Below are 72,089 nucleotides of genomic sequence, written 5' to 3' on the forward strand. Positions count from 1 at the left end.
GTTTTCATTGAAAATTACCAAATAAGCTAGGTGGCAGTGAAAACTTTGAAGGATCTAATATCCTGTATTGTGTCAACAAAGAATTTAAGGAAATTATCACAGGTCTTAGAGGTAGCAACAGGAAAAACAGCTGAAGAAGGATTAAGAACTGCATCAATTGTGTTAAAAAGAATCTTGGGCCTATGGCCATTCTTAGTAATCAGTTTGGAAAAGTAATTAGATTTAGCATCCATTTTTTAATCCCTTTTCTCCCAATTTGGAATTACCAATTCCCACTACTTAGTAGGTCCTTGTAGTGGCGCGGTTACTCACCTCAATCAGTGTGGTGGAGGACAAGTCTCAGTTGCAGAGGACAAGTCTCAGTTGTCTCTGCTTCTGAGACCGCCAATCTGTGCATCTTATCATGTGGCTCAATGTGCATGAGGTTCATGCTATTCTCGATGACACACGCACAACTTACCACGTACACGAGCGAGAACCACTAATTGTGACCACGAGGATGTTACCCCATTTGACTCCACCCTCCGTAGCAACCAGGCCATTTGGTTGCTCAGGAGACCTGGCTGGAGCCACCCAACACACCCTGGATTCAAACTCGCAACTCCAGGGGTGGTAGTCAGCATCAATACTTGCTGAGTTACCCGGACCCCGATTTAGCATCCTTAACAGAAATTTGGTAATGCTTTAAGCTGTCTCGGAATAGTTTAAAAGATACCTGGAGTGTCTCCCTTTTCAACTTCCATTCCCTCCTACACTCCCATCTAAGTGAGCGGGTATGCTCATTGAGCCAGGGCCAAATATTTGCTTTGTTAAAGGGTTTCTGAGGGAAGGGAAGCAATAGAGTCTAAAGTAAAGGTACAGGTGGAGTTAAAATCTTCAACCAAATGAGTGGTTCCTGAGGAGCTACAAATTCTATCCGTAATATGTGAAAAGTGAGTAGAGGTATAAGCATCAGAAAACTGTGGTGGGCATACAGCAAACTATGAAAGGAACTATAAAAGCTGTTGTTCCAACCACACAACATTGCGATGCTGGTTGCAAATGTTCATTGGAACTATGGTTTTAGGAAACACAGAAAACTAAATTAGTAATGATGGAACTAACAACAATAGTTGGCTAAAGATGCTTTTGGGAAACGCACCCCAGGTTGAATTTGGACCCACCCACCCTAGTCCTGACGATTTTCTAATGCCAAGCTGTCCTGAATTTACTGAGGTATTTTTTTCTGCCTTTTGGCCAGCTCCATCGACCAGGCCTGGACAGGTCTCTGGACCAGCTGCCCAGGATGATCTTGAGCAGAGAGTGCATGCAGCTGAATCTCGCTCCCAAAATCTGGAGCATATCGTGAGTTATTCTGGTCATTCAACTCAAAAGCTGCCTGTCCACCATACAACTTCACTGCAGTGGATGAATGGGCAGTCTTATAGGCCCTCACACTAGACTGCTTGACATTACGTTCCCTCGTCAAGAGGTAATGGGGCTCGCTCTCGTTTCTGGCCACCTACTCAAAGCCCAAACACATACCGCCGAAAGAACCAGTAGACCCCCAAGTTCACACTGGTTTCAGACCTATCCTTGACCTCAGATGCCTGAACTACAGCCTCAAGCAGCTTCCCTTTCATATGCTGCGTATGACAGATGATCTGCATGCTGTGGAGCCCGGCACATGGTTCACCTCTGTGGATTTGAAAGATGCATATATTCACATACACATAGCACCCCATCACAGACGGTTTATTCAGTTTACATTTCAGGACAAGACATACCAGTATTGCATTATTCCATTCCGTCAGGATGACATTAAGGATCTTTCTTTGAAGACTACTTTTCTGTTGGCTATAACATCAGCTAGAAGGATGAGCAAGTTGCATGCCCCTCAGTAAGTCCTCAATGCCTCAGGAGGGGGCCCGAAGACAAAAGGTGTTGTCAGCACAGTTCACTAACCATTCTATTCACCTTGCTGTCTTTCGCCCTGAGGGCAATGCTTCTGATATAGCCCTTTGTCCAATACGGACATTGCGGCAGTATGTGTCAAGGACTGCTTCATGGCGTACCACTAATAGGTAGTATGTTTCAAGGACTACTTCATGGCATACCACTGATCAATCGTTTTGATGCCTGCCGGAGAGGTGTACCCTTATCCAAGCAATGTTTGGCTCATTTGGTTGTGGACACGATTTCCAATGCATACCGTTTGGTAGGTCATCCAGTTCCTGCATCTGTGAAGTGTCATTCAACTCGTACTGTTGCCACTTCATGGGCAGCACCATCTGGTGTGCCCCTCTCTGAAATAGACTACTGTGCAAAAGTTTTACGCACTTGTGAAAAATGTCATATATTGAGGATGTTGTCAAAAATAATTACATAAATAGTTTTCATTTATCACTTAATGTCATACAAAGTCCAGCAAACATAAAAAAGATAAATTAATATTCGGTGTGACCACCTTTGCACTAAATCTCCTAGGTACAACTTGATACAGTTTTTCTTGGTCGTTGGCAGATAGGATGTACCAAGCTTCTTGGAGAATTTGCCACAGTTCTTCTATCTATTTAGGCTCAATTGCTTCTGCCTCTTTATTTAATCTCAGACTGACACAATGTTCAGTGTGGTGTTTTGTGGGGGCCATGACATCTGTTGCAGGGCTCCCTGTTCTTCTATTCTAATGTTTTCTATTAGCAAAAGTAATGTTTGGGAGTCTAACATTTATATTTCCTATTGACATACTAAAGCTGCAAATAACCATCTTAAGAAAAATGCTTTTGTGAAACATCTTACAATCAGGTCCATAAATATTTGGACATCGACACAATCCTAATCTTTTTGGCTCTATACACCACCACAATGGATTTGAAATGAAATGAACAAGAGGTGGTTTAACTGCAGATAGTGACAGCTCTTTGGATCTCATATTGAGAGTTGACAGCAACAGATTCCAAATGCAAAAAGCACACTTGAAATGAACTCTGGACCTTTTATCTGCTCCTTGTAAATGGGATAATGAGGGAATGACACACACCTGGCCATGGAACAGCTGAGCAGCCAATTGTCCCATCACTTTTGGTCCTTTAAAAAGTGGGAGGCACATATACAAACTGTTGTAATTCCTACACCGTTCACCTGATTTGGATGTAAATACCCTCAAATTAAAGCTGAAATTCTGCAGTTAAAGCACATCTTGTTCATTTCATTTCAAATCCATGGTGGTGGTGTATAGAGCCAAAAAGATTAGAATTGTATAGTTATTTACTTTTCTAGCTCTGATATTTCTTATATTCAGCGATCAATTCAGTCTGACTTTGACGTAGTTCAAAATTGGTTTACTTATAACAAACTTTTGCTAAATAAAAAGATGTCTTATTATATGTTGTTTAATACAAAACAAATCTCACCACAAACTGACTACTTAATTAATTTAACAGATGGAACTCCAGTGTTAAAAGTTGATGAGTTTAAATATTTAGGTCTTCTGCTTGATTCTCAATTGTCATTTAGATCACATATTGACTTAGTTATAAAGAAAATATCATATCGAATTAGAATACTTTATTTCTCTATTAATTGTTTTACCCGTCAGGTTAGAAAAATAATTATTACTCAGTTAATACTTCCAATCCTTGACTATGCTGATATAATTTACCAAAACACCTCCGTTACAAATCTTCATCCTCTTAATGTTGTTTATAATAATCTTTGTAGATTTGTACTGAGGTGTCCATACAAAACGCACCATTGCCAAATGTTTGAACTATTAAATTGGCTATCTTTAAAGTCAAGAAGGCATTATCACTGGTTTCAGTTTATTTTTAAATGTTATTACTTTAATTATCCTTTGTATTTAAAACAATATCTAATTCCATTTCGCTCTTCACATAATTTAAGGCACACCGATCAATTATATTTTTACTTTCCTAAAATTAATAAAGAAGTAGGTCGTCGGGCATTCAAATTTAAAGCTCCTTCAGATTGGAATAATTTACCAAGTGTACTTAGATCCATTACCTCGTTTGATTTCTTTAGGCCTTTACTACATGATCATTTGCAGAATATATGCTCTTGCTTTTGAGTACACCCATCTCCAATTATCATGTGAACTTTATTATTTTCTATGGTACTGAACCTGCATGCTATGTTATGTGTGATAATTGTATACTTAATGTATCAATGTACTTAGAGGGCTTGTATGTAAGGAGATAGTTATGGAGAGCTAAATGTTGGTATGAATGTGAAGTATTATGTGATAGTGTAACCCGTTGTCTGTATTCATGTTTGTTCCTAGGACCCCTCGAAAATGAGATGGTACATCTCAAGGGGCTATCCTTCAAATAAATTTCAAATTGTGTCGATGTCCCAATATTTATGGACCTGACTATGTTCCTAAGACTTTTGCACAGTACTGTATGTGCGGCAGCTACGTGGGTGTCACCTTGCACATTAACAAGATTTTATAGATTAAATGTTGTCTCTGTTCCTTTAGTCGGCTCTGCTGTACTTCCGGACAGTGTTTAAGATTGTGTATATAGTCCTCACAGCTTGGCTGTTTTCGTCCATCTCTGGTGGTCTGAAGCAATTAAATAGAATGCTGTTTACTGACGTAACTGTGGTTCTATGAATAGTGGAAGACTTCCAGAGACTCTGGTCACTCTGACTAATGAGAATGACTACAGAGACAGACCATGATGTGAACGGAAGCATATATGGCTTCCGATACGTCATTGGTCAGGGTCATGTGTGACAAAACAATGTGAGATTCTTCATATCATGTGTGAGAGTAGGACTCCATCAACTAAATTAAAATGTCTCTGGCGGTCTTCCACTATTCATAGAATCACGGTTATATCAGTAACCAGGGTTATGCTGGCTGTGTGTGTGTATAACCTTTACCTTATAGACACACAATAGTACTTTTTCTGGCATTTCAAATGTTCTGTTAATTTGGATTCTGTTAGCGGAGAGAATGACTGCACAGCTGAGATGATGCATGTGAGAAATTAAAGCGTGCATTGCTAGATTCATGCGGCTTGTATTTTCACAAATAATGAAAAACAGTCATGTCCTATTAATTTATATTTGGGCCTGTGGGTGCTAGTGCTAAACGCAGCGCAATGTTTAAGTCATATGTGCAGAGTCAATGGGCATGGCCTTGAAGTTTTGGTATTTTCCTGCAAGCATGTGCTAAGTTTAGGTGCAAGTGGGTTTGGTGAACTTGCATGCGCAAAGTGCTATAGACTTGGTATAGTGCAATTGAATTCTCAGGGTCTTCTCCATATATGACACCATCTGCATCCTATTAAATAGTCCATTCCCTGTCAAGCACCAGGGATATAAACAAAGACAGCACTTTCATTAGAAGTTGGTAGTGTAAACAGAGTTTATGCAATGAATTAAAAGAATAGAAATATGGACTTACATTCTTTTCTGTGTTCTGCATTCTTGTTGAATGTCAGGCATATTTCTATGATAGTAACACTCTTCTTTTATACGCATTGGAAAATGTTGTTCTAGTCAGGATTTGGATCTAGGCTCTGTTAAATGTGAGAGAATGTTAGTGTTATTAATCATATTGATCAAGTGTCACACAAATCATGGCTAGTATTAGCAGTGATTGTATTGGCCTTCCCGGTTAGGCTGTGGATCGAGGGATTGTTTTTTTGTTTGTTTGTTTGTTTGTTTTGTAAGCACTTCACTTTAAATTAATTTATTAAAACATGAAAAACTGAAACTAAATATATTTCTAAATTCAAATTACACTTCAAACTAAACTAAAATATAATAAAAATAACAAAGTAGTAAAACAATATTGTATAATAAGGCTCAATATATTACACAATAAATATATACAAATATGTATGTCTATGAAGTTCAGTCTGTTTTAATGGCTGTGTTCATTTTTATTCATTTATGTCTAATAAGCTAATAAAATATTCTACTTATTAGAAAATAGTTATAATTGCAAATACAGAGGTTATACAAATTATTAGTGTAACTAATAATGTAATATTGTACATTTTCTGTCATTCCAATTCCAATTTGACAACCTGTTGAGCTTGGCCAATTTAAATCTATTTTCAACTGATGAATTGAATGGTAGTCACAGTCTGCCCTGCCTTTCATCTGCGATTAAGTGGTCAGCGTCCTCACCGGTTTTTTATTATGTGATCTCTCTTTACGTTTTGCTGAAAACAGTGGCTGAATTAAAGGAATATTATGGGTTCAATACAATTTAAGCTGATTCGAAAGCTTTGTGGCATAATGTTGATTTCCACAAAAATTACTTCTAATCATTCCTCCTTTTCTTATTTTTTTTTTTTTTTATAAAATCTAGGCTACAGTGAGGCACTTACAATGGAGATGAATGTGGCCAATTTTTTGAGGGTTTAAAGGCAGAAAAGCTTATCATTTAATAAAAGCACTTTCATTAATTCTTCTGTTAAAGCTCATGTATCGTTTGAGCTAAAAAGTTGTTCAAATTGTCATTTTTAACAGTCATTTTTGAGTTATTGTGTTTGTTGACATGACATCATCATGATTATACCTTTAAAATTGGCTACAACTTTAAAAAGAAAAGGTCAATAAGTGAATTTATAATACTAAAATCATGCTTAGTTAGTTACTGTTTTTCACTATTTGTGACAATACAAGCCACACAAATCTACAAAAACATGAGCAGTCTGCATCAGCTCATGTTTGAGACAGAGGCTTCCACCCCAAAAAACCTATGACTACTGGACATAGACTCAGTGGCTGAACTTATTGACTAGTCTACGCAAACCCTAATACTGAGACATGCAGCCTGACAATCCTATAAAAAGACAATCTTCAACTGTTTAGGACATCCATGCTTTTGAGGGGCTCCTAAATTTGTTGCATCTCTGGCACAAAAGTTTATATTGGAATTAAGAGATGGCTGATCTAGGCTTTCATAGTATCAAGTAAACAGAAGAAGCTGTAATAAGCGAAGATTCCCAAAGGTCGCATGCACCTGGCAGATAGTGCAGAGCTCCGAACAACATATTCTTGAATATTTACTGAAATAAGACCTGCACTAAGCAGTCCTCAGTATTTATGATATCTCAAGAGGGTAAAATTAAAACCTAGTGCATAATATTTCAGTGCTGAAATAGCTGGACCTAATGAATAGACCCATATTGACAAAGCAAACTGAGCTCACATAGGAAATGGTTTATGTTCAACTGTCAAATTTGTCCGGACAGCTCCAAACAGACCTTTTCCCGTTTTAATTTGTTTTTCCTGCTCTCGTGTGGAAGAGGTATATTGATGTGTCTAGGTTTTCGAAATGAGATGGACTCTTTGGCACAACTCAGCGATGCCAGCGGACGCAAGGTTTGCAGGTTCCATTGAAACTGCTTACCATTTACCTAGGCCTAGTGCCGAGGCGGCAGACACAGTGTGCATGGGAAACCATAATAAGAGCAGCGTAGAACATTTTATTAGAATTGTGGAAGAGTTGTTTCGCTGCAAATGAAACATAACCTCATTTGGCAGTAATTAAATACAAACTGTGGATGACAGAGAGGAAAAAGAGGAAAGGACATGTTGGATAATTATGTTTTCTGTAAATTTCTTCTCCTCTCAAAGGTGAGACATTCTAGGTTCTAACATGAAACCAGCTCAGGGTCTAAGTGTTTTTCTTGGCCAGGCTAACATTGTGTCTCTCTTATCATAGTTGGCTGGGAGCGGAGAGGACCTTAATGAGACAGCCCTAGCTCTGACTGGTGCTGAAATACATGATGGACAGACAGAGTACTTAAGCCAAGTACAGGAGGAGAGAAAGGGGGAGAGAAATGAAATCAAATCAATACTCAAACATAACTTTTTAAATAAACATTTGCACTCGGTAGACATTGTTGGCAATGGTCCTTTTGGTAACCTGTCCCCATTGGGAGAATTTAATACCAGGCGTTTGTGAAAGCCGGGGCAAATTACGTGTGATGGCTTTTGGCGAGACGTGACATGAGCAGTGTGCTTTGTCTGTTCAAGACAGAGAGAAGCCAGTGTTTTTGCAGATTGTTACTTATTTTAAAAACACAGTTTTGTAGGGTTTGTATCTATAGAATAGCCTTTCTTCTCAGGATGGGAAAAAGAGCAGAGCTGAAGCAAGTGTATAAAATGATTTCTCTTTTATAATTCAGGTAAAAATCTAATTTGTTGAAAACAAAAATGACAATTCTCTCATCATTTACTCCCCCTCATGCCATCCCAGATGTGTAGGACTTTCTTTTTTCTGCTTAACACAAATGAAGATTTTTAGAAGAATATCTCAGCTCTGTAGGTCCATACAATGCAAGTGAATCGTAGGCAGAACTTTGAAGCTCATAAAAGTACATAAAGGCGGCATAAAAGTAATCTATATGACTCCAGTGTTTTAACCCATAGCTTAAGTGATAAGATAGGTGTGGGTGAGAAATAAATCAATATTTTAGTCTTTTTTTCTTTACTATACATTTCCACTTTCACTTTCTTACTTTTTTTTGGTAATTCACATTTTTCGTGCATATGACTACCTACTGGGCAGGGAGGAGACTTAAATATTGATCTATTTCTGACCTACACCTATCATATCACTTTAGAAGACATGGATTAAACCACTGGAGTGTTAGATGGATTACGGATTATTTTCATTCTGCTTTTGTACTCTTTTTGGAGCTTTAAAGTTCTGTCCAACATACACTCACATTACATGGACCTACAGAGCTGAGATATTTTTCTTTTTGATATCTTTGTTTGTGTTCAGCAGAAGAAAGAAAGTCATGCACATCTGGTATGGCATGAGGGTGAGTAAAATATAAGAGAATTTTAATTTTTGGGTGAACTAAACTTTTAATGTCACTGGTGCCTTAAAGAATAAATGAGATATTAAAGAGATATAATTTGTGATTTTGCGTTTCCTCTGCTTAACCTGATATCTCACACATTTTACTAAATTTAGCCTGTCCTTAATCAATCACTGTATTCTAAGTCCTAGCTCTATTTGATGTTATTATCTGGAGACTGGGCATATATTAGTGCAGTCGTGCTCCTATTAATAAGGGAATGTTAAAAGAAGGCAGATTTTATAGCATATAATCTTTTCAGTTTGACTCCATAAATTAAGCTATTTCTACAAACCCTTCTCGTAATAGTTTTTTTTTAGGACAAGACTAAACAGAAAATATTTGCTGTAGCTAACCTTTATGTGATTTGTAAACAGAAACCTATCCAAGACTCCTTCCTCTCTAAGAGCTTAGTTTATCCAGGAGACAGGCGTTCTCACATCACATCTGCTGGGGTTGGCTGGGATTGCTTGACCAAGGGACCCAGCCATGATAAAACAAGAAAGGCTGAGATTTGCTGGATATCCTGATGATAATGAACTATTCTGGGTTAAGTTGATCCAGCTGCAGCTGACTGCAGTGGAAAAGACATAAAAAACACAAACACTGCCTGTGCCGGCAATAGAGATGTAAGACTCGGCTGTCCTGTTACAGGAGTGTAACAGTAACTACATTTCCATCAAAGGGGTTTGTTTGCGACAAAAGGTGTAGAGTATCAAAAAGTTTACTGACATAGCTGATGAAAACGTGAATTATCGCTAAAATTTCCCATGTCTACATAATATTTTTAATTTAACTCTAGCACATAAACTGTTGATACTTCAAATGTCATGAAAAACTGGTTTGGAAACACTTTTTTTTTCAAGAAAATAGGCATTAATGCAAAAATGCAGTGTCACATGACAGAATTTACCCCAATCATTAGCCTGTGTTAATCATCCTTGAAAGCCAATTTATTGTATGTGAAGCATTACTCGCAATGTTATGGATTGGTCTTAACAGCATACTGTACCTGCACATATCCAATGCTGCAAACACATCTTCGTCACGACACTTCCAGGAGTTCCAACACAAATATCTCGTATCATGCACCTGCCATCGACAAGTGCACGGAGAACAAATTAATGGCCACTCTATACAATTTATTTAATTGCGGTAGCCATTTGTTTATTTATTAAAGTACACACCATTCAAAATAATAGATGGCAGCCATGGAATTAGCCCACAATAATAAAAAAAAAAACATATACTATCTATGCACAAAGATGCATTCCAGCCTGAGCCCAAAATTCCGAAAATTCCATTCTGTGCCAGAATATGGTATTTATATACAAATTCATATTATATTCATATTCATATTCATATGACATCACACACCTGAACTCTATATACAATTCTGAAGAGAAGAACTAGGGCTTTTAAATTATATAAATATATGTATGATTATTTGAGGCTAATCATCCTTTATCAATAAGATTTCACACAGCAATTTTTACAAAAATCTTCTCCGGCCACCATACTTCATCAGACAACTGCATTTTCAACCATTTTAATTACAAGCTAGAGGGAAACTTGGAGTATATGAAATATACATAATTTTGTGTGTAATGTAGAATAGCAGACAGATTAGAAATATAATCTATTGTTTAAAAGGTATGACCATTCTAGTGAGTAGTGGGAAAACGGAATAAAACAAACATTTACAATGTTAAGATACATTTCATATGACCAATCCTCAAATACTCCATTTGAGCACCTTTAATAATTATTGAGATTGCATCTGAAATTTAAGGACACAAACACTGAAATGCACATTTTATGTGTTCAATAAAAAACAAACTTTATTTAATTTGAGCATTAAAATTACAAACAAATTACACAGTAAAACATACAAAATCAAACTTTCTAAGTGCAGGAACAGAATAAATATAAATTGATAAATACTCAACAACTTCAATACCTGTGGAGAAGAGAGGGAGAAAAGAGGGGAGGGTGAGAACAACACCAGTAAACACAGCCCAACCTAGGCCTCTTCACGAGTTCCAAGACTGAAAACAGTTCCTATCGTGAACCAAGCAAAGTCTTTTGCCATTACATTCTGGCATGCAACAAGCTACTTTAGTTTTATTTTCAGTACTACTTTTCCGATAGCATAGACACATCTCTTAGAGGACTCTTAAAATGTAGGGACATGGGCTGTGTGGAGTGATGACAAAGGAGGGACTACAGGCTTTAGTGTTTGCAAAGGAAAACTTACGTGAATATTGATACCTCTCAGCTGACCAGCCAGGTTTTCTCTGAAATCTATGTGGGTTAAGTTCACCGGTCTACGCTCATCCCCTTGTGCCGCATGAATGTGTTGCCATTCCTTAAACAATATGAAACTATTGATGATGGCAATGTTTATGTAGTGGGAAAAAAAGAGTCTTCCACCACTTTTGAGTTTTTTGTAGAAAGTCGTAAATTTTATAATTTGGTCTGACCTATCAACACCTCCCATTTTTTTGTTATAATCACTGATGACAGTGGGCTGGAGAGCTACTTCTTTTGTCCATTTGCCATCATTTTTTACAAACCTAGAAATTTCGGTTGAGCCATTCGCATTGTGGAAATTCCCCTCTTGTTCCCCTCTCTCAGTGGTCCTCTCGGGCCTTAGAGACCCCTCTTCGAGCCACTAGATTCAGTCGAGCTCAAGGCCCTCTCCTTGAAGATGGCCCTCCTGATCGCGCTTGCTTCCATCAAGAGGGTTGGGGACCTGCAAGCGTTCTATGTCAGCGACACCTGCCTGGAGTTCGGTCTGGCAGACACTCGTGTCGTCCTAAGACCGCGACCAGGCTATGTGCCCAAGGTTCCTACTACCCCCTTCAGGGACCAAGAAGTAAACCTGCAAGCACTGCCTCGGGAGGAGGCAGACACAGCCTTATCGTTGCTGTTTCCAATACGTGCCTTGCGTACTTATGTGGACCGCACGCAGAGCTTTAGATGTTCTGAGCAGCTCTTTGTCTCCTTTGGTGCACAGCAGAAAGGGAACGCTGTCTCCAAACAGAGGCTTTCCCACTGGGTTGTTGATGCTATAGCATTGGCCTATCACACCCAGGCCGTGCCCGGCCCCTTGCGGGTTCGAGCACACTTGACGAGAAGTGTGACATCCTCGTGGGCACTGGCCAATGGCACCTTGGTAACTTGGTAATGCGGAAGAACTGACTGGGTGTACCACTTGCACCTAGCGCCTTTCCCCTCCACTGAGGCGATTACATCACTCTTATCCCAGGAGACCCTGCTAACTCGGCTCCCTGGATGACTCCTCCCTTGCCCTCTGGTCCACACATTCAGCAGAGGAATTCCCCAATCAGACCCACTATGGGGACTGAAACTACTCTGTGCTGGAATAGGTGCTCCACAGGACGGGCCCCTATGTGGATTAATCCCCCTGTGTGTATTTTCCGCGGTACGGTCCCCCTACGGGCGGTCCCGCGTCTCACTTAGGCAGACCCCTGTGTTGTAGCAACTCCTTTCTCGCAGCAGGTAGGATCTACCAATCCCATGTGACGTATTTCGCCACTCTTTACCTCCCCCAGCCTGGGCAGGTGGTGGTCTCCGCTGGGTCTTTTCCCCCTGAATATTTTCCTCCCTTTATACCTGTATGTCTGGGGGCGGGACATGCAAATTCTGTCTGCCAATTTCTCATTGGCCTTTTCTCAAGTTCCGAGATGTGCGAGGCTCTCAGAAGAGACCCCTAGTGTCGATTCTTCAAGACAACGTCGAAGTGAGTGACAGACGGGGAACTATTGTTACTCCTTCAAATAAATGCTACATAACTAAAATATTTAGAATTTTATTAGACAATACTGACAACAAATGTTAAATAACTTGTCTTACCTTGAAATATTGCCTCAGATTTCAAATTGAAGCAGTAAATCCAACACTGGAGGTAATCTCCCGTGACGTCCTCTCTGACTCCACTCAGGCAAATGGAGGATGACGAAGATGACGATACATTTATTATTCACGCCCAGTAACCCCTTAACCAATCACATGTGCCTTTAGCTTATATTGTCATGAGTATCTGGCAGTTTTCAGAGATAATATCGGTGATTGGACGGTGAAGATATTGAGACATGAACCATGGGAATAATTGTTCCCAAATTTGAACGCTCCGGCTGGAAATGGTTAAATTAAATAAATGCACAATACTAGAAGAAACGTTTCAGTGCTGGAACACTAACATAGCCCAATTCTATAAAATTATTGTTTAGCTATCTTTTGAAAAAATGGCGGCAAAATTCCCTGCATTAAATAAAATCAATTACCAAACTATTAAAGCATTAAATTAAAAAAAAAAAATTACCAAATGAAAAAATTATATTGTTAGGACTTTTTTTCACACAAATTACATTTTCCTTACACTGTTTTGTAAACGAAAAAAGTCGGTGGAATGACATTCTCAGACTATAAACTATCACAATTATTTGTCAAATGCTGAGTTCACTTTCAGAAAACTAGCTTTTCAACATTTGAAAAAGTATAAATATTTGAAATCTAACCCTATTTACATCGGATCGTATTTGCTGAGTTTCTTCAGAAAATGTGAATTGCATTATAATGCTAAATTAAATTTTGTAAGACAATCAAGTTCAGTTGGTCATTAAAAGTTGCAGACAAATATGTGGGACATAATGCAGTTGTGATGGCAATGTTTTAGATTAGATGACTGTTCAAAATAGCCTATTGGATATCTGGAATTAATCATATATGTAAACCCTGATATTACACCACAGCAACTTTTCTTTAATAGCTGTGCACACTGCATATACACATCAATGAATGGTTCTTATACTGAGACCGAAAGTTTCCCCCACTACTTGGTGCAGATTGTCAGCTTGAACGGGGCCATGATGATACGCTTTCGGGTCGGAACCGGTGGCAAACTGCAATAGGCGCAACATCAGAACCAATATTACAGTCCTATCAGAAGGGAAACTGCTCCCTTTTAATTGCAATCCGTCATCTTATTGCATTTATTTGTGAAATTAAAATAAGTAAGCTGGCTAATTTCAATGAATTGTCTCAATACTCTCCACATTTTACCGAAACTTCAGAGGAAAATCTGGGAGGTGAAAGGTTCAGAGTTAGCGATTTACAAACATTTCTGTATGGAAATGGCTTAAGGGCAGATTTCTTTTGCTATAAACCAAAACTATAATATAAGGGATAAAGTGTTTTTTTAAGCATGAAGTCATGGTGTGCGTGATTCGCATTTTCACTTTGTCGATAACAAAACAGCATAAAAAGTTATGTTATGTTATTTTATAGCAACATATAGGCTAATTGAAGATGTAGTCATTATAGTGCTTTAGTCCTCAAATATTCTGGTTAGGGTTTGTTCTACTCCACTATCCGCTAATAGGTATTAAACGTCTGCAGTTATTTCAATCTTTGAAGTGCAATCTTTTTTTTTTTCTTTATTTTAAGACATTTAAGATTCAAGTTTGACAATTTCCTATTGACATACATTGATAAAATGATCTGCATTCAACTATAACCAAAAGCAATAGCATCACTGCAATATTTGCAAACTGAATTGCCAATGATCTTCTTTTTTACGTCTATTTTCATAATAAATGAATCTTGCCTTGCATATATTTAACCAATACTTTGCATTTAGTAACAATGAACAGTGACTATGGGTATGCCTCAGTCAGCTCACTAGTTCAATAGTCAGGGCACTGATCAAGGAGTCGGCCATTTCTTGGGCACTGAAATGTGTCCAGTGCACTGAAATGTGCAACCTCCCAAATGTACCGTTAAAAACCAGGGAGCAATGCTGCTCACTATATTTCATTACACTTCAACTTCATCTCTTGCTGTTTGTTATATCTGTTTTCCATGATGTTCATGAAAGGTAAACACCATTTTAAATATAAGAGTTTATAGAAGAATATTGAAAATACATTACTTTGCATTTTTATATCTTCTTTTATGTCATTTATCTTTCATAATAACATTGTTTTACAGTAATATCTACCATTTTGTCATTTATACAGCGATGTTGTTGACTGATAAGAGCTGCATTTAAACCTTGTAATTCTGTGGCAGGTTATAAAGTGTCCCAATGTTCAGTGGATCAACACCCTTGTAAGTTGGCAAATTAATGTTCACAATATTTACAACATAAGGACCCTGTGCAATCAAAAGAAAACAAGATGTGTGCTGCTCAGTGTCATGGCAATGGATAAGAAGCTGTTTTGCAGCATTTTATTTACAAAATCTGAAACCTACATGTAAACTATTCTTTTGCTACCGAGGGAACACTGGCAATGGAGTTAGTAAGATTCGAATCAAGTAAACTGTTGGACTGACCAGTGCCTTAAAGTTTGTTAAAGATGATTATGTATTCTTGCAAATGTGAATGTGTTAAAAAAGACAAAAAGAAAACATTTTGTTTAGTTTTTTTGATTACCGTTTTATATCTAACTATTTCCCCCATTTTATCAGTTCAAGTCTGACATCAAATTGTACTAAAGATGGCCAAGTACACATTGGCAATAAACCCAAGAATACCAATGCCTCGATAGCACACAGAATGAAAACATTATCCATCAATCACAAGAACAAGGCCTGCCATGTTAATAGCATTGTTAATCTTCTCTATTACAAATAATTGAGAAGAAAAGTGATCCTTAGAGAAGAACACATACAGTATTTGTAGATTTCTTTATATACAGGTGAAACTCGAAAAATTTGAATATCGTGCAAAAGTTCATTAATTTCAGTAATTCAACTTAAAAGGTGAAACTAATATATTATATAGACTCATTACAAGCAAAGTAAGATATTTCAAGCCTTTATTTGATATATTTTTTATGATTATGGCTTACAGCTTATGAAAACCCCAAATTCAGAATCTCAGAAAATTAGAATATTGTGAAAAGGTTCAGTATTGTAGGCTCAAAGTGTCACGCTCTAATCAGCTAATTAATCCAAAACACCTGCAAAGGGTTCCTGAGCCTTTAAATGGTCTCTCAGTCTGGTTCAGTTGAATTCACAATCATGGGGAAGACTGCTGACCTGACAGTTGTGCAGAAAACCATCATTGACACCCTCCACAAGGAGGGAAAGCCTCAAAAGGTAATTGCAAAAGAAGTTGGATGTTCTCAAAGTGCTGTATCAAAGCACATTAATAGAAAGTTAAGTGGAAGGGAAAAGTGTGGAAGAAAAAGGTGCACAAGCATCAGGGATGACCGTAGCCTGGAGAGGATTGTCAGGAAAAGGCCATTCAAATGTGTGGGGAGCTTCACAAGGAGTGGACTGAGGCTGGAGTTACTGCATCAAGAGCCACCACACACAGACGGGTCCTGGACATGGGCTTCAAATGTCAAACGTCTTACCTGGGCTAAAGAAAAAAAGAACTGGTCTGTTGCTCAGTGGTCCAAAGTCCTCTTTTCTGATGAGAGCAAATTTTGCATCTCATTTGGAAACCAAGGTCCCAGAGTCTGGAGGAAGAATGGAGAGGCACACAATCCAAGATGCTTGAAGTCCAGTGTGAAGTTTCCACAGTCTGTGTTGGTTTGGGGAGCCATGTCATCGGCTGGTGTTGGTCCACTGTGCTTTATTAAGTCCAGAGTCAACGCAGCCGTCTACCGGGACATTTTAGAGCACTTCATGCTTCCTTCAGCAGACAAGCTTTATGGAGATGCTGACTTCATTTTCCAGCAGGACTTGGCACCTGCCCACACTGCCAAAATTACCAAAACCTGATTCAATGACCATGGTATTACTGTGCTTGATTGGCCAGCTAACTCGCCTGACCTGAACCCCATAGAGAATCTATGGGGCATTACCAAGAGAAAGATGAGAGACATGAGACCAAACAATGCAGAAGAGCTGAAGGTCACTATTGAAGCATCTTGGTCTTCCATAACACCTCAGCAGTGCCACAGGCTGATAGCATCCATGCCACGCCGCATTGAGGCAGCAATTAATGCAAAAGGGGCCCAAACCAAGTACTGAGTACATATGCATGATTATACTTTTCAGAGGGCCAACATTTCTGTATTTAAAATCCTTTTTTTTTTATTGATTTCATGTAATATTCTAATTTTCTGAGATTCTGAATTTGGGGTTTTCATAAGCTGTAAGCCATAATCATAAAAATTATATCAAATAAAGGCTTGAAATATCTTACTTTGCTTGTAATGAGTCTATATAATATATTAGTTTCACCTTTTAAGTTGAATTACTGAAATTAATGAACTTTTTCACAATATTCTAATTTTTCGAGTTTCACCTGTATAATATGGTTTTGTAAACAGTGTAATGTACTGTATTGCATGTTGTAATTTATACATTTATATTGATTTACACATTGTATTAGTATTTATATCTGTTGTATTACTATTGCAGTAAACTATATTAATTTATAATTTTAGATATTTCATTAGTAGTTATATTATTAAATTAGTAATGCATTGCATTAAATTGTGATTAATGTTAGGAGCTATTCATCAAAACAAATTACTCATATGAGCAATCTTGCTTGGCCAATAAAATAATTTTTTTAAGAAACGATAACTCATAAAAACAAAATCCTTAAAAAAAATGGTATTTGTAAAGTCACTAAAATACATTTTAAAAGGGACATTTGGATGCTTAGGTTTGAGCATTGATTTGTGGTTGCTATTTGATCGGTGTGTCACATTGTGTATAAATATAATCCTATAATTTGTGTCATCCCTGTAAATGCTTTAAGTTTTTAATTTTCAATACATTTTTGTACAAGCACTCTGCTTGGACTAAACATAAAAAAACACGAAATGTTTGACGCATAAAAGAACTCTCAATTTCTCTATTACTTACTGCATATTATTTGGAAAATGATCATTCTTTGACGTGGGACACCAGACACCATTGATTTAAGAGCAGGAAAGACAAACACATGACTGACTAAATCAAACAACCTATTTTCAGTGCCTCTTTTAATAGAACTTTCTGTTGTGGAGAAGAGTGTTGCTTAAAGCAGTGACTAACCCTCCACCCCTCTAAACAACACACACACCCCTTCAACCACCTGAACTGGAACAACTGTGAACAAGGTGTTCTAACGAAGATTGTTTGTAACCTGGTGGTGATTCACATTTGGTAATTGAGTGTCTTGGCATGGCTGATCCCGGATCAGATGTATGTGGGAAATAAAAGACAGGTTAATAGGGGCTTAAGATGGGCACTGATCATTCTTAAGGTGCTGTGTCAGGCTACAGTTAAGGTTGAATCAGTGTGTCAATAAACAGAGAGCATGCAGACATCTCCTTTATTGCCTGTCTACCAGAAAGAATGATAAACAATATAATGGATCACTTTTATGAGGTTACAGCTGTACGGGAAATAAGAGTGCATCTCCTCTACCTTTCCTGGAACAGTATGTGTGTGTGTGTGTGTGTGTGTGTATGTATTTCTATGTCATAAATCAAATATAAGCAAATTTGTGACATTGACCATTAACTCCTTTGTATAAAAGGTCAAATTTTCTTGCTTTCATTAAAACACACATTATGGTCTTTGGAACATTTTTAAATAATTCTGGGATAACATGGATCATCAGGTTTTGCACAAACCTGTGAAGTCCATGCCAGCTTGCGGGTATGCTGTCATTAAAACAAAAGTGAGACATAACAAATACTTAAAAATATGTAAACGTTCGAATTGTTTCACTCAAATCTTAAGCTGATTATGTAATATGTAATGAAAAATGTTGCATTAAATCAGACAAGAATGCAAATTATAGGCGTTTTCACTCATGGAACCCACTGTAATTACTTATTACATCTGGATATGGTGGCTTGTGAGGTTGAGGATTATATAATATCCTAAAATGTGTTTGAGAGCCTATGATAGCAAACACATCCTCCTTTCCTTGTCCTCTCCCATTCACCTCCATCTGTAAACACTAACCATGTAAATTCTTCACTGCTGGGCCTTCCAGTTTCTCTCTAATTGTGGTGTAACTTAATCCTGGTACCGTGCTGTAACATGTCCCAAAGTTTCACTGACAGCCAATCAGTGAAGAGACTCATAATGTAATGTGTGGCATTTAGCCTCTAAGTAAAAGACCTCCATTCAGCAAATAATCGCACCGTTTGCAAGAGGCAAACCTGCATGAAAAGAAGCCAGGTATGATGAGAAAACAATCACTCTGGCCTGCTGAGTTCCTACTCATTGGCAAACTGTGCAAATCTCTAAAAGATGGCTGAGGTTTGGTGTGGAGCAAGCAAAAGTGTCAAAACTTGGCTACATCATCTGGGCCAAGTTTTGACACATGCCCGATACATCCTGTTCCCTACACTCCACAGAGTCCTTTACTACTTATGTAATACGCTCACACATACAAATTAATATACAGACACAGTCTGTAAAGGTATGCTTCATGTGAGGCAAAACAGGTACTGTAAACCATAAAACACTAATGAAATAGTGTATACACATGGGTGTCATTTACACCATATTTTGTACCCACCAATTTTTGCCATGAGCAATTTTACCCCTACCACTTTTTGGTATTGGCAATTTTGTCCTAACTATTTTATACCAAGATCAGTTTTATCCCTACCACTTTTTTGCCTTGGGTAATTTTGTACCATTTACTTTTCTCATTGGGCAAATTTGTGCCCTACACTTCTTGTTAAGACCGATTTTGTGCCCACCATGTTTTGCTTTGGGCAAATTTGTCCCTACCATTTTTTGACATGAGCGATTTTGTCCTCACAACTTTTTAACATTGGCGATATGTCCCCATCACTTTTTGCATTTGGCTACTTTGTCCCCCACTACTTTTGGTCAAGAGCCATTTTTCCCTACCACTTTTTGCAAAGAACAATTTTGTTCCCACCAATTTTTAACATTGACAGTTTTGTCCCCATCACTTTTTGCTTTTGGCTATTTGGTCAACACCACTTTTTGCCATGGCCAAAATTGTCCCTGTCAATTTTTTACATTGGGGATTTTGTCCCCATCATTTTTTGCAGTGGGCCATTTTGTCCTCACCACTTCTGGCCATGGGTGATTTTATCCTTACCACTTTTTACCATGGGCAACTTTGTCCCTCCCACGTTTTGCCAAGTGCAATTCATCCCCACCACTTTTTTACTTTGGCAATATTTTTCCCACCACTTTCTGCCATTGCTTACTTTGTCCACACCACTTTTTGCCAAGATAAATTTTGTCTACATTACTTTTTTTCCATGGCCGATTGTGTCCACACCACTTTTTGACATTGCCGATTTTGTCCACACTGCTTTTGAACATTGGCGATTTTGTCCCCATCGCTTTTTGCGATGGCTGACTTTCTCCCTACCACTTTTTGCCTGGGGTGATTTTGTCCCAGCCACTTTTTAACAGCTGAATTTGTTCACACCACTTTTTGACAAAAGCGATTTTGTCCCCACCACTTTTTTGCCAGAAACAATTTTGTCCACACCTATTTTACCATTGGCTATTTTGTCTCCACCACTTTTTTTTGGATGGGTGGATTTAACTAATACAGAGGAAGCATTTCTAATTTGCTTTCATTTCATCAGAGGGCATTATAATGAACATGTATTAAATCAGGTTAGAACCACAAACCCTTTATAATAGTACAGGTTTAATTTTGATTAAATCAAAAATGATGTTTTATCACTAATCTGAGAATCTGACCAACCAAATTCTGGAAATGGCAGTGCCAAATGAAGATAACAAAATAAAATGGTCGACTAGAATTATTTCCCCCTAAAGTCACTGAGTAATGAGAACATTTATGTCAAACAATGGTGAATCAATGTGCCATTGTTTACATTATTTTATTTATAATTGTAATGTTATCTAACATAACATTCATGTCAATAAACAGTCAATTCAGACAATTTGTTCACCTAAACATTAAGAACACATACATTTTTTAACATAACCTACAGTAAGTGATGCCCATTAGTACACATACAAACTGGCCTGTAAAAAGAGCTGGAACCTAATGGAAATGTCTTCAAAAGTTCATGAGAAACAATAATGCAAACAAAAACACCATAAAACTAAATCAGAACTTACTTCCCTACTTTTTCATGCTTTCGGAATGGGCTAATTAGAGAGAATCTTTCAAATACAGTAGAGCTGCTGTTTAGCGAATCAGCAGGTGTGTTCTGTACACTCGCAGTTTGGAAGAGTGCATGTTTACGTATACGTGTGCGTCCACGAGGAAGTGCGTGTGTCTAAGTGGATGTACGTGTGTGTGTGTGTTTGTTTCCAGAGCTAAGGAAGAGTGTATAGATGGTGGTGGTGCGAGGTTCAGGGTGGTCAGAGTCTCCCCTACCTCACTGGCCCAGGAGCTGAGGGCCTCTTTGACTCAGTAGTGGCCTTGTGCTACTGGAGTCTGATAGTCTGGCACTTTTTTCCACCACTCTGCCACGAATGGATAGGGAGGGCTGGAGCGAGTGATTTCTAAATCCATAACTCCACCATGTGGCTTATAGACACACTTATAGGACCAACAGAAGGGGGGAGGGGGGGGGCGTATTGAAATAGAGAGAGTGTGAGAGAGACAAATGAAACCTGTAGTGAGGGGAGGTGGGGGGTGAAATGAAAGAGCCATTCTTGTTCATTTTGATCACATTTTAGCTCTGGTTTGGACTCCCAATAGCTGAATGGGCAGCACTAAATAGACTTCTCTCTTTGCCCCATACCTTGGCCGCTATTCCAGCCCAACACCTAATCCGCTACTATATTGCCATAACATTTTCATAAGTGCCCATCGCTGTAGAATAACAGTTCCAGATGAATTGAAGAAATGCTTCTTTATGAGGCAAATGACACAAGCTATTAGTGTTCCCCATGGCTAGTTCTTTCTTCATATTTTTATTAGGCAAGAAAAAAATTAAAATGAATGCAAGTCTAGGGTGATGTGTGTGTAACCGCTACCAATCTGAGCATTGTATCCTTGTGGTAAACTGGCATGTGTGTGTGATGAATAGAACTGCAATAGGTAAGCCATCACAATAATTAGCTTCTTGTGAGTGACATAAATGTGCAGCTTCTATGTGGCCCTCATATAAGCCATTCTTGCTAGTGGAGGCCAAGACACCACTGGACCTGTTGTAATATCTCTTATCAAAGGTGCAATAATGTTAGAACTGAGACATTAGACCTGCACAAGCCCCCTGTCAACCTTCTGGTTCGTAGGTGGCTCTTAGCTTAAGACTTAACAAGGCTATTCCAGTTGATTTATGTTTAAATACTCTCATGGCACTGTGGAATCTGATACGAAGCAGAAATAGACAGAGCACTTATCTTTAAAGCCAAATGGAACAAGAGAGGGTGTGTCTAAGGGTTTAAGCTGGTTTGTTAAATTTGTCTTGAAAAAGTCAAGCTTTGTGCAAAAGTGCTCTCTGGTCAGTGGTAAAACTAGTAACAAAATTGTAACAGTCTGTGGCCTGCATTTCCCCATTTATCCTCAGAATGTACAAATCTATACACTAATTTGTCCTAAGGGATTCCAAGCACTGTTATGGTGCTGAGTTCCTGTGGCAGTAGCGTTGCTAATGAATTCAGCACGGCCATGGCAGGGGTGGGCAATAGATGCATGCTAAGGTGAGGCAGACTGCAAAGTGCAAAATGTACAGAAAAAGACTGCATGTGGAACTGACAGTCTAGGGTTATATGGCTGACAATTTCGGCAGTGTGCTATTGGCAAAGTGGTCGTCGACTAGTGGGCAGATGATACACTGCATATTAAATGCTGCATGTCAGAATTATTGTATTTAAGAAATTCTACTTTGAGCCTCTTCTAAAGCAATCTTCAATGACAAAGTTGATCATTTTGCAACTTTGTTGTTTAATACAGCAAAATACTCTTATCTCTGCAGGGCTTTTCCTTGTGACAAAGCAAGTTATTCCATTTATATAAAAGATTACAAAGATATTTTGGGATATTCCATTGTCAAATCAATGACATTGATCTATCTTTACCTAGCTAAACTTTTTTATTTTGTTAATACTTTTTCTGAAGAAAGATAAATGTAAAAGATGATGAAAGAAAAAATATTAAATGCCATAAATCAATATGTACTGCATAATCCATTATTTTGTAGATGGGGTCAAAATGACAATTTTCAAAACTACAGGTCAAAGAAATGACCTTAAAAAGGTGACAGTGTCATAATTTTATTTTTAAACATAGATAGATAGGTAGGACTACTACTAAAATCAGTTGACTTCAGCACCCCTTGTTGCCAATGCCAATGGTGTCATTCCAAATAAGTAACATTTTTGTGTTGTTTTTTCAAAGTTGGTGTGCTTGTAACCACAGAAGTATTAAGGATATCTTAATATCAAGATTCTGGTTCAGAAAAATCTTTCCTTTTTGTATATTTTATGTATATGTATTTCTTAAGGCCCTATTTGGAGTGGTGGTGGCGTAGTGGGCACTTAACTCCAGGTTGCTCCAGGGGAATTGTCCCTATATAGTTTTGGGATTTCAGAAATGTACATCTACAAAGCTCTGGTATGTATCAATAAGGGACAAAACGTCTCGGGTTACATGTGTAACCCTTGTTCCCTGAAAAAATCGGAACGAGATGCTGCGCTGCTAAGCGCTACGGGGAACAACTTTAGCTGTGAACCGAGCTGAAATAGTGTGTGTAACACGTCAATGAACATTGACCGGAATTTATAGCCTCGGCTGATGTAATCATTAGATGCACCTGCGGCCAGGCTATAAATGGATACATCACCAGGTGTAGTCAGATACTTCTTTTTGAAGAGCAGTCCTGGGACGTCCCAGTGCAGCAAAGCAGCGCAGCATCTCGTTCCGCTTTTTTCAGGGAACAAAGGTTACACATGTAACCCGAGACATTCCCTTTACAAAAAGCTTCACTTTGATGCTGCGCTGCTAAGCGCTACGGGGAACACAATACCCACGCCGCCGCACTTGGGGCTGTCCGGACCCCTACGGTTGTGCAGTGTACTCACAAAAACACGAGAGGTCTCAGACATGAGCTTGAGATGTCGACTCAAGGGCATAAGAGCCCGGAGTAGCATAAACATCTAAACCATTCAATTTTTATGAATGTGTGCGGAGAGGACCAGCCTGCCGCATCACAAACTTGTTCAGGCATGAGCTGAGATGTCGACTCAAGGGCATAAGAGCCCGGAGTAGCAAAGCATCTAGCCCATAAAGTTCGATGAATGTGTGCGAAGAGAACCCTTTCGCAACACAAACTTGTCATAAAAACTGATGAATGTGAGCGGAGAGGACCAGCCTGCCGCATCACAAACTTGTTCAGGTATGAGCTGAGATGTCGACTCAAAGGCATAAGAGCCCGGAGTGCAGAACATCCAAACTAAAAAAGTCCAATGAATGTGTGCGGAGAGGACAACCTGCCGCATCACAAACTTGCTGCAGAGGGAAACTCTAGCCGAGGTTTTAGAGGAGGAGAGCCCTCTGGTAGAGTGCGCACTGAAACCTACAGGCGAAGCTTGACCGCGCGCCTCGTAGGCCCGGGCAATAATGAGGATGCCTCTTTGAGGGCACCCCGCCCACCAAGCCGTGGCAAACCGCAGTGGCCACATAGAACCTGGCAGTGGCGAGGCAAGTGCCCGCTGACAGTTCTTTCTACAGAAAATCCAGAACTGAAGCAAACTGGCAGTTAGCTGGTTCTGTAATAAGAACTTTAGTAGAAGGAAACGCATGCAGGCGCATTTGTGTTACTACGTTCAGCCCCTCCCGAGGGGGGGGGGGACTGGGCGACTCGGGGAGAAGTAGAGGAGACATTGCACTATCAACAGAGGCGAAGAGGTCCTCTTCTGCCCTGTAAAATCTACCCAGATCAGTTCCAAGTGGAGGGAGCCCTAGCACTAAAAAATGGTCTCGATAACCTCAAGAGAAAACCCTGTCAACCTCATTTGGTACCCTTAGGGGTCAGACATTCAGGCCAAGGATGAGAAGGTCCTCCCTGTTCGGAATCGCCCAAGGCGAGCCGTCGAGGAGAGGAATTAACTCTGAGAAACATATCCTGTTCGGCCAGCGCAGCGCCATTAATAGGAGGCAAGACCTTTGCTGGTGAACATTGCCAAGACTCCCAGGAGCAGAGAAACCAGGGAAAGAAACGCATACAGACGCATTCTGGGTCATGTATGTGTCTTAACGTCCAGACACAAGGGGGCTGGGTGATTTCAGGGAGAAGTAGAGGAGACATTGCGCTATTCATAGAGGCAAAGAGGTCCTCTTCTGCCCTAAGATCTCACCCAAACTTGTTCCAAGTGGAAAAAGCCCGGCATTTAAAATGGTCTCGATAACCTCAGGAGAGAGCCCTGTGTCCCTCAGTTGGTACCCTTAGGGGCCAAACATGAAAGATTCCACAATTCGGGGCAGGGATGAAATATTGCCCTGTGCCTAAGTTAGAAGATCCTTCCTCTTCGGAATCGCACAAGGCGAGCCGTCGAGGGAAGAAATTCGCTCTGAGAACCAACCCCTGTTCGGCCAGCGCGGTGCTATCAGTAAGAGGCAAAAACCCTTCCTGGTGAACTCTGGCCAACTACTACCTTAGGGTGGAGTTCTTAACTCCCCCGTTGGTATTTTCTGTCTGGACAGTAAATCTGCTCCCATATACGGGCATCCAGGGATATAACTGACCTGAGTGACAGGAGCTTGCCCTGGGCCCTAAGGAGAATCCGACGTGTCAGAAATACAGCTGACAGGAACGTCGGTCTCCTTGGTGATTTATGTAAGAGGCTACCGCTGTATTGTCCACCCGCACCAAGACATGGCAGCCTCAGGAGGAGGTATTTCACGGCCAGAAATACAGCCATCAACCCGAGACAGTGACTGTGACAACCGAGCTGACGACCCTCCTATCCCCTTAAGCTGGACGACCACTTAAGGCCGCTACCTCACCTGTCAGCGAGGCATCTGTCATTAGCAGCCTGCGACAACAAGACACACCTAGAGTGGGACCCAAGGCAAAAAACCGGGGTCTGAACCACAAGCCTGAGGCGCGTAACCCTATTTAGCCTAGGGGTTTTGGCCCTTGAAAGAACTCCCCTGGCTTTTGGCCACAACAAAAACGGTCTCATGAGCAGAAGGTCCAGAGGGATCACCGTGGACGCGGTCGCCCTGAGACCTGGAAATCATTGATACTGATAGCAGTGCAACCTTGACCTAGCCTGACTTTGCTCAGGGTGATCTGAATGGACTCAATCCTAGCGGGAGACAGTTGTGCCCGCATTGTGATTGAACATACGATGCCCCGATAGACAGTGTTCTGAGTGGGAGAGAGGACGCTTTTCTTGGCGTTGAGCCTCAACCCCAGAGAAACAGATGAGCTAAGATGATGTCCCTGTGCTGAACTGCCAGTTCCTGGAACTGCGCTAGGATCAGCCAGTCGTCTACATAATTCAGAATGCAGATCCCCCGGAGTCGCAAGGAGCCAGCGCTACATCATGCATTGTGAATGTGCGCGTAAAAAGGGCTAGGCCGAGTGAAAGAACCTGATCCTGGAAGACTTTGCCCCTGGAAGCGAACCTCAGGAACTTTCCATGTTGTGGCAGAACTTCTAAATGAAGTATAGAAGTGCATCATAAGATCGATGGTGACCAGCCAAACGAGTTGTAGGGCTTGAGACATGACCGTCTTGACAGGCATCATCTTGGACTTGAACACCCACGGGCAGTTCAAGCTTTAAGACCTAAGCCAGACGCCACCCCTCACCCTCCATGGGAAACGGGAAGTATTTAGTGTAATAACCTAACTCTCTCTCTGGAAGGGGAACACATATCATGGCCCCTTTAACCAGGAGATTGAGTTTTTTTTTCTTTACATAAAAAAGAAATCCGGTTTACGGTGGTGAGAACACGCCGTGGAAACACGGAAAAGAGGCGAGTGAATTAAATCCTGACACCCTTATAAGACCCACAGAAAAGAATATATCTGGCAGAAGTTTCCACGCTGCCAGGATCTCTGAGATGGGTATTATATTTGAACACTTCCTGTTGAGGGGTTGTCGAGTGTTTCGCGTCCTGAATAAAATGCAGGAACAGCGAAAACACCCAATTTTGACGGAAGCCTCTGCAACCCGAAACACCAAGAGGTGGCGGGAATGGAGGGGCTTCGAGGGGGTACCGGGAGGGGTGAAGTGAAGCACGCGCCCCGTCCCGAGGGGAGCTACCCCCTAATCTATGCGCAAGACCGTCAGGGTTTTCTCTTACTAGAAATTATAGCCCTGAGGTCTTGCTTCGGGGACTGGTGAGGGAGGCGAGACTGTCCCCAATCCCTGGGAGGAGGAGCACGACTCGCCACGCTTTGCTTTTGAGCCTCCGTTCAGACAGGACTGAGGCGGGTCTGAGGCTTGCTCGTCAAGCGCAGAACTCACACTCAGGTCGTCCGGGAGGTCATTCTGGTATGCCTGTAAAACAGCATAGTGTGCAGAGCAGCACCAGCCTGACCTGCTGCTTGATAAGCCCTTCCCACTAATGTGGAGGTTGTCCTACAAGGCTTTGAGGGGAGAGAGGGCTTCTTAAGTGACGATGCCGAGCCCGGCGAGAGATAGCCCGCAAGCGTCTCTTCGACCGGCGGCATCACTGAATACCCCCGTGCCTCAGCACCCACGATGGTCGAATATAATCATGTCGAGGGTATGTGAACACGGGAAGAACATATATATATATTTTTTTTTTTTTTTTTTTTAGGGGTTCTCCATGAGCGAAAAAGCTCTTCATGGAGGTTATCAAAGAAGGGAAGGGACTCATGAGGCGTTCCCTTTCTTAGACTGGAAGATCAAATCTATCCCCTAATTTGGAGGGTTTGGTGTCTTTTTTCGCGTGGCCAGTCCAATCTGGCAACCGCTTGAGTAACAACATCGAGCAATTCCTCCGTAGATTTTTTATCGCGGACGGAATGCTCAGAGGCGGGAAGAAAATCGCGATCCTCCTCATGATCAGAAGAAGTGACGGAACGCGCTTCGTGATCGTGTGAAGGACCAGCTGGGTTTGGGTAGAGAGCGAGAGAAAGGGATCAACCTGTCTCTTGCCCTTCAGCCAAATCCATGCAAGAGCCCCACGAACGATCTTTATTTTTTCTTTTTCATGAGGCTGACTCCCGGAAGCTGCAACGCGAGAGCAGCGTGCTCTTACCCCCAAACAAACAGAGCAAAAACTGATGTGTGTCCTCTTCAGCTATAGAGCAAGAAGAGGGGAACACGCACCGTTTGCGGCTTTCAGTCATTCTCTCTTTTTTTTTTCTTTCTTTTTTTTTTTATATATATAATATTTTCTAAACAGAAGAGAAAATTGAACAATTTCAAAAACACTGCACACTGCCTAACTGATTCTAACTCCTAACAGAGGAAAGAAAGTTTTGACAGGGATTGTGAAACACACAGAAACAGAATCGCTCTGAAAAAAGAGTTTCTGACGACACCTGGTGACGTATCCATTTATAGCCTGGCCGCAGGTGCATCTAATGATTACATCAGCCGAGGCTATAAATTCCGGTCAATGTTCATTGACGTGTTACACACACTATTTCAGCTCGGTTCGCAGCTAGAGTTGTTCCCCGTAGCGCTTAGCAGCACAGCATCAAAGTGAAGCTTTTTGTAAAGGGAACCCCAAAGGCATTGATTTTATTATTATTATTGTTCTGCCCTAAACGTGTCTGCATGTCAGAGACTGTAAATCTTACAGATCCCAACTTGGTGGGATGGTCTCAAATGCGTTATTAGCTGTTTTCCTGCTCTGCACAAATTTGGTATTGATCATTCTGAGATGCTCTTAAAAATTATAAAAAACTAAACTTTGAGCCAGGAATCACTGATTGAGTCGACAAGGACTGACTTTACATTCACCTCTATGTGCTTTTGCAAAATAATCAAGTGCGAAGCACATCAGTTAATACTACATATAATAAGAAAGCATATCAAACCAAAATACGTGTATAGGTACTAAACTTTAGTTGTTGAGGACACTACCATTGTGGTTCTTATCCATGACATCACAAAAGTCATGTGAGAGAAGTCGGAGCTTTCAACTTGTAATTACAAGTTAAACTAAGAGGTGAATGGTTTTTACATAAACACAGCATACTGAGAGAACCTGACTCGACATCAGAATGTGGTCATTTCTAAGAGACAGGAAATGGGAGAGAGATTAGACAATAAGACAACAAAAAAGACAGTGAGCAGGAATCATAAGGCTGAATTAAGTTGCATGCCTTTAGAATCTGGTCTGGGTCTGCATTCTCTTTCAGTGTGGCCACTTGTCCGTTGAAACAGAAAGCGATTGTGTGAGTATACAGCGGCAGCCACACAGTACTCGTGCCTGGCAGTTTGGTTTGGCAATGCATCCTCAGGCTATGGAATCACTGCCCGACATGCAATGGGAATCGAGAGAGAGAGAGAGAGAGAGAGAGAGAGAGAGATTGACAGGACCAACAATATTAGACGGTGCGATTTCTTTATGTGGCAACGTATTGGCAAGTTTTTACTACATCTTCAGTATTTATAGATATATACAGCAAAACACACATATATAACGTCATAGCGCATATGTAGTATGAACACATATTTAATGCATTACTGAGACTCTTACAGTCCACATGTAAGGGACATGCATCAAGGTCTGTTCCATTCATGCCTGGCCTTCAGGCTAACATACAATTGAAAGAGTAATCCACCACTTTAACTGTTATAACAGTATGTACTGTAGGTCTACTGTTAAACTGATAAAAAAAAAAATCAGATTCTTTAAAAATTCAACCCATTAATTGCGCACGCGTTGCATATGTGCACGCGCTGTATATGTGCTCTGCACATGCGTCAAGTGCGAGGAATTATAAGCGAGCTTCAAATCATGATCATGCCAAAAAGATTGAAGATGTCAAGATTTATAGTGATTATAGTGAAATGAGTTACAAATAGGCCTGTTCTCACCCTAGCCATTTGTATCGTTTCAGAACACAGCCTTTGAGTTGTATAGTTTACCTTTATGTTGCCTTAATGTCCGTTTTGGAGCATGGGAAGGGTTAGACCCTGTGGACTTGCATTGTATGGATATAAACACATCAGACATCTATGAAATTATCTTAATTTTGTTCCACAGAGTTTGAGATGGTATAAGGGTAAGTAAATGATGAGAGAATTATCATTTTGGGCTGAACTATTGCTTTCAGTTTATTGGCTCCCTTCATGTGAATGAAAAATCAAAGTGGTGCCAAAGTTAAACCTGTAATGATTCTCATTGTCCTTTTACAACCAATTTTCAGTCACTTTGAAATCACAAAGATGCTGCCATAATGATGAAAACTTTGTTTACAGTGAACAGTCATATGCTCTCATTTTGTTTCGCTAAATAAAAAATTGCCTCTACAAAACTGCACTAGACAATTTTACCTCTCTGCCTCTAAAGAGTATAGTTCTTAACCTCTCTACCTCTCCGCTCCACATTTTCTATTCTGTCACATGGAAACAAGAACCAAACACCACTTATTTCTTAATTGGTTTACTACTTTCTGGAGTAAACTCTAGATTTTGTGCTTATTGCATGATTGACACTTGTTATTGATTACATCTATGTTGACTTATCAAAATAATGACCTACATTGCTACTCTGGTCTAACTTAAACAATGTCATTATTACAAGTGCAGGCCTGCATGACACTTTGACCTCACCAATGCCAGAAGCATGTAACCTGTGTAAACACATTTCCTATTTTAACGACCTCGGACAATGTTCCTACTGAATAAAACAAAGTTTGACATCATTTGCGAGGCTAGTAAATGCACTGCAGGCCACCGTGAAAGCCTAATACATGCTTTAAAGCAATATAATTATGGGTAGGCAGACACAATTACAGAGAAATAAAGGGTGGTGAATGGCCCATGGATATGAGGTGCTGACCTCATTCATATAAAATGGACTTATCCAGCAGGTAAACAAGCATGTCGAGCACAGAAGAGTGGAAGGCTGTGGAAGTGTAGCTTTTAACGGGGATTAGCACTCTCTAATTCCAGAGGTGGTTGCTGATACTGACAGCTTTATAGTCATGTGATCAGAGGTGCTATGCCAGAACTAAACAACAAGCTCAAATGTGTGAGTGGGGAAAAAAAAAGTGTTGCACAGTATTTGTGCTTTTACCCCATAAATGGTAAATATCGAAATGCTACACACTGTCTAACATTTTAAATTGTCCAATAGTATCTAATATGGGAGAGAGGTGCTATTTGCCATACTGAAAAGTTCTGACAAGTGTTATATCTCAGTAACTTTTAAGGTTTTGTGAAAAAAGACCTGTGATACTGTCAAAAGACCCACTAAAACAATGCTTGCTTTATCAAGTAGTGGTCTTTGCTTATCAAACACCTAGTTCATGAATGTCAAATACATTTTTGTGTGAACACTGCTCTCCAAATTGAAATGACAAAAGCATCAGACTTTCGCAATAGCAGTTGGGTAAGTGCCTATACTTTGTCAACTACTGTATATCATGAAGCTAGATTTTAACAGGCTTAGAATTTTGTTTTTTCATTAACGTCTGATCGGGAGAGGTTATAACATTTATTTTGGGGCAGACTGTCAAATAAATCATGTAATTTTAAACAATTCAATGATTACAATATTTGCTTGCCAAAATAATTGCAACGTTGCTGGCAGGCAATGACAGGAGCAGACGAAGATGCAAGAACCTAGGTGCCATTTATTTACAATAGTGAAATCTAACAACTATAAATCCACACGTGAAACATAAACATGACTATTCTTAACCTAGACTTGACATGCTAAGACACGACACTACACAAACAACACTTGACAAAGGACAATGGCAAACATGAGGGCTTAAATACATGGACATAAACAAACAGAACTCTAAACAAGATAACAAGACAATAAGCATAAACCAATTACATGAAAGAGCCAATATTAAGACTAAGAACCAATGAAAACAAGACACATAAACATGGAGGGAAAACAGGACATCACATGACTAGGAAATGGAAACAAAACATGTCCAAAAACACATCTAGACATGACAACAATGATGTAATATATTTTTTGATGTCTTCATTTTCATGGTTTCAAGCTATGTTGTCACAAAAGATGAGCATGTGTTCGAAGAATTGTATCTTCATTGAACCTTTGACCTTCAAAATTAAACATAGATTGTTATTCACTGGATAAGTCTGACAACAAGGACTGTTTTCCCTAACAGGATAAATGTTGGGGTGACACTTGTCAGGTTTCCATGAATGTATTTTATTTTATTTGTGAATAAGTGAATAAGGACTTCTCACCTAAAGCATTAGTATTGCTTCAGAAGACACTTGAGTCATATTGATTACTTTTATGATGTCTTAAATCCTTTTTGGAGCTTGAAAGTTTTGGATCCCATTGACCTACAGTGTATAGACAACAATCAATTGATTAATCAAGTATATATTTATAGCGCATTTAAAAAATAACACATGTTGATCAAAGTGTTTTACACAAGAAAGAAAAAAATAGAGCCACATGCAAAATCATGCACAATAAAAAACATCCTTCAAAATATCTCAGTTTGTGTTCTGCAGTAGAATGAAAGTCATGTGTGTTTTTGATGGCAAAAGGTTAAGGGAAGTAAGTGATGAGAGAATTATAAATTTTTGGTGAACTACCCATTGGTTATATTTAGGGCTGTCAATCGATTAACATTTTTAATAGAATGAATTACATGATGTACCGATTTATTGATCGCATATACAAATATTTGCTGATAAAGCCCCTCATATAACAATAATTCAATTTATAATTATGAAATACTTATACATATTTATCTTTAAATATTAAAAAATTATACATTTGATGGAGCACAAATTCGATCTAAGGGATCTCAAGATGTGTTCTAAGTATTAAACTATATTTAACTTGACACAGTGACCTAAAAATGTTATGTTTATGAGAGGCTTTAAAACGCGTTAAAAATGCAATTAATCGCAATGCCCTCGGATTGTAATAAGGAAGATTCCTGAGAAATGCAAGCTTGTAGTACCACCTATTTACTCTAGAGGGCAGTAATTGAAATTTCAGCTGTGTGGCAACACGCAGTTTATACAGTGAACAAAACAACCAGAGAGCACAAAACAGACATTTGTTAACATTCTTGCATTCAAAACATTTGATGGAGCGCAAATTCGATCTTAGGGATCTCAAGATGTGTTCTAAGTATTAAACTATATTTAACTTGACACAGTGACCTAAACATTTTATGTTTATGACGCAACACACCCGAGATGCTACACAAGCATGTCTGACGCTTGTTGAAATTGACGGGTCCTTAAACAAGCCCTCATAATAAATCTCCAACTGATTGACAAATTCACTTGCGAAATGGATTGCTGTGAACTGTATGCCAATGATTGACTTATGTTCAATAATATTGGCTTATGTTCAATAATATGAATAAAATATATTCAGATAATTAAAATGCATTACATTCTTGTGGCAGAAGAGTTAATAATTAATAAGACAATCCAAAAAACGGCTTTAGAATACAATGTATTGCTTACTACCATATTATTGATCATAAATCAATCATTGGCATAAAGTTCACAGCAATCCATTTCACAAGTGAATTTGTCAATCAGTGGTTGTTTTGTTCACTGTATAAACTGTGCGTTGCCACTCAGCTGAAATTTCAATTACTGCCCTCTGGAGTAAACAGGCGCAAGCTTGCATTTCTCAGGAATATTCCTTATTACAATCCGGGGGAATTAATTGCGTTAATTTTTTTAACACATTATTTTTTTATACAATTAATTGCACTGAATTAACGTGTTGAAACGACAGCACTAGTTATATTCAATCTCACTGTTGTTGAACGACTGTAAGCACATACTGTAAATGTGTCGCTGTATTGTGGAGGACAGTGACATTTCCCCTGGCAGGCAGGGCTGAGTCAGCCTGCTGAGCAGGAGTGTATTAGGCTCTTTCTGCTCTGCTCTATTAGCTCAGTGTGCTGTGTAAGCCAGCCGTTACAGCAGACAGCATAAACACATAGTCACCTGGAAACTCTGGGTGTAGCTAGGGTGCGGGCTCGAGACCCAGGTTAGGCATCAAAACCTCTGCCGAGAGTGACAATGCAAAGCTCACGACATCCACAACACTGTGCTGCACACCCAAGGTGGAAAATGATGACATCACCTGCAACTATGTGTCAGTACCAACACTTTACCGGTGACAAGCTCTTGTTTACGGACCACAGCTACGTGCCACAGAGAGCACAAAGACGTCATTTTCCCCTCACGCTCCACCTTGGCCCCAGAGAGAGCAATTTGGGGGTTACATGTGTCTGGGATGGAAAGTTAGGTGGTAGCGAGGCACCTCCTCCGAAGCTGACGCCAAATGTTTATGCTTTGGACGTTAACAAGAGATTTTGCCCATTCTTTCACAGAAGTGTAAACAACATTCAAATGCAGAGACCCACATGTCTCAGCTTTTACCTGCTCCAGATGAGTATTTTATGGGGATGGGCTCCCAAGCTGCATGTTCTTCATGGAAAGCAGCTGGATTTCACAGGAGGTCAGGAGAGTTCATGAGAATGCAGGAACACATGTTGCACAGTACCTAACACATGGCATAGGCCCTGCCAGTTACTAGCCCTGATCCCATATTCCTGAACCACATATATCTAATCATACATTTACAGGCTGGAAGGTGGCATTGCCAATCTTATGTACGAATCCGTACACAACATTTTGAAGAATATCCTGTTTTCCACATAATAAAAGTGATTGAGGGCCAGGGCTGTCAAGCTCCAAAAAGAAAAAGAAAAAAACACAATAAATGTGAACCAAAGGACTTGTGCACTATATCGCAAGTCTTCTGAAGCTATACGATAGCTTTTTGAGAGGAACAGACCAAAACTTAAATCATTACCTAACAGAAGACAGAAAAGTCAAAGGCTATAGGTTTTGAACAACATGAGCATAAGTGAATAATGCCAGAATTTTCATTTTTGGAACAACTAAATTTCAAATTAAGGTAGTGATGATTCTTATTTAGGTTATGTTATGATGTACTAGAGAACAGAGTGACGTTGTCTTGAAAAAGTAAATCCAGGAATCTTCCATAACCTTACATTTCCATTGCTCTCATTTCTATAAAAGGTAAGTAGGCTAAATCTCTTAATCATTTTTGCATGGTGGGTTAGTTTTGTTGTTGTTGTAGTACCTCCTCTCTATTGGAAACATCATGTTGTAGAAGACACAAAGTACTCTTCACAAATGAAAAAATTAGACAAATTAGAAAAATTAAATCCAAATGAACTAATCCATACTATTGAACATGAATAACAGCACATGTGCTGGAAGAAAAGGTTTCACAACTTCCATTTTGAAAGCTATGTCTCTCAAGTATTTCACAGACCTATTTACCAGATTCTTTCAGCACATGAAAATATGGTCCACTCTACCATTTCAGCAAGTAAACATATGTATCGATTGAAGTACTTTAACTACAGTTTAATTAAGTAATTTATCAATAAACTGCAGCAACAAATGACAGGTTTGAAATTACAACAATTCCCAATATATTTTCCCTTCACAACAAGCAAAACTTGAGATTAACTTGAATTTGTGAGGTGTGGACAAGTGCAGGGGTTTTCAAACTTATCGATGCCAAGGACCCCAAATATGATGCTCTTGTTGTAAGGGACACCCTTCCTGAAATATAAAGGCAGCTCTACATTTTCATGCATAGAAACCTATTTTAACTGTGTGAGAAAATTAGTAAACATTTAGTTTGTATATAAACAAGTTTTCAACTAAAAATATTATAAACTTTTTTCTTCTTTAATAATTACTATTTTTCTATATAATATTTATTTGACCCCCTGGCACTCCCTTGCAGAAATTATTATTTAGTTCAGGCAAGAAACTCTAAATGCTGCAAGCTAATAGGTATTTTGAACATGTTATCTGTTAGTGTAATGAGTGTGTGGAAATCAGGAGAAGGCAGACGGGGAATTCGGATCTAAACGCGGTTTATTAATAACAACAACACAAACACAGGAACAAATGAAAAGTCCACGATGGGAAAAGTAAACTCAAAAACAAACTAACGCACGGGTGAACACAGGTTGACGAACATCCACGAAGGGCAGGGTTAACTAGAACAAACACGAATGAAGATAGCAACACAAACACAAATGAAGCACACATGGGCAAAAGCACGAACATGAAACGGTTCAGGAGGTCTGGGAGGCCACAGGGCAAGGGCCGGTTCAGGGGGCCTGGGAGGAGGAGTGGCCACTGGGGAAGCTGGCGGAGCCAAGGTGGACTTCTGAGGTGGAGCAGTCGTGGCCTTGGGTGGCGGCGCCGAAGGAGGCGTAGGCAAGGCCGCAGGAGACCCTGGGGGCGGAGCAGAGACAGGCAGAGCCGTGGGAGACACTGGGGGTAGAGGAGAAGCTGGCTGAGCCGTGGCAGACTCGGTAAGGCCTTGGGTGGGTCAGGAGGCGGAACAGTGTTGGGCGGAGCCAAGGGAGGCGATGGCGTAGAAGGCTCAGAAGGCGGAGCCACTGGAGGCGGAGCCAAGGGGGGCTCAGGAGGTGGAGCTGAAGGAGGCTCCGGAGGCGGAGCTGTGGGAGGTTCAGGAGGTGGAGCCGAAGGAGGCGAGGGCGAAGAAGGCTCTGAAGACAGAGCCAATGGAGGCTTCGGAGGCGGAGCCGGGAGAGGCTCGGGAGACTCTGGAGGCGGAGCCGAGGGAGGCTAAGGAGGAGGAACTGAAGGAGCCTCTGGTGGTGGAGCCGAGGGAGGTTCAGGAGGCAGAGCCGAGGGAGACTCAGGAGGCGGAGCCAAGGTAGGCGGAACCATGGAAAGCCCTGGGGGCTCAGGAGGCGGAGCCGTGGGAGGCTCTAGAGGCTGAGCCGAGGAGGGCTCAGGAGGCGGGGCCGAGGAAGGTGGCGCCGTAGGTGGCTTTAGAGGCGGAGACCTGGAAGGCTCTGAAGGCAGAGCCGAGGGAGGGGGCGCCGTAGGATGCTCAGGAGGCGGAGCCGTAGGAGGCTCTGGGGGCAGAACCGTAGGAGGCTCGGGGGGGCGGAGCCCTGGGTGGCTCGAGAGACTTGAGAGGCGGAGCCCTGGGTGGCTCGAGAGGCTCAAGAGGCGGAGCCCTGGAAGGCTCGGGAGGCTCGAGAGGTGGAGCTCTGGAAGGCTCAAGAGGCGGTGCCCTGGGAGGCTCGAGAGACTTGAGAGGCGGAGCCCTGGGAGGCTCGGGAGGCAGAGTCCTGGAAGGCTCGAGAGACTTGAGAGGCAGAGCCCTGGGAGGCTCGAGCGGAGGAGCCCTGGAAGACTCGAGAGGAGGAGCCCTGGGAGGCTCGAGAGACTTGAGGGGCAGAGCCCTGGGAGGCTCGAGAGGAGGAGCCCTGGAAGACTCGAGAGGCGGAGCCCTGGGAGGCTCGAGAGGAGGAGCCCTGGAAGACTCGAGAGGCGGAGCCCTGGGAGGCTCGAGAGACTTGAGGGGCGGAGCCCTGGGAGGCTCGGGAGGAGGAGCCCTAGAAGACTCGAGAGACTTGAGAGGCGGAGCCCTGGGAGGCTCGAGAGGAGGAGCCCTGGAAGACTTGAGAGGCGGAGCCCTGGGAGGCTCGGGTGGAGGAGCCCTGGGAGGCTCGAGAGGCGCTGACTCTTGGAATGGCACGACCACTGGCGCTGGCTTTTGGACGGTCATGGCTACTGGCGCTGGCTCTTGGACGGTCATGGCTACTGGCACTGGCTCTTGGACGGTCATGGCTACTGGCACTGGGACGGTCGAGACCACTGGCGCTGGCTCAGGGACGGTCGAGGCTACAGGCGCTGGCTCAGGGACGGTCGAGGCTACAGGCGCTGGCTCAGGGACGGTTGAGGCTACAGGCGCTTGCTCGGGGCAGGCGTGGGCCGGGAAGAGGAAAGCCTGTCTTCTCTTCTTCCTCTGGGCAGACGAAGAGGAAAGCACTGGCTCATGGGGGGCGACTGGCGTGGGGATGGGCTCGCTGACAGGTGGGGCTGGTGCGACAGGAAGCGCCATGGACGACTGGGGAGTCACCACTGTGGGAGGAGAGGTGGGAACCTCCTCAGCGGCAAACGCTCCCTGAGCGAACTGTGTAGGGTGTCCCTGAAGAAGACCACCTGGGCAGAGTCCGGGAAGTCCGAGATCTTCGCTAGCGCGAGGAAGTCGATGATGTGGTCTTCCACAGGGCGGTCCTCTTGTTTGAGGCTGAGCAGCCAGAAGTTGGCGTGTTGCACCGCTAGATCCATTGTAGGGTCAATCGTTCTGTAATGAGTGTGTGGAAATCAGGAGAAGGCAGACGGGGAATTCGGATCTAAACGCAGTTTATTAATAACAACAACACAAACACAGGAACAAATGAAAAGTCCACGATGGGAAAAGTAAACTCAAAAACAAACTAACGCACGGGTGAACACAGGTTGACGAACATCCACGAAGGGCAGGGTTAACTAGAACAAACACGAATGAAGATAGCAACACAAACACGAATGAAGCACACATGGGCAAAAGCATGAACATGAAACGATAACGATTGACAAAGGAAAGGGGAGAAAGCGGGGTTTGAATAAACAGACAAGGTAATGACAAAATAACAGACAGGTGCGGATAATAACACAGTGATCAGGGCTGGGAGTGTGATCCGGGAATTGTGGGAAGTGCAGTTTCACACACGGACAGTGAGACTCAGGGCGGACAACAGGGAAAACGTGACATTGAACGGGATCGGTGACGGGTGAAACGGAAAACACGGAGCAGACAACAAGGAAACGTGACATAGATGTGACTAGTGAGACAGAGAACACAGGGCAGACAACACGGGAACGTAACAGTTAGCCAATCAGCTCGCTCACATGTGAAATGTAAAGCCAATCAGCTCATAAGGTGTAAGCTAATAGGTCCTTTGACATGTAAGGTCTCTCTCTTTGCCTAATATTCAAATTTGCTCAGTTTGCAAGTAAGCTGAATTGTTTGCAGCACACTGCAGGAGTTTTCTATGAAAATTCTATTTGCTCAGGTGGTTGCTGGTTGTTTTTCTTCTTTCAGCTTGCACAATAAAGTCTGCTTTTGGCCATGCTACATAGAAGCTAGTATTTATTAAGGTAAGGCATAGCCAAATTAGGCACTGGCACACATTACTATGTTAAGATATTAATTTAAATAATAAATCAAATAATAAATAAATAAATCCACACATACAGCAGCTAGGCTAAGTCACTAATTAAGTTAATTAAACTCTGGACTGAAAACATTTATAAATACTATGGCTCTGTGGAGATAACACATAATTGTTATGTTTGTTTGAGAATCCCAAATAGCCCAACACAGGTATGAGTTTAGAGAGGAACAATTATTTTGTTCAAACAATGGTAGATGAGGGGAGTGTTTGGGAAACCAGTTAAAAATAACATTACTTTTTTACATATGGTGCATATGCTCTTTGGGTGGTGCTAATCTTGCAGCTCACTCCGTTTCTTAATCCATCTTCCCCTTTCTACTCTCCTCTAATTACCTCGACAAGGCACATGGCTGCTCTGAGCTAAAATCACATTTCTGATCTGGGGTGACATATTAAATCAAGGATTATATAAGTTGGACCATTTACAACAGGACTGTTGTTGTTCCTCTCCTTATTTAAAAAACAGTGTCAAGCTCAACAATTAAATTCAATGCCAGACAAGAGCTTTAACATTTGTGAATTGAAAAATAACCTAATAAGCCTGGGACTTTTTTATGGTAAAATGTGTGATTATTAGTATAGTAAAATATAGTATATTGATAACGGCTGGCTATAGCAAAGAAAATTATCAACACCTGATAATGTGTATTTTTTGGACATATTCTGCTTCTATTGTTATCCCTTTAAACTGGCCAACAGCATCTGTAGTTATAACACCATAATTAGGCCTCATGAAGTGATTGACATGGTTGATTCTTAAAATGCCCAGTAGTGGCTTTCCTTGGTCGGCCATAAATTAATGTTTATTTGGACTAGACTCTTTTGGGGTTTTCTAGAGGTGAAGGCTGACACCACAGTTAGGTTTACTGAACAAAGTGTAGCGAATCAGCTCTATATTCTTCCACCATTAGGTAGCGAATCAGCTCTATGAAATATTAATAATCAATCATAACTTGTTATAATCAATTATGAATATTTGGATCAGTTAATTGGGTTAACTTGATGTAGCTACATTAACATTACAACCAAATACTCGGTTCATCCCGTGAACACTAAATTTTGGTTATTAATTAATTAATTAATAGAAATGTACATTTCGGGGCAAGGGAAATGTCTTTCTTACTAAGTATTAAGAGCAAGTAGTCAAAATCTATGATTAGTGACTTTAGATATGAGCTTGAGACACAGACAACTTTACATGTGACATGAACAAGACTTTATTAACTAGACTAAACATTTAGACTACTCTAACATACATATACATACATTCATACAGTTTACCAAGGGAAAGAGGGCTGAAGCAGAATACAGGAAGGCAAGAAGTTATAGCATTGTTTGAAGTTCAGCAGATCAACAGCCTGAGCAAACCATCATATTAGTTCTGACACGCCCTTTTTAGAAAGGGGTTAAGGATACTTAATGTATCAAATAATGAGACTAAGTTTGATACTTGCATGTCCCATTTGAATTAAACTGTCCTGATGCAATTTGTTGAGGCTCCAGTTGATCTTTGATGATGTTGTCTTGATGAGAGAGAACCAGTGGGAGTCAGAGAATCTTTGGTGAATGGAAAGTCAAGGCCGTAGCCTGGCACACGCTTGGGAGTACTTGGGGCCTTCTAGTTTGGCATCATTCAGCGAGAGAGTGAGAGAGCACAAGGCTCAGAGGGCAAGAGAGGCAGGAAGCAAGAGAGGCTAAGAGAGCGAAGATAAGAGAGAGGGCTAAGAGAGGGCTAAGAGGGAGCGAGGAAGTGGGCGCAGCAATTTTATACCCTCAGGAAACAGGTCCCACCTCTCATTGGCTCGACCAATGAGAAGGGTTTGGGTTCCAGGCGGGAATTTGGTTTATTGCTCTTTGTTGTAAAATTGCCCATTGCATGTGCAAGAAAGAAAATAGGAAATATACTTGTAATACTAATATGTTGTTGTTATCGACATATCATGTACACAGTCATTTCAATCTTCAAAATACCAAGTTATAGAGACCAAATATGCCACACATATGATTTTGGTTAACCATAGTATGCAAAGTCTGAAACATTAACCCATTAGTTTGCAAGAAAACATAGATCAAGCACATTTAAGGGAAAATGTGAGATGGCACATTAGATACATGTCAATATTTATCACATGGATATATAGAATATATATATAGGATTAACAGGGTTCATTTCTCTTTCTCAGTAAGAGAATGAAGTGAGGGTCAGCACTTCTCTGAACATTCCTTTGGAGGTCGTAAAATTCTCCTTCCATTGGGACAGGAGAATGATTCCTTTGTCAAGGCTCATTTGCATGTTTATGACAGTAAGAGATTTTGGGCTGAATGACTCAAAAGATAGTAAAACATCGCGTAATATCATTCTACAGAGATCTTATATTCGAATTCAGCTCGGACAAATCGTAAGGTTTAATTTGATACCAAGAAAGGTATATTTGGTACCTTTAAAAGTGGGTTTAACATTCTTACACTCAGGCTATTAAATATAAAGCCTCTTATTAGATATAATGAGTTCTCCTACACTACTAAACAATTCTACTAATTTTGATCTACACCAAAATACATAGCACACAGGGATTACAACATATTTCATTAAAACTAAGCCCTTTTAGGCTTTATAAGAAAGACACACATTTTTACGTTCAAAAGTTTCCCCCTTCCTGTCCACACGATAAGCACGTGGTGAGCATGCGGATGTCACATGCGATTCTCTGTCAATAGTTCATTGTCTCTTTGTCAATACATTTATTGTGCTTGTGGAGACTGGTTGGCGCTATTTCAGTAATTAGGGGAGTTTTTAACAGTAAGTTCTTGTTTGTTCGTGAATCTGTTAAGGCCACTGATCCTCCGCCATACCTTACAAAAGGATGTCTAGCATAAAACATTTCACTTTAAATGATAGTGTTATGATGGCGGCCAAGATTACATGGACAATTATGAGTCCCAGTAAATTTGATTCTTTCTGTGATGTGCTTTTTTATCTTCTGTCTTGGCCCCGAACGAAAAGTGTAAATGTAATAAGTTGTTTCAAAGGAAGAGATTATTAAAAGTCTTCTCTAAGCTGGAGTTCCATATTTCCCAGCAAAACAAGAAAGAAAGAGCACCTTAGAATAGATAGCTTAGCTGGCTAACACCTACTATAACCCTAACTACTTACCCCATGGTCTCATGAAGTTACTGTTTCACCTGATACATAAATATGTTTGCTCTTCAAGCCAGATTTATCAAAGATCAAACAAACAGTGTATGCTGAAATTATTATGCACTGGACCCTGGTCACTCATTATGTATTTGATATAATGGTAAGTGATTTTCTAGTACCAAATTAGAAATTTAGTATGAATACTCAAAGATAAGGTGTAGTGATGGCTGCTGGAAATGGGGCCTGTCTAGATTTGATCAAAAATGACTTTTTTTCAAATAGTAATTGTGCTGTTTTTCACACATGTAATGTCTTGACGATACTTTGTGATTAGTTGAACACCACGTAATGTTCTTATTCATTGTGAAACTGTGTTTTCTTAATGGTATGAATCATACTGAAGGCTTAGACTTAAAATACACAGCCTGCAGCTGCACTTCACAAAATAGATTGCGTCATGATGAAGGAAAATTATGCGGATATATTGAAGCAACATCTCAAGACATCAGCCAGGAATTTAGTTCAGTTGCAAATGGGTCTTCCAAATGGACAATCATGGGTAATGATACCAAATATTAGCAAAGTGTGTGTAAAATTCTGACCCACTGGGAATGTGATGAAAGAAATAAAGAAATAAAAGCTGAAATAAATAATTCTCTCTACAATTATTCTGACATTTCACATACTTAAAATAAAGTAGTGATCCTAACTCAAGACAGGCAATGTTGTCTACGATTAAATGTCAGGACTTGTGAAAAACTGAATTTAAAAATATTTAGCTAAGGTGTATGTAAACTTCTAACATCAACTGTGTGTGTGTGTGTGTGTGTATGTATATATATATATATTTGAGAGAGAGAGAGAGAGAGAAACTGGTTTTACTGGTGAAAGAAATACATAAATAATGATGGCCACCTGCTGCACCAGCAATTCACGCAGATGAGCAGGGACCCTGGGCATCTTTCTTTTGGTGTTTTTCAGAGTCAGTAGAAAGGTCTCTTTAGTCTGCTCAGTTACCCTTCTGTCGCTCACTTCGACGTTGTGTCGAAGAAGTGACACTAGGGGTCTCTCTCTTGAGCGCCGAATATACCTCTGATCTATGAAAAAAGGCCAATGAGAAGTTGGCAGACAGAATTTGCATGTCCCGCCCCCGGACAAACGGGTATAAAGGCGGGGAAATGCGTCTGTTTCATTCAGAATTTTTTATTGGAGCCGATTGTCGTATATGCAGGGAGCTGCAAGTCACACACCTGTTCCTCTACCTCTGAGCGATAATGCTGTTGGATCTACGGCGCACTTCAGTGGCTTTCTCCTTCTCTGCACAGCAGTGCAGTTTGTCCCTGGGCGCTTTGACAGCGCAAAACCTAAAAGAGTGTTTTGTTAAAAGAGTGATTTTGTTTAAAAGAGTAATTTCCCCTAAAAGAGCAATACACAGTGGCGTTGAACAACCTTTTCAGGATGTGTATTTATAAAGATGCCTTTCCGACCCTGTGTAGTTCCTGGATGTGGTAGTGCTCTCCGCTTCAGATGGCCCCTGGACGGGACTCGGAGGATCTAGCTGATCTACCACCTGCCGTCGTAGACACGATCAACCAAGCCAGAGCCACTTTTAATAGGCAACTTTATGCCCTAGCGCCCTTTCCCTCGGTTGAAGTAAAACCGTGCACTTTTTCTCCCAGGCGATCCCAATCACTCGGCTCCCTGAATGACTCCTCCCTAGCCCTCTGGGTCCACAATTCAGCGGAGGAATTCGCCGACCCAATCCACTGTGGGTACTCAGATCTACCCAGTACTGGAATAGGTGCTCCACAGGTCAGGGCTCCTACATGGACTTTCCCCCTGTGTGTTTTCCGCGGTACAGTCCCCATACGAGCGGACCCGTGTCTCCCTTGGGCAGTTCCCACTGCCCTCCGGTCGACATGTCTGTAGTAACTCCTCCCTCCGAAGAGGTGGGATCTACCACCACGCCGCTTCCCACATGTGACCTAAAAGCCCATGTGGTGTATTTCACCACTCTTACCTCCCCCTCTCTGGGCAGGTGTGGTCTCCGCAGGGTCTTTTCCCCCTGAAAGAATAGCAAACTGGGTAAGACCCCCTTCCCCGATGCGTGTAAGGGACCCAGCCGTTGACTCTATGCGAGAAACATAGAGAGAAAAGAGGCCCGGCTAGGCTCTATGCTCTATGCAGGTTGGCAAGCGTCGCCTTGTTCCCCTGTCTAGGGTAACTATAAGGATTCCGACGACTTTATGGGGCATTGGGGGAAGGGTAAGTGCAGTCTGATACAGCTGGTTGTTTAGGCACGTCAAGTACATGCCCGCTCCTGTGTCAGCAGTACACGTATACGGCTCAGCGCATGGTGTGATTTAAATTGGACCCCTAGTGTCCCTTCTTCAACACAACGTCGAAGTGACAGACAGGGAACGTCTAGGTTACGGATGTAACCTCCATTCCTGATGGAGGAAACGAGACGTTGTGTCCTCCCCGCCATGTCGCTGAGCCGAGCCACTATTGTGGCCAGACCATTTCCGGCTCCTCAGAAAAATCCTGAATGAAACAGACGCATTTCCCTGCCTTTATACCCGTATGTCCGGGGGCGGAACATACAAATTCTGTCTGCCAACTTCTCATTGGCCTTTTTTCATAGATCAGAGGTATATTCAGCGCTCAAGAGAGACCCCTAGTGTCGCTTCTTCGACACAACGTCTCGTTCCCTCCATCAGGGAACAGAGGTTACATCCGTAACCTAGATGATTTTATAATCTGTAAGCTGTTAGTGTCTTAATGACCATTCCACAGATGCATGCTCATTAGTTGTTTATGGTTCATTGAACAAGCATGGAAAACATTGTTTAAACCCTTTACAATAAAGATCTTTGAAGTTATTTGGATTCATACAAAATTATCTTTAAAATACAGTGTCCTGAAAAAGGGATGTTTATTTTTTGCTGAGTTTATATATATATATATATATATATATATATATATATATATATATATATATATATGCAATCAGCTAAGTTAATGCAATGAAAAGCTGCATCAATGGCACATTTTTTTTTTTCTTGTCATACAACAAGGCGGGCCAAATTAAAGGTCATCACCACCTTGGTTTGGGCATCTCTGTAATAAAAAGAAATGAGTAAAAAAAGTAAAGAAATGACGCTGCCAACTTCAAAGTTTTTTTTTTTTTTCAAAATCAGACTTTGTCTCATAGTGAAAACGTGACTCTATATAATTTTTTGCTAAATGTATTGTATGTGTCTCTGCACAGGAATTGCAGCTAAATGTAATGAGACCAAGCTGAAAACTTGTAGGTGAAAACTGACAAAATCATAGATTACTCAGAAAATATTGATCCATGGCATTTAATATTTTAGCGTTCATCATCATTTATGTATATCTTTCTTCTGAAAAAATAATAAACAAAATTAAAAAAATCAGCCTGGTAAAGTTTCTGAATCTTTGATTCGTTGACATGGAATATCCCAAAAGTTAACCTTAAATTTAATGAGAAATCTAAATGATCCCAGTTTCTGGTAATAACTTGCTTTGTCTCTGAAACAGAAATGTTTCTGCTGACATCACTAAAATCTCTTACTTTTTCAACTCCTCCAATCACCTGGTCTGGAATGTCCCCTTCTCACAATCCAATTAATTCCTAATAGATAAAATAAAGTCCTGCCAATATTTTTTTTTCATGTTCAATATGCTACTTTATTTGGAAATACTTCAGAGTGTGGAAGTAAAATGGGTTGTAAAAATTGCATGTTGTGTTTCCCTTTAAAAATGCAGGTGCTGACATCCAACCACATACAAGAGCAACAGCAATTTTAATTAGTCCGCATTTTCAAAACACTTTTCCATTTCTTTTCTAATTTTCTTTTTTATCCAATTTGAATAGAAATCCCTCTCAAGTACCACACTGAGTGGTCAGACTTTTTTTTTTTCAGAAAAAAATATACATATTACTGGAAATAGGAGAGAAAATTACTCTTTACTGGAACTTGAAAATGTATTTTTCCCTCATATTAGCTCTACTCAATTCTCAAAAAAGGATTGCAGCTCTGTTGAAGGTCACCCAACCAGTTTTTTTCCATCTGATTCATCAGGAAATACTGCTTTCATTTAAAGTTTTTAACTTTGGCCATTCGACAGGCCTACTTGAATCTCATGTAATCTCATAACCAATACAGTAACTGACTGTTAAAAAAAGAACTTGGTTTACCACAAATCACTGTCTACCACCCAAATATATTCAATCTGTTAGTTTCCAAACAGAATATGATTTAGTCATGTTAGCAATTTGGTTTGAAGCTGACAATACAGTAGACACATAATTTCATGGATTATGCCAACCAGATATTTGAGGTAAAACAAAGCTCCCCTGCATATTAAATATCCAGCAAACCTCAAACATGATGGAATTATAGGACACATTTTATAGGATAACATTTTAGGACTAAGAAATTGCTTTTTATAGCAATTATTAAATGTCTCGGTTACTGTCGTAACCTCCATTCCCTGATGGAGGGAACAAGAAGTTGTGTCGATGTAGTGAAACTAGGGGTCACCCTTGGGAGCCCCAAACACCTCAGATCTTTGAGAAAAGGCCAATGAGAATTTGCGAGTGGAATTTGCATGCCACTCCCCCAGACATGTGGGTATAAAAGGAGCTGGCTCGTAACCACTCATTCAGTTTTTGTGCTGAGGAGCCGAGACAGGGTCCTGAACATTTCAGCGGGTAGTACAGTTTTATGGCAAGGGGTACACCACGTCACATTCCCTCCATCAGGGAACGGAGGTTACGACAGTAACCAAGACTTTCTCTATCTGTCACTCACGCGACATTGTGTCGATGTAGTGACACTAGAGGTTCCTATACAAAACACCACAACTAGCTGAACTGTGTTACATGAGATGCCGATGCAGGTGCAAGCAGGCTACTGCGTGCGTAATAGCAGATGCACTCGGACTGTTTGTAGCATCCCCCAATGCTCAATTTTATTTTTATAGTTTTATTGTATTTAGTTATTCAGATGGGGCCATTTAATGCTCAGTATATGCACCGGGGAAGGTGTTCTTTTCCTTTCGTTTTAGGTAGGTAACGTGGAAATACGTTACCAGCCGCACATGGAAGAGGCGCGGTGGTAGGCCCTGCCTCAAAGTTGAGGAGCTCTACAGACACATCGACCGGAGATGCGGGTCTGCCTGACAGGGAGACCATTCCACGGAAAATACAACAGGGGGTTACCGGAGTAACTGGCTCCTGTGGAGCATCTACCCCAGTACAGGGCTTATTAGCACACATACTGGGTCTGGCTGTGAATTCCTACACCAAATTTACAAGCCACGGGGCTAGGGAGGAAAAGCATCCAGAGTTCACAGGTTCGTAAACTCGCATGGGAGAAGAAGTGCACGTCTTCACCTCATGGAGGGGAAAGACGCTAAATGCAAGCGATAGGCCCCGCCAGCTGTCCCGTATTCCCAAACTTACCTGTTTGTACCTGACAAAACACAGGACAAAACTGTCTCAACCCAGAGATTGTAAAATCTTGAAAAGGTATTGGGTGTTAACCAGCACGCTGCTCTACATATATCTGCTAGAGAGGTGCCATTGGCCAGTGCCCATGAGGATGCCACACTCCTTGTAGAGTGTGCTCGTATTCCCAAAGGGGCGGGCCCGGCCTTGGCGTGGTATGCCAAAGCGATGGCATTCATGATCCAGTGGGAAATCCTCTGTTTGGAGACAGCATTCCCTTTACGCTGTCCGACAAAACAGAGAGTGCCTAAAGCTCTGAGTGTGGTCCAAGTAGATGTGGTGTGGTCCACAGCAACAACAAGGCTGGGTCTTCCTCCTCCTGGGGCAGTGCTTGCAGGCTCTACGTGTGCTAACCTGAACCCTGAAGGGGGTCCACAGGTCAGGGCTCCTACGTCTTCCAGACTGAACTCCAGGCAAGGATCGCTGACAGAGAATGCATGCAGGTCCATGACCCTCTTGATGGAAGTGAGCACGGTCAAGAGGGTTATTATGTTTTTCATCCGGGGGTTTCCAGAGGTCTGGCTATGGGTGCCAGATGGTGCCCCGTCTCTCAGAGAGGAGGTCCTCCCTCAGGGGAATTTACCAGGGAGGTGCTGTCGCGAGGAGCGTGAGGTCCGAGAATCAAGTCTGGGTGGGCCAGTATGGCCACGAGGGTGACTTGCTCCTCGTGCTCCCTGACCTTGCACAGGGTCTGTGCAAGTAGGCTCACTGGGGGGAACGCATATTTGTGCAGCTACGGGGGCCAGCTGTATGCCATCGTGTCTGTCCCGAGGGGGGCTCCCGTCAGGCAATACCAGAGTGGGCAGTGTGAGGATTCTCGGGAAGCAAATAGGTCTAACTGTGCTTTGCCGAATCAACTCCAAATCAGCTGGACCATCTGGGGGTGGAGTCTCCGCTCTCTCCTGAGCATCACCTGCCATAACAGTGTATCTGCTGTGGCATTGAGGCTGCCCGGTATGTGAGTGGCCCACAGTGACCTGAGTCCTGAGTCCGAGTCGCTGACTCCAAAGGAGGAGACGGCAGGAAGATTGTGACATGTGACTTGTGACTAGAAAGTATGCTGTCTTGGTGATTTATATACGCTACCGTCGCTGTGTTGTCCATCCGGACCAACACCTGCTTGCCCTGGATCAATGGCAATAGCCTCTGCAGGATGAGCAGTACTGCCAGCAACTCAAAGCAGTTGATGTGCCAACAAGTCCATTGCAAACATCGCCCCAGCCTAACTTGGAAGCGTCTGTCATAACCACGACACACATGGACACTTGCTCTAGGCGGACTCCTGCCCACAGATATTCAAGGTCTGAACTAGCGGCAGCAGACCGGCGTGATGGCCACACGATGTGTGCCGTGGCGCCATGCCCATCTTTGGACTCGAGTCCGAAGCCAGTGCTGAAGCGGTCTCATATGCATCAACCGGAGTGGCATGACCATCACAGAGGATGCCATATGCCCCAGGAGCCTCTGAAAGTGTTTCATTGGAACTGCTGTCCTCTGCCTGAATGACTTCAGGCAGTTCAGCTCTGACTGCGCACGCTCGCTTGTGAGGTGTGCTATCATCGAGACAGAGTCTAACTCCATGCCTTGAAAAGAGATGCTCTGAACAGGGGAGAGCTTGCTTTTTCCCAGTTGACCCGAAGCCCTAGACTGAGGTGCATGAGCACCAGGTCCCTGTGTGCACACAGCAACTCTCGAGAGTACGCTAGATTCAGTCAGTCATCGAGGTAGAGTATGCGGATGCCCACTTCCCTTAACAGGGCAAGAGCTGCCTCTGTGAGCCATTTATTAAATAAAATAAAAATATTTTTATTCATCAGAAGATTGTAAACATATACAATATTATTTATGTAGCCGAAGAGGTTAAAGGAATATTCCAGCTTCAATACAAATTAAGCTCAATTGACAGCATTTTTGGTTAATATCGATGACTATTTTGTCATATCCTTCCTTTTCTTTTAAAAAAACCAAACATCTTGGTTCCAGTTAGGCACTTACAAGGGAACTGAATGGGTGCCAATTTTTGAACACTTTTTCAAAAGTATAGCCACAAGACATTTTTGTATGATAAAATCACTTTTCAGTTGTAAAAATGAAGCCAAATTTAAAACATTGTTACCAAACAAACCCTAAAATGACTGTAAAAATTACAGTTTGCAGCACAAATAATACACAAGTTTTAATAGAATAATTATTGTATTTTATCAAATTATAAGCTTCATATTTCGGTTTAAACTCTGCAAAGATTGGCCCCATTCACTTCCGATGTAAGTGCCTCACTGTAACCTTGAGTTTTGCTTTTTTTAAAGAAAAAGAGGAACAAGTTTAAATAATTTTTTGTAATAATCAACATTATTCCACAAATGCTGTCGATTCAGCTTAACTTGTAATGAACACGGAATATTCCCCCTTTCCTGCCCGAGCCCAAAATTCTGAAAATTCTATTCTGTGCCATAATATGATATTTATATCCAAATTCATATTATATTCATATAACATCACACACCTGAACTGTATATACCATATTGAAGAGAAGAACTAGGGCTTTCAAATGTGGTTCATTTGTTCATGGTACAGTGGTACATGGATACATCCACTTGACATTTTGACAATTGTTTAACAAATTATTTTTAAATAGATTCACTTATTTAAAAATCTGTTTGAACTGATTCACAAAAATGAATTAGCTCTATTGTCACTTTTGCTACTTAATGGATAGTTCACCCAAAAGATAGAAAGTCAAACGGGTTTGGATATACATAAAGCTGAGTAAATAATGAAAATAATTTTTTTGGATGAACTTCTAAGTTTAGGAACTGTTAAAAACATCTCTGTCTTAATAATCTTTTAATTGTTAGTCTCAAGACAATTAAGGAATTGCAAAATTAGACTAAGACTACATTCATGTGATATTATTCATGTGAATTATCCTACTTACCACTTCTGAAGTTGTAATTATGAGCATGTGCGTTTAAGTGCTTTGCTGTTGGAAACATGAAGGATGGCAGGACAAATACATGCTATTTTCTATGTGTAAAAATGATCAAACATTAGTTATCAAATAGTAACTGAAAAGCCTATAAATGTATTAAACTAAAATGGCAAAGCGATAATATGGTAGCTGCATTTCAAAAAAATTATAAAACCTATCATTCACTATTTAAACTGTACTCTCATCCACCATATTTAATGTTTACATCTTCTCCCAACTCAGAAACTCAAGTATCAAAATTACCTCACAGTTTCCCAGTTGTAATTATGACTTGAGGGGGCGTTTAGGTGTAATTTCCGAGTAGAAAACTTGTATTTACCATAATTACGATAGCACATGAATGCAGCATAATATCACAGACATTAGGAAATTTATTAGCATAAAAAAGGTCTATTAAAACACTGCAATATTCACATTATCTTTTATTTTTAATCTTCAGCGAAATTACAATTTGTGAATATATTCGATATATCGCCCAGCCCTAATGTGTACCACTGAAAAACAATAATGAAAGACTGTACGTCTCCTATAGACACATTTTATGCAGGCCTTACCACTTTATTGTTGGAATGTCAATGAAAAATTATTGTTCTGCATTGGGCTCACCTTCTGCCCATGTGTAAGTGTTCATGGGCCAAGCTAACAGGGAGGTACGCATAGAGTGTATTTTATTTCCTTCAAAACGGCTCTGATAACCTGACAAAGTTAACACAAAGAGTAAATTGATACCAAGATAAGATGGTCAAAGCACTTTTCAAAACCAGTTTGTCTCACTGCAAAATGAAATGTGAGTGGAGCAAGGATGATTGAATTAGTGAAACTTAAACCACTACTCCATAACACTGACCTTCCCTCCCTGGATGATCCCCTGTCCTTCACTGAGGTAAATTCTGAAAACTCATTTCCAGCACTCTGGTACAGCATCTTTGTTTAGCTCTAATGGCCGTCTGGTTGGCTGTTTTAGGCTGTGGGGGGTAGGCTAACTCAAACCATCTGACCAACTGAACAATTTACATAAAGTCAAAGCGAGTTGTCTTCCATCATAACCGAGGCACTGTAAACCACAAACGTGCGGGTCAGGTTTCCATGCTCACAGGAGGTGGTCGGCAGCGGCCTGCTTCATACTGTATATGATCTGGCCAGCTTAACCTGGGTTATGGACTACTTATCACACAAAACACTGGTCAAGGCAAAACCACAGCTGCCAAGAAATGGAATGGAAGAGTGAAATTCAAGCTTGAAAAAGCTTTACTGCGATTATAAGCAGACTTAAGATGGAGATTACAACAAGAGATGATCATATTACTTGATAATGGTAGGGCGGTCATGTGTGTGCGTGAGGGCATCATCATCCTATGTTTGAAAAGAAAATATATGCAACACATGTCCTGTGATAGCACGAAAGGGTGTTGAAAAGAAACGGTTCCAGAAGCGGAGACCTACATGGCGAGAAGGTCGCGCTGACAGATGCAGCCGAAGCTGTTTCCAAACTTTCACAGCCACACAGACCAAAAAGTGGATTCCACTAGAATCCAATCCCAGAAGTAATAGTGCCTCTGGTATCAGGAAAAGTAAATGTGGAGAAACAGTTATATATGTCTACAAAGATATTTGTAGTGGGCAAGGCAGGTGAGTAATTGCTAACTCACTGCAATTCAACTGGCTTAGGGTACTTTACAAGACAAAAGGACATTTCTGTTTTATTGGTATGCACTGTAAATAACTAAGTGCAGACTGGGTGATTTAATCATCCATAGGTATGATCTAGAAATTGTGTTACACAAACTCACCCACATAACAGCACAGAAACAAAGTTGATTCTTCGCAACAAAGAGGAAGGGCTCACGGGAGGTGTAGGTAGCTGTTTCCAGCTTCCCACTGCCTGACCCTCCTCTTACGCTCTTGTGAAATGTCATTGTTTGCTGCACTCTTGCTGGTTGGGAAAGAGTACACACATGACAACTGGTTGGCCAGATTTCAAACCAGTTTGAAATGTATCTTAATGTCACAGTGTGTCTCAAATGTGTGGATGCCACTCATCACATATTTAAATATGAAATGAGGTGTGGCATATCGAATCAAAATGGGATGTGATTTTTCCAGATGGACCCTGGTAGGATGGTGATTTGAGTGAACAGTTATAGTGATTACAACAAATGTACACATTAAAAGTGTGCACGGTTAGGGTTGTACGCTTAGTTCATATTTACAAATGACATGAAGTGTGTCGCACTAAATCAATATGGGATGTGATTTGTCCCGATGGACCCAGGTCAAACGGTGAAATTGTTCAAGGGGCTCCCATATTTTTCAACTTTGAAGGTGGCAATACTATGCACACAAGAAGGCAATGCCTACTTGCAGCGAGTAAGCTACGATCTATGGCTTTTTAATCACCAACTAGTCATAAACATGAATGGGTGATGAGCTTCAGTCTTGTATTGTGCTCTTGGTTTAATAAATATCCATCCTCTATAAACGCTACATCATGAATTTAGATGACTATAAATCAAAAACTAATAAAAAAGGCAGGGAACTATAGTGTAGGCCATCTGAAGTGCACTTCCGACTTCAGGGTATCTGTTTATCCATAACAAATGGAGGCAACTGGGTGTCCATCCATATTTTATGCTTTGTTTTCACTTTGTACTTTTTTACCCCTTATGGTAGAGCTAGCATGTTAATGAAAAGCAGATGTTTCTGAGAAAGGGACAGGAAGAGAGGAGCTGCAGACAATCCCGCTGTCACAAGCAGTGAAGAGGAAAGGAGGTGCAATTTAATCACCATCCAACTCAGACAGGGGCCAGTGCTCCCACAGTCACCCCCTGATTTCAATCATCAATCTTGTTTGTACATGGTCTGCTAAAATGCTTAAACACAATGCATTTTGGTCATGAAATCTCTAGTTCATGCATCCAGTTTCTAGATATTCAGCGTTCACACTGGTATGAGCTGGAGTGTAATGAGATTGGGATTTGATGTTGGAAATTAAAACTACTTTTAAATAGATGAGATGGATTCAATGTGGATACATGATCAAGGTTATACAAATGCTTTAAACAACATGAGAATGAGACATGTAGTAAGATCACATATGCTTCTTAAGCATGCCTGTCAGAGTCATCATTGGTGCCTGCAGCTGTACGGCTGTACACTGTGTGTATCATGAGCTCTCTCAGAATATTTCACCAATCATAAAATGTGTCACATAATTCTGTTGGCTGTTTAAAAGTTTATGGATCATACCTATTGTCTGGGACTAGGATGATTAAATCACCCAGTCAGCGCTTAGTTATGCACAGTGCATACCAACAAAACAGAAATGTCCTTTTGTCTTGTAAACTAGCAATGCCCAGTTTGCAAATGACAAGTTCTTTTGAGTCGGTTCATTTCAGTGAATTGGCCAAACGGGCTTGCAAAACTGTCTAATCTATTCGTGATTCAGTACAATTCGATAAGAGCGCTCTCACACTGAAGCATTTGGAGCGGTTTCTCACAAGGTAAAACAGTATCGGGATATTTACAAATACAGCGCTCGATACAGTGTAGATTTACCTACAGTCAACTGAAACAAAAGTCTGTCTTTTTGAGAGGTACATTTTAGAAACTTCAGCTAGTGCTATGTCATGTGAACAGGGGGATGTTCAAACTGAAAGTTTTTATGTGTCCGCTCACGCTGCTTTTCAATTGTCTTCCATGTATACATTCGCTAGATAGATGTCTTTTGACAACTGCTGAGTTTTTAGCATCTCTCATGGGAGGGCTGCGTTTTTAGATGCTGTGTCAAGTTAAAAATAACAGGTTAAGAAACAGATAACTTTTTTAACAAAGGTCATTTACAGCAAGTTTGCCAGAACTCTCAATGTTTGTTAGAGTTGTACTGGTGGAATGGTACGCAAGGTACATTTTTAAACTTTTTATCAGGACCTCTGTCCTCCTCACAGGCCTTACAATGTCCACATCTTCCAACAAGGTGGTCTGATAGAGCAAGGGCCTTCAAGGATCTGGAAGCAAACATAGTACAGTCTAATGCTATGTTATGTGGCAGTGAGGTGGACTGCAGTTTTCAACCCTAAACCCGTTAGCTAACAAATATAATAGTATGAAAAATCACAAATAAGACCTCTTTAATTTCTCAGTTGACCCTTCGCTAATAACTGAAGACAAAGATTATAGTTCAATTAAACATATCTGATAACCATTACATGTGCATCTCATGTGCTATGAAAGAGCAACCTCTACAGACTGATGTCACAGTGAAATCAGAAATGGCACATTGACTTTTCTTTAGCTAAAAACATTCTTTGCTTACCGATATTCGAAACACTGCCCAAGTGGCCAAAGCAGTATGTTTTTTGGGGGAAATGGGTGCACGTTAGCTCCAATGTCCACAGAGGGGCGCCAAAAACAAGTAGTTTTCAGCTGTACAGGCACGATATACTTTATATTGTGTTACCCCAAACCCAAACACCACAACTAACCATTAGTGGAGAAAAAAAAATGATATTAGAAGGATAAATGCAACCTCTGACGCATGTTTGTTAATAATAATTTAAATGTGATTATGTCCTAGTTTCAACATGGGATCAAAGCCCTGGTCTCCAAAGCTGCTGCAACACACTTCCGGTCATGCCACAGGGGAAGGTTAATGCACTGGATGCAAAAATGTCTGATAAAAGACGGCACTTATTGGAGAATCAGCATAATGTGGCCAATCTTAGGGTACCGGAACTCTCTGAAACAACATGCCAACTTCCCATGTGATCATATTGACCTCTAATTCAATTTCAGTACAATTTGCTTCTAAGGGCATACATACACTTTTCTAACGAAACAGAACCTTGTCTCCTTCATCTAACCAACGCCAGTGCTTTTTTATGGTGCCTGGAAAGAGGGTTGGGATGCTGTATCACTTGTCGAGCTGTTAAATTCATCATTATAATGACTTCAGAGGAGGGCGTCAGATTGTGTCAGTTCTGTCCAATCCAATTCAAGACCAGTTAAAACGTGCAAGTCAGCTGGGGATCAAAATACAACTGCCAGCACACATTAAAGTGAGGTGTGTGTATGTGGTGTCCCTGAGTGTGGGTAGCTTTGCCAGAGTGTGAGAATGTGTCAGCTTAACTATATTTTCATGTAGTGACTCACTCAGGCACTTTCTAAAAGGGTTCTCAAATTCATGCTGAGTGTCTATGAACCTCTCCTCTTTCACTTTTCGAATCAGTGCCAGACCAGTCAGCCTTGACTATTGTATTTGTATTGTGAGAACATCTGTTTTATTTACTGGCTAATGGCTGACTCAAGCTTGGAGGCTGTAAATGCCATTGCAGACAGTGTGGTGTGTGTGTGTCTGCATATATGAGAGAGAGAGGGGCAAAGAGTCAAAAATTGGGGAGGGAAGGCAAAAGTCTATACATTTACATAAATTTGGAGTTCTTTATTGCAGATTTGGTCTATGTGCATGACTTTGGCACTTGCTCAATTTGACTCAGCCAGTGGTGCCACTTTTCAGCAGCAGAAAGTGTACAAAGCCCTGTATTTTCATTCTGTGTGTATGCCAGAGACAGGGCTTGTATCCAAGGCTCTCTTCGACTCCTTAAACCGTAGTCTACTGTAGTCACCCACCATTCACCTATAGTCTCTCCTCTGCCAGCACCAGGGTTGGCACTTCAGTGTTTTAGCAACATACTGTAACTACCTTTTATAACCAATGGTATTGTAAACGTTCTGAAAAATCTTGTATATTGTACTTTATATTGTATGTTGTGTTTTGTATTGTGTATATTGGAAACTATAGAGTATATTGTATGTGGTTCTATATTTGGAATACATAATTGAATAATTGAGTATGCTAGATGATTGGCTGATGCATTACAACTCAAGGACCCATCAGTTTGCACCACGGGGTAAGCGATCCGATTGGTTTAACAGATAACATTTCAAAAGGAACCATAAGCTTGTGCTTGGTGGTTAAACTGGTCAGGAGACTAGTGTGGACACCAGCACACCTGCATCCCACACTGAAGACTAGCATCCAAAATGCATTCTATGCTGGTGACCAGCAAAACTGATTTTGAAGCAAGGATATAAAACATAGAGATGACTTTGCATAGGTTAAAGGGTAACTAAACCCTTGCTCAGAGTCTGACTCCACCCACTAGCAATATTTGAAAAATGCTCGAAAAGTGGGCAGACCCCAGCGGGGATAGAGGGGACGAACCGAGGGCGGGGCTGAGCGGGGGGGCATGCACCTGAGACCCGTAGTGACAGATTAATTGACAGCTGCTGTCAGACTCTAAAATGGAGAGTGACTGGAGTGACGCAAGTAGCTTTGCCACGGAGCGGTCTTTTGAAGTCGAGGACCTTTCTCCCCTACCTTCACCTGTGGAGGAGTGTGAATTGTCTGTGGACACAGGGCCGGAGCCATATCAATTCGAGCCGCTGGCTCAAACTGCGGTTTTAACTCCCTGTTGAGCATCCGAGTGCGCATTCACCTTCACTCGCCTGCAGGAAAAACAAACGAAACGCTGTTCAGTGATGTTTATCCTTTTAGCAGGATTTTTATTTAGCAAGCTTCACTTGAACATAACATCAGTTAGCTGTTCTCTCAACTTAGAAGAATGTGACGTAAAGCGTAACGTCATCATGTACAAAACCACCTCCAAATAAAACTATACAGGTAGTCAATACCGTAATACAATGTATAAGGGTGCAATACGTTTAACACTCCCGCATCGCGAACGCGCGTTTGTCGACCCCAGAGGATTAACTTTAGCCTAACCATAAATTGTGATTCAAATATATATGATCACTCACCTCAAGACACCGCTGAGGTGGTGGAGTCCATGCAGGAGGAGCAGCGTTTGGCACTGCGTCAGCTTTTCAGCCGAGCTGTTTGGAGAAGCCCATTTCCACCTCCATTGCGTTGGAGAAGCAATCCCGCGTAAAATGCAGTTTGCACACTGCTCCAGCTCTAGGCGGGAACTCGCGGTCTTCCAGAACAAGGACGTGCAACCCCTGGCACCTAATTTCCAAGTCTATATGGAAAGCAATACAGTCCAGCAGTGCTGTTGCAACCAGCAACATTACACCTACGTACCATCCTGACCACTGTACTAAATACAGATAATCTACGCTAACTTGAAGCTATCCTAACTGACGCAATACTATGCTACTAACTAACTATGCTTCTAACAATACTACACTAACAAATCTGCTAATTAACTACCTAGGCTACACGAAATAATCTAAATAACTATATAAATGCTATGCTAAATAGATGCTAAAATACTCTATCCTGATCGTTTTCAATACTCGCAATTCCAACTCCTGACTCGCTACAGTGGTTTTGACGAAACGAGATGGTTTTTATACTGTCATGGGCGTGGTAGCTCGTACCAAGGGCGTGGTGAGTTGGAACCTGCTTACGTCAGCTGTCACCGCTTACGTCACGAAGTACCGCAAACAGCCAATAGGAAAATTCAACTGCAGTAGCCACCGTTCAACCTGAAGAGGGCAGCACTCAGACGTTTTTACACCAGATATTGTAGAATTAAAACACTTTATACGCAAATGTCAAAAAAATTACTTGAATCAATGACCAGTACTAACAAAGCCCCATTCTTACAGATCATTAACTAAAAAAAGTTGGTTTAGGGTTTAGTTACCCTTTAAGGATAGGTCAGATGGTAGAGGGGAGGACTGTAAATGTCACTGGTCCACAGTCGCTGGCTTAAAGGAGTCAGTAGAGGTTATTGCAAAATGTTTTCTTATGGATGCCCCTTTGAAGGTTTCGGAGGGAATGAACGGTGCTGCTGTAATGACAAAACTAAAATGGATATTGAACAGCACCATGTGTGCATGTGTGTACATCTGTTTTTGTATGCACATGTGGATTTGTTTTGCGCAGACATGTTCGGCCTAAATTTGAAGGTGACAATAGCCAATGGGCGAAGCTTTGAATCTTAGGTGAATCAGCCAAAAGCTTTTCTTTACAAATTATTAGTGTCTAGAGACATGAAGCAGTGCTTGCTACACTGAGGCCTGCAGTATCATTTAAGGGACTTAGTGAAAAATGCAAAACTGGAACAATAAATGTAAATCTCGTGCTTGTTTGCCAGCTGCACTGGTTTCCTGGAATCAAAGACCTCATTTATGTAATTCATTATGAGGAATAATCCAGAGGGTCAGAGACAAAAATGCCAGAATGCTCTTAGCCAATGCAGAGGAGCACTTCAGATTCTGTAAGACCACTGTTTATTGGTCAAAACATATCACAAATTGCATTAAAATACAACTTCTGCAATTAAATGGATTATCACCTATGAATCATGAGACTAAGGATATGTTTGAAATGGAATACTAGTGTACTACATACTGTGCTGTATACACAGAATGCTGCCTAATATTTTTACTACTTTAAAAATAGTATTTCAAACAGTTTGAAATATGCAGCAATAAACATTTCAAACTGTAATATGTTACATTGGCTGCATCCAAATAAGCATAATTTCCAACAATATAGTATGCAAAACACTGTGTGTCAATGGAGTAGGGTGTCCAGATCCTTAGTAATAGGCAGGATATACCTGAATGGCCTACTATTTCTGGTGAGTTTCTGAAGTGAGCCTCCACTGGACACATCTCATAATGCCACTGGAGCTGAGGAGATGTCACATTAAAAACACGAATCAAAAAATGAAATAAAAACAAAAAAATGGCAGAAGACCACAAGACAGGCTAAATTTGGCTAAAAACATTGCAAACCAGCAATATGCAAGCAAAGAAAGGGTGTCATGAACAGAAAAAAGAATTGTCCACACTGTATGTGTAAAAAAACTATTGCAAAGGTGTAAATGAGTTGTGTTTGTTTCTGTAATATTTTCTTGAAAAAAATCTGATATACATTATTCTGTCTTCCTTTTTGTTGCGGTCACAATTTTGGCATGACTTTCTCACTCAGAAGAGTTTCGCAAGCACAAGGAGGAAGGCGGGATTATAGCCTTCTTGTAACCAATCAAATAAGGTTTTTGTTGACCAGTTTACTCTGACCTGATTGGTGTAGTAAGAATTACTCTGTCACAAATTGAAATTAACTGAACCTCAAACAAGTCACCAAAATATGTGGTGATTTTTGATCACACTTAATTTAAGGTGTATGTATGTGTGATTATCGATATCAGACTGCCTCTCCCTCCATCCTCATGCCACCAGCTAAGGAGTTTCACCTTAAAAGTTAAAGAATGATTAAAATGGATCATTCAGTAAATTAGAAATATGTAAATTGGAGGGAGCTGGTCATCTGATTAATCTAAAGGATTCATAAGTTTAGGCCTAACCATTTAGAGCTCTTCTGTATTATCAACACAAGGAACACCCACTATAAATAACATTTGTTTTATTTTCAAAATGATAAACAAGAATAACTAACAAAAATAAAATATGGTATTTAATGCTAAACGATAACATAAATGAATAGGTAAATAAATATGCCTATGACGGCAAAATGCAAGTGGTTGAACTGGATGTAGTAATGGCAAAGTATGACTAATTATTTCATTGAAAGATAAATTGCTGTTTCTCTTTTAATTAATAAGGTGAAAACCTTATTTCTATTTAAACAAATAAATTATAGATTATTTGCAAGACGTTTGATACACAGGTAATGTAATCTAAAGAATATTAGAAAATCCTAAACTGATAGTATAAACTAATGCCAAGGTCTCTGTTAAGAGGTTTAGTAGTGATATTTCCATTCTCCTTGATCAATCGATGAGTTTGGTGACAGCAACATATTCCACTGGGGCTCAGGGCCATATTATAGTGGGGAAGGAACTGGATTCCATTTCAACAGCCTTGGACACAAAGGAGCTGAGGAATGCTGATCTCCTGAAAGCACAGAGAGTGTTCTTGCAATCTGGAACAAGCAGATATACAGCCCTTATGTCATGTGCAATATTCATCATCTGGAACACGCAGATGCACGGAACTTGGAAAGGGTTTGCTCATCAGAGGGGTACAGGGATTCCAAACTTTGCATTGCAATAGTCTCTTGTAGTGAGACTTGGTACTTGGTCGATCTTCTTCTTTCTCTCGGAAGATTAAGAACTTTGGATAATCTGTTATCCTCTCTCTCATGGAGAGACTTATGATGTTGGATGGTGTGTATTCTGTTACATCACCTACCACTCAGGCCAGAGATTCAGAATGTTCATTAGTATTCTGCTGTTGCTTCTCTCTTGCAGAGTGTTTTTCTGTTATCCTCTTAGTGTCTTCTTCCGAGACTCAGAACAAAGGTGTGTTCATCAAGAGGATAGTATAATAACTTCCTGATGAGGAGGAGATTTCAGTTTGGTGCTTCTTGTTTCAGGGATATGATTGGCTGCTGAGATTGGAGGGGGCCCATACAGTGTGGCTCACCCTCCATTCTCTGTGTGGAACATTTGTGTATTATCATTGGCATGACAATTGGATGGATGGATGGAAGGAAGGAATATGCAGGTATCATAGAACTTAAGCTAGAAAATAAACTGATAAACATTTTTGGCCATGATTTGGTTGAAAAAAAGTGACAAAATTGTAAGAGCCAAAAAAATAAAAAGGAAATCAGAAGTAATCAAATACTTTGTGTTATTATGAAGGTACAGATTCACAACACCGGAATTACATTTATGAAAAGCATTAAAATATTTTTTCGTGCATGTGTAACACCAGATATCATTCAAGACAAATTCTCCTACCACTCTGTTGATAATACAAATTGATCTGTTCATAGGCAATGTAATGTCCTGGTTGGCTCGCCGAGTCCAAACACCTTTAGTACTCAAATGGCATTCAGTGAAAAGACAAGTTCACATCCAGTACAGAGGTTGTCATATCCAGTTGAGCATACACCCATGCAAAGAGGGGGAAGGAAAAAAAGCCGGCCTAGCATAAAACAAAAGAAAAAAAAACTTAGGTGCCAAAAATTAATGTGTAGTTCACACAATACCAACTAAAATACAACAAAATACAATGTTAAGTATTTCAGATCAAATACTTTGAATACACTGCAATTTACTGACACACATTTGTGTTTTATATCTTTTAACTTTTTCTTTAATTTTTTTTTATTTCACTGCAGACATGGCCTAACTCTGGTGCATGATTCATTGCATTACATGAGCATGGCCAGCACATGTTTGCAATTGATATTGTATTAAACTCAATTGGCATTCATCTAATTTCTTCACATATTCATCAATGATGCATTGATAAGTCAATATTTAGGGGTTCAAGAACGAAGTGCTCAAACCCTATTGTAATTGCTAATATTTGTATTATTATTCGTCTGCCCTAAAACTAAGCGTGCAGACCAAACCATAAGGCATAGAGACATGAAACTTTGGGGGATGTAGTACTCCAGCTGGCTAATCATACGCATGTTCTCACCCGATTGGCCTATAGGTGGCACTGTAGCAAAAGGCAAACATGTTTTGGGCCAAAAACTCCAAACCAAACCAGTGCAGAAAGTTTCTCTAGAGTCTCAATATCAATAATTATTTAAAGAAAAAGTTAACTTTCGATTCATCGTCTGAAAGGTACGCCAAAACGCATGAAGCACAAATGGCCAATTTTACGCAAATACCTATAACTCCTGAATGGTATAAGATATTTTCACAAACTCTGGAAAATTATGTATGGGGTCATTCTGAGGACACATTGTCATGACAGCACGTCTGCTGCCACGTTTAGGCTGCCCGGGATTTGAGTGACTCCAAAGGAGGAGATGGCGGGAGAGTTGTGACATGTTATGGGAGTGCACGCCGCCTTGGCGATTTATGTACGGATGTAAGCCGCCGCCTTTCTTGGGTATGATAAAGTAAGGGCTCTAGAAACCCTTCTTCATCTCGGCTGGAGGGACAGGCTCTATCGTGTTTTTGAGTAAAAGGGTCGCGATCTCCGCTCGCAGAGTGTTGTCGTCTTCGCCGTGCACCACGGTAAAGACAGATGATCCTGGCCAGCCAGCGTGACGGGTTGGAAAGTGAAAGACATGCATCCAAGCTCCGTGCTAGGGGCACTAAGGGGACGATCGGTTTTGCCATACCCGGCGGGGAGGCGCTTGAGGAAGCGTGCTTTGTCCACGTCCCGCATCTCGACCAGGTTCAGCCACAGATGTAGTTCCTGAACCACGAGGGTGGCCATCGCCTGGCCGAGTGTCCGCGCTGTGACCTTCATGACCCTGAGGGCGTGGTCAGTCGCTGAGCACAGTTCCTGCGCCGAGTACCCCGTGGACTGCTCCGCCATCGAGGGTTGTGAGAGCGGATGAGCGAGGGGGTCGGTTACCTCGGGTCGGTTACGAGGGGGTCCATGACCTCGTCATCTCATCATGTACTTCCGGGAAGAAATCAATCCCAGTCGTCCTCAATACCGTGGGAAGAAGGAGCGACACAGGGTGGCGGCTTGAGTGGCATTCCTTTTTAGGACAGAAAGCCGTGACCACAACGTTGTCATGGTAAGGTTCTCACAGTGAGAACACGAACCATCCACAAACGCTCTCTCTGTGTGATCGCGGCCCAGACACACGAGGCAGCGCCTGTGACCATCAGGAGTGGAGAGAACTCGACCGCATCCAGGAACTAAACAGAGGCGGAAGGGCATCTTTATAAAGACGTGTCCTGAAAAGGACATTCAACACCGCTGTGTATTGCACATTTAGAGAAATAAACTCTTTTAAGAAAATATTCTCTTTTAGAAAAGTGCTGTTGAAGCGCCGTGGGTCAAAGCTGCACTGCCTTGCAGAGAAGAAAAAAGCTGCTGATATGCACCGTAGATCCAACAGCATACGTTCTTTTAGAGATTAATTGAACAGTCTTGTGAATACAGCTCGCTGATCACACAACCGTTCGGCTCCAAAGAAAAATGCTGAAGGGACAGATGCATTTCCTTCCCTTTATACAACATATGTCTGGGGGGCAGGATATGCAAATAATGTCTGCCAATTTCTCATTGGCCTTTTCTCAAGTTCAGAGATGCGTGAGGCTCTCAAGAGAGACACCTAGAGTCACTTCTTCGGCACAACGTCGAAGTGAGCGACAGACGGGGAACATGGCTGCCATTGACCAATCATCTTTCAGCAGCTAGTAGACAAGATTATCAAAGGCCAAACGGAACGACATTTAGTGGGCATATTTGACTCTTGGCCCTAGAGGTCTGTGCCGATTGGGGACCGGGCGCGCAATATTCCGACCCGGCCCCGCCCCCCTCCGCTCCACACTCCTCCCGGCGTTATCTCAGGCCGGGGTGCCACCGGCATGACGTACACCCCCCCCATCCCTGGGGCGGGGATGACCACGCGGGACGCAAGATACTTCCTCGCCATGGGAGGAGACAGGAGGGGGAAAAAACAACAAATAGGTGAGGGAAAAGGCCAACACGGTGCGAAAGGGAGAGAGAGAGGAGAGAGAGAAAAAGCTCACTCACTGGTTCTCTGATGTACCGTTGCGTGGTCCTTGAACACTCCTCCACACTCAGGCGAACGACAGCCACTCCAACCCCGGACGAACCAGAGTGAAACCGTCGACCCCCAGTGGGTAGAACGCGCCTCCGCTTTTCTGGCGGCAAATGGGGACACTCCTCCGCCCCTGGCAGCGGCTCTACCGCTCCGGGCGGTCGGAGAGTTTCTTCCCTCCTCCCCTCGCGGACGGCGGTCTTCCCTCGACCCCTCCGCGTCTCTGGGGATGGCAGGGCACTCCTCCAACCCCGGCAGCGGCTCCCTCGCTCCAGGCGGTCGGGGTATCCAGTCCCCACTTGCCCCACGGACGACGGCCGTACCCCGCATCCGGGCTGTCGGGCTACTCCGTCACCCAGCAGATGGCAGCGGCGCGCCCCTGGGTGGACGGCAGTGTCGAGGACTCTGCGACAGGCATCCCTCCTCCTTCCCGTGTTTGGGCACCAATGTAAAACGGTTAAAGGATGGGCAAGGAGGAGGCGAGAACCGGCTTGTCAACATAAATTATATTTTAATGAGAAACTTAAACCAAAAGCATAAACAAACACACACATGACGGACATGCCCGTAATTGTCTCTCTCTCGAACCATCGTCACCGGCCACCTTTATCCCTCGCGCGCCTCATCAGGCCGATTGGGGACCGGGCGCGCGATATTCCGACCCGGCCCCGCCCCCCTCCGCTCCACAGAGACTTAACCCTTGTTGCGAAACCCTTTTTTTACTATTTTGGCAGTGATAATGTCAATGGCATAAATTATGCCAAAGGTGTGTATTTTGGGGGGAATTTTGATATTTCAACCTCAGTTGCTTTTTTGTTTTTTTTTAAGCACAAGGGTTAATCATCAGCCTCCTGTGGTGAAAGAGAGCATTTCACCTAGCGCTATGATGGAACCTGGTGTAGTGGTGGAGCTAAATACAATCCCACATGTGTTCTCATTTCTAATTTAAAGATATCCATTTCTAACAGTTATTCTCATTGGTTCTCATTATCAAACTTGGAATTGAAAAATCATTAATATATTAATTCTCATTCTTATATTTTCCATGTTATTATTAATAATTTTTCCCTCTTTTTCCTCTTATAGTTTATCCATTCATTTTGCTCTCTAGTAACCTGGGTTACACTTGCAACTAAATTGACACTTTTACAAAATGTTTTGTGCTCAAGCAATATATATTTTTACGCTAGCAATTTGAGCTAAGCTTTCACAAATCTTACTCTGCGCATGCAAATATTTTAGGCACTAATTAACCTTTAAAGCACTTGAATTGGTCTTCAAGAATGACTTTATCATTATCAGTAAAAAAACTTTGTCTGTAATTATCCTAGTTAATATTCATGAGTTTTGCTACTTTGTGATATCACATCCACCCACAATTGTTCCCACCACTTTTAAAAACAGCGACGCCCTTGGTAAGAGTATGGCAGTGTGCTATTCCGAACAAAGCCTGTGAGTTATTTGCATAGTCATTTGCTATGAAGTGATGGTCAAAAAAATAAAAATTAATTAATAAAAGTCCTGTTTTATATCAGTTAAGTTGAAAAGAATTTGGAGTCTTTGCATATGCAGTGTACTATATATTTTATCTTTGTGTAGATGATGGTAGACAGGCAAACAAACACATTGCTGTATCCAGTTTGGGCTCAGCTTGGGCTGTTTCACACTGTTGCATCATACAGTCTGATGCTGCTGTTTCTGTTTGGGACTCAAATGACCTAAATGTTGCCAGAGGAAAAGTGCATATTCAAAAATTAAATTACAGAGTAGTATGAGATCAGTTACAGCTGTTTCCATGGACACTGATCACACGGTCATAATACTGTTCTGATATTTACATTAATCTTACATTTATGCATTTGACAGATGTTTCATGTAAAGCGACTTACATATTTATTTATTTTTTATTCCATACTTTTCTTGGAAATAAAACCATGATCATATTCTTGCAAATGCGATGCTCAGTTAAGCAAAATGAACACTATTAAAGTTAAGCTGAATGACCTTAAATTATTAATCAATGCCATTAACATATGCCCTATCTACTTGCATAATCGCCTTGCGGTACTCAAATTTAAAGGGATAGTTCACCCAAAAATGAAAATGTTCTCATTATTTACTCACCCTTATGATATCCCAGGTGTGTATGACTTTCTTTCTTCACCAGAACACATTTGAAGAAAAAGAGAAAAATGTCTTCTATTGTAGGTCCTTCTGTGTAGGTCCTTAAAATACAAGTGAATGGAGATTTATCTTTTGAAGCTCTAATATACTATAATCTTTATAAACTTCATTGACACAACTCCAGTGGTTAAATGAATGTCTTCTTCAGTGACACGATCAGATTTTTGTTTGAAAAATATAAATATTTAAGTACTTTTTAACTATAATCCAACACTTCACAAGAGGGTGGAGCCAAATGGTCTCTCGTGTGACGTATTCACGTTGCCATGTATACCGAGGTAATCTCACATTCTCCACTCGGTTGAGACATCCTGGATGAGCACACAAACACATCATTGTGAGTAAAAAAACAGATAAATACAGATCTAAACAAAAACCAACCAAGTTAGTGTACAGCATTCCTCCTCCTCACTTGTAAACAGCGCTACTCTTCTGGCTATGATGCATATGTGTCAGTTCTCGCATGTTAGAAATTCCAGTGCGATTTCATCATCTGTCGCTTTAGAAAACATTAATTAAACAGCTGATGTTGTATGCATGACATTAATGCTGACTGTCTGTGATTTTTGGAACTTCAAAAGAGAAATCTCCATTCACTTGAATTGTAAGGACCTACAGAGGTAAGATATTTTTCAAATTTTCTTCAAATGTGTTCTGGTGAAGAAAGAAAGTCATACACACCTGAGATATCATGAGGGTGAGTAAATAATCTAATAATTTTCATATTTGGGTGAATAAAGGTTTTTGGACGATGTGTTATATGTTTGGAATAAGTTGCACTATTGCTAATGAAGTTTCTGACACAACATTGTAATATGGAATTGTTGTTCTGATTTTCGCAATACCGAAAAAAGAAGAAAAAAGTAATGCAATGTTGCATAAATGTTCTTTCACCACAATCGCAAACCCTTAATTTGTTTGGTGATCAAACATGGTCAGAAATTCCCACAGTCCCACAGGTCACTTTAATATTGTTCATTTAAACACATCTGTAACTAATCATTTTCTGTCTGATGCTGACAAACTGTGTCCCAGTTTGTAAGCTACCTGACTAGTAACACTCCAGTAGCACCATTAGTGTCCCATTTCTCAACTAAGAAATCAATAGTAGTGTCCTAATAAATTTGCATTTATGGGTAGTTTCAGTTACATAAAATTATCCAAGTGCCTGCAAAAGTCTCAAAATACAAACCGGTCTGTTGAAATGATGAGAACCTGATCCCTTTTGCTTGGTGACACAGAAAACGACTTCGCTCTAAATCAGGTGGCTTCTGATGCGAGACTGAAGAGATGGCAGACCTGATTATAAGGGGCCTAAAAGTAAGTTACCTGATCTGTAGCACATAGTATATCTGCCATATAAAACCCTTTATGAATCTAAACAATATTTTATTGGTTATTGGGTGATATAGATTAGTGAATCATGAGCCACACAAGCCTTGTCTTAAACTAAAAGGCATTTATACTGTGCCTAAGGCAAGGGTGTTATTTTAAATTGGAATGGATTTCAACTGCAGATTATATTTGTGTTTGAGGTTATGATTTCTCCTCTTTTCACATGAATGCTTTAACCAGCCAGAGCTGAACTAAACCCTTATACAGGGTTTATTTTCTTCTTCAAAGTTCCTCTCAAATCAGATTCTCTCCTGGCTCTCAATGATTTATAAATTAGGCTTTTGTCAGAAAGTGAAGCAGCTAAATGTTGATTAGCTACATTCTTTGACAATGAGATTTAAATTAATCTAAAAACCCAACTCTGATTCATTCATGTCTGTATCTTCTTTTACATTCTCACATGTGCTACCAATTATAAAGCAGCATACAACGATTACTTACATTATTCTCTCTTTGTGTTGATCCTTCTTTTTTCATAAGACTGCATACTAGACATCAAAACCTCTGATTCTTGAACCGTGGGCTTCTGGTAGTGCGACTCCCCTGACAGATTGCTTATGCAGACAGCAGTTAGGGTAAAGTTTCAAAGCCATTGTGCATACCTCATGCTCACCAATGAAAACACATCAGTCCAATGACCACTGGTTGCACTGAAACTCATACAAACTAGAAGTTGCACCAAATGTAAAAATTTGAGAGTTTGCAGAGTTTTGCCCAATTTTTCTTTTTAGGTAAGCCACCCAAATTTGTACTGCACACACACATATTAGCATATCAGCTTGACATTATAACCACAGCTGCTTATTGAAATCTAAAATAAAAACCTACCTTGTACTGCAAATTAATTGCTGTCAGCAAGAGTTTAGCTCTGGATCATATCAAAACAGACTAAACCCACCTTGTCCACATATATTTAGTATTAGTACTGATTTAGACCAAAGGTGGATTTGGGTGGCTGCTTTCATTAACTAAAATAATGCATGCACAGATTGTTTCCATATTCCTGCAAAAGCACATGAACATGCATATTCAATGGTCAAACCTACATAGTCCCTCTTTTATTAAACCAACACAGCCACTTTTGAGGGGATAAGAAACACCACAGAATTGACCTTCTTCTAGCATTTAGGTATTTTTCTTAGCCCTTAAAATTAGTCATGTGTGGGTAATGGCATATACAAATATTGGCAACCACATATGTGATCATCTGTCTCATTAAAATGATTGCACAGACATTGTGTTGTTCAGTGCTGCATCGTGTGAGATCCAAAAGAATAATCAAGACTTACATATTTTGTTTCTGCAATTTTCTTTTTTTAATAAGTCTTGTTTTCCAGTTAAAAGTATCTAAATATCCATTAAACAAAAACAAGACATTACTTGTGAAACAAAATTGCAGAAAGAATTGACATTTGTTTTCAGAGATTATATCTTAAATTGAGTTTATTTTTCTTGCCCCATTGTTTTTCTTGTTTAGAAATCAAAGATATCCTAGTGAGGTTTTTGCTTGAAACTTGTTTAGCCGGTGGGTTGTAAAGAAAGTACACAGGATACAAAAATATCTGTTGGGGTTTTATTCTGATTGCTGTCTCATAAAAAGGACAGTGGTCGATGGAGCCGTATTGAAAAAGGGAATACAAAATATTAACAAAATATCTAAACTGTGATTTTTACATATTAAATTAATGAAAGATTGGATTACAATCCAGGAGTTTTCTGACAATTTGTAAATGTGACTCAAAAAGAACAATATCCCAAATGAAAGTAAAAATTATTCAGTGAATTTCAGCACAATAAAAATCAGTAGAAAGAAATACGGTATAATGAAATACAGAAAGGAAATACAAAATTGTATTACAGAAATGAAATACAACAGAGGCTAAATTTAAATCAAAATACAAACAGGGCATTACACATATGCTTCAACACATACTTAATACATGCTTATATCATTCACAGCATTTAATTCATTTAAGTACTTGCTTAAATCACTCAAAGACTTTAAGGACATGTATAACAGTTTCAACAATAAAATTCTCATTACACATTTTCACTTAATTGGAAAAAACTCTGGGCTATAAATCATTAAATAAGACATGATTAATTCTAAATGTGCATACCCAGTCCTCGCATGTATATAAAACATGGTCAAGCTCCACACATGCAATCCATATGCATCCTTCAAAACTTATCCATAACAAACACTTTAAAAAAAAAAGAAATTAACATAGGACTCATATTTAATGTAATTTATAAGCATTTTGTGTAAAATTATATATTTAAGAATTCTCAAACAAAACTGGGAGCTCTCTTGCACAACACATTTTCTCACGTCTCTAACACAAAAGAATCCCGAAAAACAGGTGTCACAAAACTATGATACTTAATGGGGCCTCGTCCAATTTATGTCTAGAGGATGTCTTTAGATATTTACTTGAAAACAAGACTTGTTGACTAATTATTAAGAAAATGATTTTTTGCAGTGCAAGTCATTGCTTTAGCATTGCAATCTTGGTTATTTTACATAAAGTGAAATGCAATTTTTTTCCAAACAGACCTGGCCAAAATTATGACGGAGTGCCTTTTTACACCCTGGTGTAAATAGGATCTGCTACACAGTACAGCTTTTTGCACCCCAATAGTGACAATCTAGACAATAGGTGTCACTGCAGTGGCCTGGGGTGTAAAGCCGGTGTGAATGTGTAGTGTTGTCATAGCGACCGTGGTTGGAATCTGTGTTATATCCCACTCTTTTTCCCATCCGATTTCCTGTTTCCACTCTTAATATTTCCTTTAATACTACTTAAAATCATATTATTATTTTCGGCTGGTCACGTTAGGTGTCGCCACAGCGGACCATCCGTGATTCGCATATTTGACTTGGCGCATTTTTTACGCTGGATGCACTTACTGACACAACCCCCAGTGGCTGAGAGACTCTCACGTTTAATACTACTTAAAATAATAGATAAAAATTTATCTAAATGTTGATTTCATCACAGTGATTTGGTCACGGTGAATGTAGAGGAGTGGAAAGAAGGGTTTGATCCAGAGGTAGGGTCTCTTGATTGCACTCATTCCCACGGCTTGGAAACACTTGAGTGTAGACTGCATCACTGTATTACTAATATTGTAGTAACTATGTTTTTATTCTTTTAGTTTTAGTTTAGTTTTAAGTCAATTAAACATGGTGTTAATACAGTAATATGGTGGTAATTGTAACCATGGTTAATTTTGTGGTTATTGTAAATTTACAAAACTATACCATAGTGAAACCATGATTAATTTTCCAAAGTAAGGTTAAGGTTAGGTTTAGGGGTAGGGGTCGTTAATGTAGTGTGTCTGTGAGACTCTAAATAAACACAATATACACACTGCAGTGATGACCATACTGAATGTTAGTTTTTAAATATTTGTGCAAAAAGTATCTGACACTGTTTGCACCAGGGTGCAATTAGTATCTACGATTATTTGCACCAGGGTTGGGGTGCAAATAATATCTGCCAAATTATTATCATTTCTCTCTTGGTAATATTAAATAGATATTTTTGCACAAATGGCAGATATACGACAAGATGTTATCATAATGTTCATATAAATAAATAGATACACCTTACCTGATTTAGTGTAGAGCTTTGGGTCTCTCATGTTTTCTTAACACATATATATAGAGACACACACACACACACACACACACTCGTGTACTCTGTGGACAGAGGCCAGAGGCAAGGCCATCATTAGACAGAAATGAGTGAAAATAAACCTCCTAGGTAGACCCTGGAGGAGCAGCTCTTATTATTGCTATTAATAATACAGCTTAGGCGTAACAACCTGAGGTAGCCTCATTTTAAAAAATGATATTTACCTCCATTTTGATGAAGGGGGGCTGCAGGGGTCATAAAATGGTTCCCACATGTGTGAATGTTAACGCTCTGGTCATTACCCATAAATACTTGCACAAAGAGAACTTGATTAATTGGGCATGTCCTCTGAGCTCTGGAAAGGCCAGCTCCCAACAATGCAATTATCATCGGCTCTCTGTGTTTATTTGTACAGCCATGCCAGCCAACACAAAGATGGGCTTGCTTCAAGAGATTCTGAACATGAGAACAGACAGATCTGGATCTGTTAGACCTTTTTTAGACTAACTCTGCAGGGGAAACATTAACTGCTTAAACTATCTTAAGCTGATTTGCTGGTCTTAGCTGCCCTATAAGAGGCTCTACTTTAAGAGGGGTTTTGGGCAGTACTCAAATTGAGCCAGTAACAGAAGTATTTTTATTTATGTCTTTCTCTAATGTAGTTTCAGGGTAACTCGTAC

Source organism: Xyrauchen texanus, chromosome 40 (assembly GCF_025860055.1).
Source record: "Xyrauchen texanus isolate HMW12.3.18 chromosome 40, RBS_HiC_50CHRs, whole genome shotgun sequence".
NCBI lineage: Eukaryota > Metazoa > Chordata > Actinopteri > Cypriniformes > Catostomidae > Xyrauchen > Xyrauchen texanus.